Source organism: Morus notabilis, unplaced genomic scaffold, assembly GCF_000414095.1.
Source record: "Morus notabilis unplaced genomic scaffold, ASM41409v2 Scaffold135, whole genome shotgun sequence".
Classification (NCBI taxonomy): Eukaryota; Viridiplantae; Streptophyta; class Magnoliopsida; order Rosales; family Moraceae; genus Morus; species Morus notabilis.
The window spans coordinates 1-66755 of NW_010367319.1; the positions used below are offsets into that span (position 1 = coordinate 1).

The following is a 66755-nucleotide window of genomic DNA, read 5'->3' on the forward strand; positions in this document are numbered from 1 at the left end:
GGAAGAGCGCTGAAAAAAGAAACTAAAACCATAAGGATATCAATGTACGTACTGTTAAATTAATGTTGATAGACAATTACTATTTATGTGAAATGTTATTCTTTAATTATATATATCATTAACTACTTAATTATTACGTCCCTTATATTATTATTTCTTAATCCAAAATACAATATTGTAATATAAGAAAAGAAAAAGAAATTTGATTACGATATATGACATCGATTGAAAACAAATTAAAACCCATTTTGTTATCTGGTAATTGTTACATACAAATTAAGGCAGCATTCAAACATTATGTTTTTTCATGAAACTTTTATAGCCATTTTTCTTGCCCCACGATTATCATCTTTTGGACATATACATATAGGGTCAACATAAAAGCAAAATCAGTAATACATACATATATATATATATATATATATATATATATATATATATGTTCTTGGCTTTCATGGGGGCCCAAACGTAGACCTGCTTTTACTCATCATCAGTAGATGTGCTGTTCCCTTTGCTGACAACCCAATACTGCTTCACAGCAACCAATATCTTCTCAGGAACCAGAGGGCCATCCTCATGATCCAACAATTTGATGTCCCATCTCATCCCGGCGGAGATTTTCTTAACCTTGTTCAGGACATCAACTTCATCCCGTAAAAGGACCGACCCTTCCGGTCGCAAGATCCGATCCATCTCGAGAAGGATGTCTTCCAGCTCACACCTGTGAATTTATCAACATATTGTCTTAACTACCATTGAGTGAAGCACAAACTACAACATGCAATTCATTATTTGGTAACAAGACAGACTAAAACAGTTGGTCTTTTTCGGGGGATATGAAACACTTGTAGCATGTTGGAAACCAATGAATCATTTCTGCAAAAATAACACCATCCAGAGATCCCAGAAAAATGAAAAATTTTACAAGACCATGAATACTAAAATCTTTGAAATGTCAAAGTACTCTATTTTCTTAGAAGAATAATTGAATGTGGCGAAAACCAAATATGATTGATGGTACTGAGAAAAAGGAGATGAGTCTTACTTGTCCTGGTATAAGCTGAATACACCATTACCATGAATAAGATCATATGTTCTCGGGTAAGTAGAGAAGCCTTCGCACCTGAAAGATGACGGGAACAAGTACATCTTTAGATTCCTAATCAGAGAGCCTTGTTATTTTAAGCAGTAAATTCTTTATGTTTGTAACAATGCTTGTGGTAAGTAGCTTGAAAAATCATTCAGCAATTTTAAGTTAAAATTATAATTATAACTCTCTTGGCAGTAAAGTTGAGAAAAACATGAAAACTGTCCTGAATAATCCAAGCCCCTTTGCAGGCTTTTCTTTTTTTGAGTGAGGAGAGGGGGATGTAGTGTTTGCCCAATTCAAATAGTAATGAGAAGGCAAAGATTATTAAAGACATACCAATCATGATATATGCCGATTAGACCTCTTTCGTAAATAACACCCAAAGAGTTATCCGCAATTGTAGGCACAACGTTCATCACCCAAGATTTTCTTGATTCAAGTGCTGCCGCAAATCCTCCAAGGCCGGCGTTCATATCCATCACATTCCGGTATCTTGAGGTGCCAATCAACTTATTAATTCTCTTGTAAGCATCTACGTGCTTTCTCCAAATCGTGTTATCCTCTTGGTAGGATTCAAGTGTAACCCCAGAAACAAGTCCCTTTGCTATCTTAGGAGGAACTGCGTAAAGTCTAGCTGGGAACTTCTTCAATTCCCCTCCTGCAACTTCATTCGCAGCGGTTACCTCTGGCAGAGGAGTTACGCATGCCTCCATTTCCTTGTACCTAACAGAACCCAAATAAAAATAAGAAAGAGTGGAAAGAAAAAGAAACGTATCTTCTATGCGGCTAGAGGTCATATCTGGTTTTCCAGAACAAATTAAATATCACCGTAATCTATGCAATTGAAAGTTCAAAGTCCTGTCTCTTTGCATTATCATGTTGCCACTCATAAAGGGTTGTCCTCAATTTAGGCTGACTTACTTCTGAAAGAATTTAAAATTCCTGAAGCTTAGAAGTAGAAATGGACTAATCCAATCTTATCTTTGAACATGAACAAACATGTGTTCGGACGTAGATTACACACCAAAGATATGCCAAGTAAACGTTTGAGATCTCTAATGTCTATTCCCTAACAATGAATTATGGTTTTGGAAGTACAATGGAAAATCATGGTGCAAAGAAACTTACCAAACGTCATCAGCGTCAGTTGTTTTACACATATCAGAGGACTTTCTTCGGCAGGATTTAGCATTTACATTTTTCCTAAAGATAGCAATATCTCCCTTCTCATACTTTTTCTCCCAACAAAGAAATTCAGCAATTTCTTCGATCTTCTTCTGCTCTGCCTGAACATCCTCCTTAGTCCTCTTCCATGTTTTGTAATAGGTCTTCCAATTGATTGGAGGCCCAGACAAGATCCAGTATCCACCAGGTCTAAGTACTCGATCAACTTCCATGAGATACATACCACCTGAATTCAAAAAATTGATATCAATAAAACGAGAAAATTCCACTCAGTGCAGGGACTTGATTTCGATATAGCATAAGTGCTAACGTCGTATGTCAAATCTAATTAAGGAGAATGTCGAAGTTGTAGTCAGGAAAAAAAGGAAGAAAAAAATAACACTAAGGCAACGGAGTTAACAATTGAACTTTCATCACAAGTTCTTCAATAGAAGTCATCAACAAGGGAAGGATTTAGGGTGATATAACAACTGAAGGGTCACTTAGACACAGGGATATATTCACATTTTCATGAGGTAAACACTGTAACAATCTTCGCTATTCATCCAATCCATGAGTTAGTTAAGCAGACCTTTTAGTTTTTCAATAATTAAAAGAGCTTGTATATATGAGCGCACATAAATTTCCTTCATACTTTTTGGCTCTTTATTTTTTACATAAATGAATAAATTTTGCTCCTAAGAAGACTTTCTGACAATTCATACAAGGTTATGATTTGGTGGGAACGAGTAAAACTTCATATATTATTGCATCTATAAAACATTAATGACTAGACAATCTTTCAGAGACTAAAGAAATCAAAACACGATTTCTCAAACTTAGATATTAAAGTTATATTAAACCAATAACTTACTGTTTGCAGTCCATGGAATTAGACATCGGGAGCACTGAGCCATATCAAAGGCTCTTGATGGGAATGGAAGACGAATTGATCCAAGAACACCAATAATGGCAGGTACACCTCGCTCCAAAGCAAACTGTACCTGTGCTTCATGATTGTCCCGTGGTGCAAAAGACATGGCCAAAATATTTCTCTTTGCCAAGTATGCACCCCAGCTCGCAACCTATGTGATGTTCGGTATCATTAATCCAACAAACAACGAGCAGATTAGGGAACAGACCTATTTGGTCAATCAGGGAACAGAACTATTTGGTCACAGTTACAATTTTCATTTAAAAAATGGGTTCAAGCACCATCAAACAATGCATGTCATGTATTTGTTCATAGTAACACAAGATTAATTATCTTGCAAATGCTTAATTATTTATTTAGAAAAATATATAAATAGATTATGCAAACTGTAAAAGCCGCGCGTTGTATATACATAATAGAGATATGTGCATGATTGAGGACAATTAAAGGATAACAAAGATGAATGTTAAATAGTTAACATACCCCACAACCAGTATCCAATGCTGTTCTGATAGATCCATCTGCAAATGGAATAACCGATGCAAGTTCATCGATATACGCGTCTGCACCATGGGGGAACATTGTTCCTCCACCTGGAAACTTAAACACGTTTCCCTTGAACTCCACCCAATTCTGGTTGGCTTTTTCGACCGTCAGACTCTTAAACGGAACATTGGCATAGTAGACATAGTCCCGACTTTTAGGCCACTGGAACGGAATTGTATACCCTTCAGGTGCAGGAATAAGGCAATGCAGTTTTTCTTCTTGTGGGGGACAATGCCTCTCCCTGTATATCATATTCTCCCTTGGGAATTTCATTGCTTGGTCTTGTTCTTGGCAAGGAGTATAATCGGTGAACTTCACATCACATGGCTTGAAAAATTTTGTTTTCGGTTCAGAAGGTGCAATAATCCCAACATCATTGTGATGACTCTCAAAGTCCAAATCATTAACGATATTGCAATCGGTCTGCTTAGTTATTTCCAACGCTATGCTATCTCCTTTCCCAAACCCGCTCTTTTGCCACGCTCCGAGAAGGTAAAATAAGCAGCACAAACCAAGAACGACAAAAATAGACAACGGGCTTCGCTTGCTTCCGGGTGAAGCATGCTTAGAACCCATGATCCTGTTTTATGATTCTCTCAAACCTATAGAGGAGAAGTACAGTGAAAAACCAGTTGCCTTGCAATTGATGATCAATGGTTACTCAATGTACTTACTATACAAAAAATTCCATTAGCTACGTAAAAAATAAAGGGAAAAAATGAGATATTGACTTATTAAAAGGAAACTGAACTTCTATGCATATGGATCCACAGAAGCAAAAAAAAAAAAAAAAAAGGAAAAAAAACTTTCAAATTTAAATTTATGAGCCACTATTCCTATGAGATTGGCAAATTACGGAAAAAATTTGTGATTTTTATGTTTCACAAAAGAGGGAAAGGGATTAGAATTTAAAAACACACCCATTGTGACACATAAACCGAATTTACTACTTTTTTTTTTTTTCATTTTCTAGAGCCTACAGAATCTATAATTCTTTCAACTAGTAGGCATAAAAATTCTTCTCTTTCTGAACCTCCACATAAGTTAATACTGGAATTTTTTAATTAATAAACATGGGCAATAATAACTAAGAAAACAGCCAAAAAAAAAAACCTCACATGAAAAATTGAAGTATTATCCACACAAACTCACTCCCAGTATTAAGAAAAAATGTCGTAAATCAATTCATAGTGCATTTATAGTTTAGTTTTTTTAAAAAAAAAAAATAACAACAACAGATTTAGCATAAAAATCATACAAAATTCTTATCTTAGCACCGACAATGACGACGCTGAAATTTCAGTGCTTTAATACATAACACACACACACACACACACACACACACACACACATATATATCAATTCAAATCAGCTAAAAAGAAAAGAGTAAATGTGGGATCTTGAGTCCAAAACAGTTAAACTTCATTTCAGAAACGGAAAATCCAAGCTAACAAAGTGACCAAAATATCAAGACTGATCTAACATATTTAAGCCAGATCAAAGTAAGATAAAAAGAACCCAGATTGAAAACTAAGAAAAATTCCAGTTTCGTCTTTGTTACTCACAAAGATCCACACAAACAAAAGCTAGTTCATCCCCATATTGATCTCACAAAGAACAAACATTATACAAAAAACACAAAACGAAACAAACAGGAATGAACGTATAGAAAGAAATAAAGCTAACCTGAAAAACAGGAACAGAGAGAGATGTTTAGTGAAATGGGTAGTTGATATTTGAAGCTCTCTTTCGATCTCTTCAGTCCTCGAGATCCCCACTCACGCTAAGCCAGCTAGTGAGTGCTACTGAGAAAGCGAGTGAATGAAGAATAGAGAGAGAGAGAGAGAGAGAATATGGTTTGAGAAATTTTAAATAAATAAAAAACAAAAAAGAAGAAAATTTAGAGGAGTATGTTTGAGATTTGCAGTAGATCGTAGTGGCAGAGATATGATTGCTTTTAGTTATCGGTAAAAAAAAAAAAAAAAAAAAAAAAAAAAAAAAAGAGTTAAAAGCAGACCTTGGTTGGTCTTTGGAATAATTGTATAATATAATGTAAATGGGATTTTTTCTCTCTCTTTTTTTTTGGGTAAATATATAATGGAAATGGAATTTGCTCACGTTGAATTATCCGCCGACACCCCAGGTCGTGCCTGTAGAATATTTACGCTAATATAATTCTCAAATATAAAAAAATAAAAAACTTAAGTCTGAGGCATTTTATGATTTTTTTTAAGGATTGAATAACGTTTGCTAAAAAAAACAAAAAATTATCAGAATATTATATATATCACTTTACTTAAAAATAAATAATTATCATTTAATTAATAAAAAAAATAACTATAATAATATTTAATTATTTAAAATGATATAAATAATATGTCTAACACAAAATCATAACAAATTATGTGCTTTTGTCATAATCTTTTTATGATATTATTGGTATATAGAGAGGGGCTTTTGTTATAATTTTTCTATGCTTCTCGTGAAGTTTCTCACTTTTAATTATCATATCAGAATAATGATCTCCAAGAGGACCACAACAATACTTATATATATATATATATATATAAAACTGGGATTTTTCTTAGTTTTCAATCCGAATCTTTCTCATATATATGAGACATATTTTGGTGAAGATATGTGAGTTCTTTATTATGAGAAAGATCAAATTAATTGTAAGTAGGGATGACATTTTTATCAAAGATAGAAGCGGGTACGTGGGGTAAAAATTAACCTTCGATTTAGGGACGGAACGGGGTGAGATAACTACTTTGTGCCCACCCGGCCCGATTAAACATACTCTTACATATGTTTGATTTCAGATTTAGTTATAAGACTTTGGTTTATTATTGTTAGAGTTTAGAATTAGAATTAAGATTCCAATTTATTTTTATGAGATGTTAGTTATTATATTGTTGAATTTCCTAATTAATTTAAAAGAAATTCTCTAAGTTTTTATAATGTTTCAAGCATTTCTAAAATTAGTTATGGGATAAATACGTAGAGTATGAATATAATTATCTTAGTGAAGATTCCACAACACTAAGGGTATCAGGAATAAAATCTGAGTATAGTATGGAGATCGAGGAAGGATACCTGCCCCATCCCGTCCTATTATCATCCTAAATTGTATGAAAAAACATAACTAACTACCCCTATTAATGAGAATAAAGTCAAAAAACATCTCAAGGGTTGCTCAATTTTCATGAAATATCTCGAAAATAATTAAATTTTCATTTTGTTCGTAAAATTAGTCCTCGTGTGAGAAAAGAAAGAAATAATATTTTTCCTTTTTCCTTATCTTCTTTCCTCCCGATCTGTATCTAAAATTAGAGTGAATTTGGAAAGAATTACCTTTCTAACAATAGCAATAGGACTTAGCAAAGAAATTATAAATTGCAATGCCTCATCATTCATTACATTTCCTTTTCAGAAAATGAAATTCATGGGCCAAGCTTAATGTAAAGCAAAGTCATAAATCATATTTGGTGGAACAAAGCCATCAACTTTTATATGGCAAACAAAAATGAAAACCGGAAAGTGAAAAATGGACGTTGTATGTAAAGCAAAACACAGCCTTAGTAAAGAGTACTCTTTCCTCTCTTCTTCCTCTTCTCTTCTCTTTTGCGTCATTTGTTTGGAAAAAAGTCCACTTTGGGAAGAAGAAAATGAAAGTAAAGATTTTTTCCACTATGAGTTAGGATAATATGAAATGCATCTAAAAAAGTGAAAAAAAAAGAGCACAATTTAACAGCAAAATCCACAACTTCTCCTAGCTATTTCCATGTGGTATAATTTATTCTTCATAATTTTGTAACATGAATATCTCCTATAAACATTTCACATTAGAAGTCTTACCTTGCAAGTCGTCATAAACACACACACACACACAAGTATGCAAATACATAACATATAAAAATTTACACAATTCGCTCTTATATTCTCACATAATATATATATATATATATATATATATATATATATATTTCTGAAAACTATACTCACACCTCTCACATTTGAACTTTCTGTTTTGAATATTAATCTATTGAACTATTGACCAAGATTGAAATTGGAACGATTAAAATCCCCAAAGTACCCTTCTAAACCCTGTCTCTAAATATGATTAAAGAGTTTTTTTGACGTTTCTAATTCTAGACACATATATTGGCGTGCACCCATGCGTTCAAGCTTAAAGAAACAATAATATTGATGTCAATATTGAGAAAATTCAAAATTATTTTAAAAAATGCAAAAAAATGTGCTATTAAAAGTTATTAACTTGAGAAATTAATTTGTCGTGTAAATTTGTATTCTACAGAAACAATATGCATAGTAAAGCCATTTATCAATGTGAAACTCTGAATTGCAAATTAAATAACGGCCATACACACTTGTTCCTATTGGCCTAGAGAACCCGTATATCCAATTAAAATTAAAAAAAAAAAAAAAAAAAATCTCAGCAATGCGCCACACAGGCCTAACCATTGTGCTTCTTTCAGTGAATGTGTAACTAATGTGACCAAGACATGGCACCCTATTCCCCTATGCATCTTAAATCCAACTTACTAATAGTTTGATTTGATTTAGAAAAATTTGAAAGAAAAAAAAAAGAAAAAAAAGAAAAGAGTTTGATTAGGCATTGATAAAAACTCAAAAACCACCATAAAAGCATAATAGAGCGTTGACGATTGAGTTATGTGACATTCCACTGTCTCAATCCATTGCCGACACTAAGCTGCAACTTTAACAACCCATTAAGGGTTCAAGTTCAACATTAATCTAGAGCATTTTTTTTTTTTGGTGATCCAAGAGTTTATTCCTCGCTTTTCCCTAAAGTGAAATGTTTATTTCTAGCTTGATATTGTTATTTTTTTAGGTGCATTTAGACGGAGAAGGTTATTTTACTCTACCAATAAGAATTGTGTTTTATTTGTTGATTAGTTTTTTAACGGTCTGATCTGAAATAAAAAAAGTTGTGAGGTAAAAACAGTCTTGTATCAGACATTATAAATTTTTAATGTAGACATTTACAAACCTGATCGTTAAAAAACTAATTCACTGATTAAAAAAACGATTTCTATTGATGGAGCAAAACTATATGTCATACCATAATGGTTCCTTTTTGTTCGGTAATACATTCTGTCTTAGAGTAAAATACTTATCTTCAATATTTAGTGACCCCAAAAGGTAATAGTCCTTGATGTAAATTTCAGCAAACAAAGTAGTAGTACTTCCATTGTTAGTTTTAACATCCTTGTTGCAATTGAAAGGATTATATAGGATCTAATATAGCTACATGTTTTGTTTTGTTTATATATATATATATATATATATATGTTGATAAAGAATCATATAGGTAATTGTGTAGGTAAGCAAGACAGAATAGCAAGTCAGGGCAATTAGACAAGAACCCTTGTTTAATAATGCCAACACAAGGGGAGATCTAATAAACGGAGCAACTCTTATTGCCAAATGGAAAAACTATTTGACGGATGATTTTTCATTAACGACAGACTTCCAAATACGTCAACGTTTCATTAATTTCCGTCATTCTTCCACGGGCAAAGCTCTTTCCTGCTCTTTGCCACGGTGGATTCCATCCCACTTCATGGGACCCACTTATACAAGTTTATGAAGCTTACGTCAGGACCTGTTTAATTCGTTGAATCGAGTTTTTAATTCGAATTGAGATGTGACTTTTTGTAAGAACTTTTTACTATAACAAAAAAGTTAAATATGACTGTTTCTAAGAGTTTTTTACTGTAACAAAACTCGAATTCTAAATTTGAATCGGCGAAATGAACGGGACCTTAGAATGCTACTCCGTTCGGTTCATAGGCTTATCCTTTTGAGTTGACAATTTGTTACCTAAACTTTTAAATTTTATATATTAACCTCTAAATAAATTAAACGCTGTAGAACGCCACCAAATAGATGACAACCGTTAAGAACTTAGATGAAAAGTATATAAAGAGTGACAAAGAAAGTAAAAAAAAGAATAATGCTAACATTTCTCGTACCTGTAACGAAAACTTGTCTGATAAAAAAGAGTGATAAAATGTAAACATTATTATTATTATTATTATTTTTGTTTCCTTCACCTTTTCTGCTCCTTGATGAAAAAATGAATACATTATATAGTGAGGGAAACATAAACGAAATAAACTGCAAAATAAACGTGAAGATATAAACCAAATATCTTATTCCCAAGTAACTACAGGCCCACACAACGATCCTGCCAAGTGCCAATATAGTCAAAAATATATCTATACCAAGGAATTGTAGGAACCAGAAAAGCATATAATACGAATCAAACATGAGAGACAAAGAAAGCAGGCATCAGAAGCTGTGCATTGCATAAAGACATGTCCCCACATTAATAAAGCAGCCCCTTAGTCTCTGCATAAACATGCGGATCCAATCAATACTGATTTAACCCATCAACACAATCAAACAGACTGGAAAAAGGAGGTGGGTTCTTCTGGTAGGGTGCAAAAAAAAAAGAAGAAGAAGAGCATCATCTAAGCAACATGCAGTTTTGAACTGTTATATTCGATCACATTTATGCATGTTTTTGTTTATTCTAGCACGATTCTAATATGACTTGATGTTTTGAAATTCGTATTCTCAATAGAAGTATCCAGGAAAGAATGAACCTAGGTACTACTAACCTGAGGGGGGGGGGAAAAAAAAACATTTGATGATTCGAGGAAACTTGTCAAAAAAGAAAAGGACAACAAAGTTGGCAATTACCAGTCTTTAATGTGGGGTGGTGCTGATCGGAACTTAAGGCAATGCTCGCCGGGGATTTCAGCTTGCTTTCCTCACCCTTTTGCCTCATCCTTGTAGAGCTCAAAGATCCTTCAACTGCATAGAACATTAATAAGCATATACATTAAAACTATAAGAGAGATATACTTCAGAAACAACCACTCTTCTAAGAAAAGTGTACAACTCATAATGCATAAAGCATAAAGAAATGGGCATCAAGATCCTGCAAAATCAGTTAACGTTGACGTTATAAGAAAAGTGTAATTTAAATATTGGAAGTTAGATAATAAAGTGAATAACAATATTGTTTAACAACAAGTCCCTTCTTTTACAAACTTTTCCAGATGTGGTTAGCATCTTTTATACACTAAAGTCATAAAATGATGAAACTCAGGTAGTAATAAACCAGAACATGGAATAGAAGAAAAGAAAAACACATTAGTATTACCTACCTTGCCATTCCCACACCACTTTAGATTCACCCTTAACGAGCTTCGGATAACGTTCTACACGAGAATCTCCCTGCACCAACTCCTCAACCTGCGTATATAATGGAAGTCACTACAGAAACTTATCTATCAGAATAGATTCCTATGGAATTGGCAAAGTATAAGAAGACTTTGATTCATGCATGTCCAATACAATGGGATAAAAGAAAGCAGTTAGTAAGAAAAGAACAACTCCTTGTCTCTGAGCAATTTATGATGACATTCAATATGCTCAGTATATTATTTTTTCCCCATGCTTAGTTCGGTTCAGTTCTTTTTAAGAAGTTGAAGTCCTATATGTATGCTCTCCATGATCTCCAATCATGTATAGACAAAGGAGGGCAGGAAACAACAAAGATCAACAACAAGCCACCAACATACCGAATTGGAGCAGTGACTTGACTCAAGCAAGTAAGCAAGAAGAGAACAGAGAAGGGTCAAAATTGTTGCATTACCATAGAACAATCAAGCATTAGTCGTACACCACAGCGATGATAAAGGAAGCTGCTCGAGAAACTTCTAAGTTAAAAAGGATTTTGAATTAAAAAAATTGGTTAAAGTTCACAAAAGATTCCAATTCCATGAGAAAGGTCAATATTTCAAAATGAGCATACTGAAACACATCCGCACATCAACTTTGTTTGTCCCACGTAGCAAAATTTTTTTTTTTTTTTAAGAAGAAATAAAACCACGGGGATTCTGATAAACCTCCGGTGCGTTTTACTTACGTACGGAGGAGGATTCGAAAGAGAAATGGGGCTGGAGCAGAGGTTGACAGTGGGGATGCGAGTTAGCGAGGAAAGGCCTTTGGTGAAGATGAGCTGGATTGTCCAGAGGCTGAGCTGGCAAGTTTGGGGGGAGGCTGAGAAGGGGGATGGCTTATAGTCAGTCGGTTAGGCTGGTTTGTTAGAGAAAGTTAGTTACTAGACATAGAAATAGTATAAATAAGCTTAGCTAAGGCAGATTAGATTCATTCATTACATTCTCTCAAAAACGTCTTAGACAATTTGATTAGGGAGTGCAATGGGTCTCTCGAAAACCCCCATACCTGTCTCTGTTTTCCATTTCTGTAATTCTGTAGATTTTCGCCAATAATTCGACGTGCAAGCCTGAGATTGAGCTTGTTGTGTGCAATCTTCTGTGTTGTTTGGCTCTAGCGGAACTAAATTGTCTTTCGAACTTATCAATTGGTATCAGAGCACTTTCCCGGGATGACAAGGAGATCGGACGATCGGGATAAGGAGCGAACGGAGGTAAGTAGGGAGGAATTGTTGAAGGAGGTAGAATCGATGCGTGAAGATCTTGGAAAAATTCCTCGATTGGAGCAAGGGCTCGAGTTGTTGCTGACAAGAATGGATGAGCTGTTGAAATAGCGAGGGGCGGCGGATCGGGCGTCGCCGGAGGCGGAAGATGGAATTCCGGCAGAACAGTCGGTGCCGACGGCGGATATGGGGGGGATGACCGGCTGATTGGCGCGAAGAGTACGTACGGAATTTCGTACTCGGAGGGTAGAGATACCGGTTTTCGATGGAGAGAATCTGGATGGCTGGATTTTTAGGGGAGAGCGGTATTTCTCCATGAATAGGCTGTCGGAGCTGGAGAAATTAGACGTGGCGGTAGTGAGTCTAGAGGGGGAAGCCCTGGCCTAGTTCCAACGGGAAGATCGGAGGCGGGCGATCCGGGACTGGACGGAGATGAAACGCCTTGTGTTGGGGCGTTTCCGTTTGACACAGGAAGGAACTCTCTGTAAAAAATTTTTGTCGCTGCGCCAGGAGACTACGGTCAAGGAGTATTGCCGGCAATTTGAGATGCTGGCTGCGCCATTAACGGAGATTCCAGAGCAAGTGCGTTTGTGAACGGATTGAAACCAGAGGTGAGAGCAGAAATACGTATGTTGAAACCCAACGGATTGGGCCGAATAATGGAGTTCCCCCAACGGGTTGAGGAGCGTAACCAATTGGTACGCGGGCCCAAGGCCCAAACGTCTTCAGGGAACTCTTGGAATAGGAGTAGTACAATTTTTCCTGGGCCTGCGCTGAGGAGTGGACCATCGTTGGGTGGAGGGTCAAGAACAACAAACTCTTCTGGGGTCACAGAGCGAATGTCGGTGCCAGCCGAGAAGACCAAGGATTCCCCCAGTGGGGTGGCGCCGTACAGGCAACTCACCGATGCAGAGATACAAAAGAAGAGAGAGAAGGGTCTGTGCTATCATTGTGATGGGAAGTACTTTTTTGGACACCGTTGCCCCAACCGGGAGTTGCAGGTGCTCATTGTTCGCGAAGAAGAGGAGGGGGCAGAGAGGCACAAGAAGATGGATCTGAGCCTGGGACGGAGGAGGAGGTGGTGGAACTATCCCTCAACTCGGTGGTCGGATTCACATCACCAAAGACCATGAAACTCAAAGGTAGGTTACGAGGAAACGAAGTAATAGTTTTGATAGATAGTGGTGCCACACATAACTTCATCTCTGCTGAATTAGTGAGAAAATGGAGATGACTGTGGACCGAACTGGGGACTATGGGGTGATAATGGGAACTGGGTTGTCCAGTGGTTGGAAACCCTTGGGGATATGACAGTAAACTGGAAAAATCTGACTATGAAGTTCACGGTGGGAAACCGCCAAGTGACTCTGAAAGGAGACCCTGGACTAAACAGAACGTCGGTGTTCTTGAAAGCCTTGCAGAGGGCGTTTAGCCATGAAGGGCAGGGGATGTGGCTTGAGTGGAACAACATGGAGTTGGGCGCCTTAGAGGGTCAGTGGGAGACACCTGAAGTGTTGGAAGAGGTGCTACGTCGTAGGGCATCAGTGTTTGAAATGCCTGCACATTTACCTCCGGAGCGAGCAAAAGATCATGCGATAGTACTTAAGGCAGGGACCTCTCCGATTAATGTTCAGCCATATCGGTACCCGCAGGTGCAAAAAGAAGAGATTGAGAAGTTGGTCGGAGAGATGTTTGGCTGCTGGAATTATTCTGCCTAGTGTGAGTCCGAATTCCAATCCCGTGCTGTGGGTTAAAAAAAAAGACGGGAGTTGGCGATTTTGTGTGGACTACCGAGCTTTAAATAAAGAAACGGTGCCAGACCGTTTTCCTATTCCGATCATTGATGAACTTCTTGACGAGCTTCACGGGGCGGCAATTTTTTCCAAAATTGACCTTAAGTCGGGATACCATCAGATTAGAGTCAGGTAGGAGGATGTGCCCAAAACTGCTTTTCACACACATGACGGCCATTACGAGTTTTTGGTGATGCCGTTTGGGCTCACCAATGCTCCCACAACCTTCCAGTCACTTATGAATGAAGTGCTGCGAGCATTCCTCCGTAAGTTCGTCCTAGTTTTTTTCGATGACATTCTTGTCTATAGTCGGACGTTGGAGGAACATGTACATCACTTGGATCAAGTGTTGGCAATTTTACAGCAGCACACACTTTTTGCTAATGCAAAGAAGTGTAGTTTTGGCCAGCAGTCCCTAGAATATTTAGGACACATTGTCTCGAGTAAAGGAGTGTCAGCCGACCAAACCAAGATTGAAGCAATGTTGAAGTGGCCAATCCTGGCTACGTTGCGTGATTTGAGGGTTTTTTTTGGGGTTGACGGGGTATTACAGGAAGTTCGTGGCTGGATATAGCCACATCGCAGGGCCCTTAACAAATTTACTCCGGAATGATGGTTTTCAGTGGACTGGGGAAGCCGAACAGGCTTTCTCTTGTTTAAAAAGGGCTATGTCTTCAGTCTCGGTTTTAGCTCTTCCGGACTTTACAAAACCTTTTGTGCTTGAAACGGATGCTTCCGGGTTTGGCGTTGGAGCGGTATTAATGCAGGACCAACGGCCCATTGCATATTTTAGCCAAGCCTTGTCGTCGTGGGCTCAAGGGAAGTCGGTGTATGAGAGGGAATTAATGGCCATTGTGTTGGCAGTGCAAAAGTGGCGACCGTATTTGCTGGGCTGCCATTTTGTGATTCGCACTAACCAGCAAAGTCTGAAATATTTGTTGGAACAACGTCTTGTGAGTGTGGAGCACTAGAAATGGCTTACTAAATTGTTGGGGTATGATTTCAAAATTCAATACAACCCCGGGCTAGAGAATCGTGCCGCGGATGCTCTCTCTCATGTTGTTCATTCACCAGAATTGAGTACTTTGCTGGTTTCCTCTATTGTAGACACGCAAGCTCTGCAGCAACACGTATTGCAGGATGAGCAGCTAGGAAGCATTGTCACGGCCTTACAATCCCAGTCAGAGGCTTATCCTGGTTATTCTCTGGTGCAGGGGCGGCTAATGTTTGGGGGACGAATGGTAGTGCCTAGGGACTCGCCTCACATTCCTAAGTTGCTGCACGCGTATCATGATGGTGTTGTGGGAGGTCATTCAGGGGTCCTTAAGACATACCGCCGCTTGGCAGCGGATTGGTTTTGATGGGGGATGAAAAAGGATATAACCTCATATGTGGCTGCGTGTGATGTTTGCCAGCATTGCAAGGCTTCTACATTAGCTCCTAGTGGCTTGTTACAGCCACTGCCTATTCCGGAATGAGTGTGGGAGGATATTTCAATGGATTTCATTGAGGGGTTGCCCCGTTTGGAAGGTTTTGACACGATCCTAGTCGTGGTGGACATGCTTAGTAAATATGGGCATTTCATTGCTATGAAGCATCCTTTCTCGGCTGAAGTGGTGGCCAGGGTTTTCATTCGGGAGGTGGTCCGCCTCCATGGGGTCCTGTGAACCATCGTATTTGACCGTGACCGTATATTTCTCATCCACTTTTAGACGAAGCTTCACGAGCAGATGGGCACTACTCTTGCACGCAGTACCGCTTACCATCCACAGACGGATGGACAAACGGAGGTGGTGAACCGGTGTGTCGAGACTTATTTGCGTTGTTTTACATCGGACAAACCGAGAAAATGGCACCGATGGTTAGCTTGGTCCGAATATTGGTATAACACCTCTTTCCATACCTCGGCGCGCACTACTCCTTTTCAGGTGGTCTATGGCCGTGCTCCACCTCCACTGCTGCGTTATGGACTTGGGGCATCTGTAGTAGACTCAGTGGATCAGCAGCTACAGGACCGGGACGCCATGCTGGATTTACTGAAATCTCATTTGCTCCGCGCTCAGCAGCGTATGAAGGCGGTGGCTGATGGTAAACGCCGGGATGTGCAGTTTGGGGTGGGAGATTTAGTTTACCTCAGGCTGTGTCCTTATCGTCAGGTGTCCTTGGCAGGTCGTCAAAATGAGAAATTAAGCCCACATTTCTATGGTCCCTATGCTATCACTGCCCGGGTTGGCCCTGTGGCGTATCGTCTTGCCTTGCCAGAGGAGGTTGCCATTCATCCGGTCTTTCAAGTTTCCCAACTACGCCGTGCTCTGGGCCATGAACAGGCTGTGTCTTCGATACCCCTCTAGTTGTCGAGTGATTTGGAGTTGCGCGTTGTACCAGAGGCCTTACTGGGTGTGCGCCAATGTGTGACTGGGGGCCATTCTGAGTCTGAAGTGTTGATCCGCTGGGAGCAGCTTCCGGAGCATGAGGCGACTTAGGAGTCCTACGAGGCTATCGACTGCCAGTTTCCTCATTTCCACCTTGAGGACAAGGTGCATCTTTGGGGCGGGAGTAATGATAAACCTCCGGTGTGTTTTACTTACGTACAGAGGAGGATTCGAAAGAGAAATGGGGCTGGAGCAGAGGTTGACAGTGGGGATACGAGTCAACGAGGAAAGGCCTTTGGCGAAGATGAGGTGGATTGTCCAGAGGCTGAGCTGGCAAGTTTGGGGGGAGGCTGAGAAGGGGGATGGCTTATAGTCAGTCGGTTAGGCTGGTTTGTTAGAGAGAGTTAGTTACTAGACATAGAAATAGTATAAATAAGCTTAGCTAAGGCAGATTAGATTCATTCATTACATTCTCTCAAAAACGTCTTAGACAATTTGATTAGGGAGTGCAAGGGGTCTCTCGAAAACCCCCATACTTGTCTCTGTTTTCCATTTCTGTAATTCTGTTGATTTTCGCCAGTAATTCGACGTGCAAGCCTGAGATTGAGCTTGTTGTGTGCAATCTTCTGTGTTGTTTGGCTCTAGCGGAACTAAATTGTCTTTTGAACTTATCAGATTCAAACCCTGATGGACACATGCACACAGTCATGCACCCAACCACTTGAACCAGTCTCATGTCCCAGAAAGCGTTTCTTTATTTTTTTTTTTTAATGGAACCCACAAAACACTTTTAGTTCCACTAAAATATTGCTTTCGTCACCGTGGATGTATCAAAAGGGTGATGCATATCGCAAGTGGAAGAAATAAACTGATCATTGAAGCTATAATATGATCAAATTACAGAGAGCATTGCATAATACCATCTTCCATAACGCAGGTTTCTTCCTCTCTTTAGGTGAAAGAAGATGATCCCGCAACCTAGAGGCAACAACCCAGGATTCAAGTTCTCCCTTTCTTCCCTTTGACGTCAAGGCGTTCTCTTCAAGTATTTCACAAACCTATAAAATTGTGAAAAGCCATCAAATGGGGAAAAAGCGGTGCATGTCTATTCAAATAAAAAATCTGGACATATCTAACCTAAATATGGATAGAACTAAGGTATATTTCATTTGTAGATGGTGGATGAAGTTTTTTGTGGCATCAAATATCACACTCAATGTGAAAATGCACTTAGAATGACATCTAAATTGTGCGGTACACAAAGTACCTACTTTTCTTAGAATTCATGCGTTACTAGGCTCTATTTCGGAATTCAGTCAAACTAAGGCTAGTACTCTGAGGAAGAACAACAAGCTCCGTTCCTCATGGAAGTTTAAGAGGAAACGGATTAGTCAACACTAAGGAGCGCATAGCAAAAACTAGAATCCAGTGAACTAACAAACTGATATAGTTCAGCTTCCATTTGCCTAGTCTTATTTAACTGTTCTTGGATAGGCCCTTGAACTCACGGTCACATTCATTAACCATTAGAGATCTATCATTAATAGATGTTCTATCCGAGATGCACTACTAAATACACAACAGGAGAAGTGAGATCAGTTTGTATATCAGAGAATGGACATATGGAGGATGCTGGCCTCCAAAAGAACATAACATAGAGGAAGTAACCAAATGAGTAGTTAATGTGCAAGTGGCTTTTATACCTGTTGATAAAGCTCATCAACTCTTTTTAACAGATATAACCTCTGCCGGACCTTCATGACAAGAAATAAGAATCCCGCAATCTGCATATGTTAATACTGTTAGCAAGTGTCAACGCATTAAACATAAACACATAAAGGCGCTTCCAAATGCAGTACCAGCACACAAACTGGCAAGATCACTAGCACATTGTTGGAGATCCATTGATGCACGCGACAGGAAAATGGTTTGTAGCTTTCTACAAGAACATCAGGACACTTGAACTCTCTGACCCTGTACACATATTAAAAAACTGATGAATGAGTGATAGATACCAATCAATATCCCAATTCCCAACAAAGAACACGCTGCCTTTTGCAAATCCCAGGCTCAAAAATCGAATAGCATACCCTTGAGAATTTGTCCTAGTCTCTAATACTTTACCAATGGTTTCCATTCCTTTATGCTTTGTGTAGTTATTTACGGCATTGTACGAGCCAACATATTCTGTCAACTTGTCCCCATCTAAGACACTCCACATATCATTCTCCGGAACCTTAAGCATTTATTCAGATTTGAACATGTCAGCAAAGACAACTCGAGCATTCTTGCATTCAGAATCAGAACATAAACATCCATACAGCGAGTTTCAAAGGTGACAAACCCAAATCATCCCAGTCCCACCACACAAATATTGAGCATAAGATTCGCAAAGTCGAAGCTGTACCCACTGCGACTGCAATCACATTAGACAGAAGTTTGCATTAGCAAAACTGCAAAATAAAAAGAAAGATTCAGAGGTAAAGAAAGGTTGTTTTGAATTCGAGAATATTAATCGACCAGAAGGAATAAGGGTTTTGAAACTCACAAGTTTCTTAGCTGTTTGGTTAATATCCCCATCTTCAACACATAAATTTCCGTGCTTCCTATATCCTCGAACACACTCCAACTTGCCTTGATAACATTGCCCATTATTTGGGCAAGGTTCACAATTATCTGTGATAATGTAACATCAGTACAAGAAAAGCATGTAATGCTTCAACCCATTGCTCAAGAAGGGGAAAAATAAATTGAACGCCAAAACATAAGTTTCTAATCAAGCTATGGTTATTCAATCGAGCAATGATACATATCATGAATGCATATGTGCCAAAGTTCAATGGAATCTGTAAAACTGAAATTACTGTTTTGTCCCACATTTTTCTACCCCTAAATTTTAGTTTCATAGTCTTATATTTATCATTTTCCTATTTAATAATCAGCACGCCTATTTGTGACATGAAAAATATTGAATATTTCACTGCTGTTTATGATGTTCAAACTTCAAACATATGCATTTTGCCCACAGGTAATCTATGTCCAAAAGCTGACTATCTTCTCAACTTGGCTTCATTACTACAAAGTAAAAATCACTTTCAAACAAAAATTTCTATCAAACAACCAATAACTATGTGGATATGACACCCCCATTTCTATGACCTTTATATATATTTTTTCTTCAGTTGGAGGGACAATCCCTCCAACGTAACATATAGAATTATACAACGTAACATGGTACTTATTCAACGTAGTACTGATATTAAAAAAGTAAGATATCAAGATATTTAATTATCTCTGACTATTCTTACACCTTTCTATCATCTTTATTATGTTAAACAACCAAATTAAAGTATAATAATAGCACGAGATATTTAAAATTCTTGGTGTTATGTCTTTCTAGTGTTCATGTTACCTTAAATAATTGCCATGTTATCTTAAAAAATATATGTATTAAGTTAAATAACTACAATATTAGGTTTCTAATTACATATGTTACGGGACGGATAAACCGTAGACAAAGTCTTATATATAAGTAATGCTAGAGATATTAATTCAAATCTAATTTTGTAATGAGTTGTCATTTTTAAATCAGTAGATACAATCTAATATTATTAATTGACGTGTTCATATTTTAAAAACGTATTAATGTAAAAATGACAATTTATATGTTACTACATGTTAGTATATAAAAATTTGAGATTTGAGTTAATGTTCTGAAATTATTTTATATATATATAACAACGAGCCTAAAAGCTAAAACCCACATCACAAATAGTAAACAAAATAACATTTTGAAAGAACAGAACAAGTTAAGCAAGAACCATAAATAATCTGAACCCAAAATCACGAGAGGGGAGAAAATTTGAATTTTTTGCAACTTTCCCGGGTTTTCCGAGAAAGAGAGAAAAGACCCACCAGAGAGAAAATCCGAGGCGTCAGAGGCGCTATCGCAGAAGGGCTTTGGGTGACGAGCGGAGAAGAAGAAGCTGCAGCTTAAGAAGACGGAGACGGCGATCGCCACGGCGGTGACGAGCCTGAAGATGTCGTCTTTGGAGGGAAACAAATCATCGGGTGGTTCCCAGAGAGAGACTGATTTGAGCGAAGAATTTGAAGAGCCCGAAGACTTGGGTTTTGGGCGCTTCTTTGAAATGGAAGTCATTGATCACGCTCACACTCTACCCAAATTAACCGGAATTTCTCTACAAACCGGCCGCTCACAAGAGAGGGAAAAAGGGAAAGGAAATATATTACAGCCACACCCCTCAATTTTATTATATTAATATTACAGCCAATAAATAAGGGTAGTTTTGGTGTTTTGCACCAATACATCTTGAATTCGTAAGTTTGATATTCAATTTGTTGTCGTTCCATTAAAAAAAAAAATATTGAATCTGTTGTCGTTTGTAAGTTTGATTTAGTTTTGGTATGAACCTGAATTTAACCATTCTCAAAATGGAGACGGAAAAAAATAGCATTTTTAGAACATAAAGTCTTAAACAAATTAATAAATAGTATAATTTTAATAAATATTATTTATTACATTATGAGAATAGCAAAAATACCCCTACTTTTGACTTTATAGATTCATTTTCTCTCTCCTTTCCGTCATCTACGCTCTATATCTCTCTTCTTTCGTTTAATTCGTGAATTGTTATTAATTATATTAAAATGTGATTTTATGTAAAAAATTTTAATTATAATAAAAAAATTAAATATAATTATTTTTAAAAATTTTTAATTATAATAAAATTAAAATTAAAAATAAGATTAAAAATTTAAATTAGTGAATTAAAAATTAGAATTAAAAGCTGGAATTATCTATTTCCTCGCTTCCTATCTAGTCGTCGGCCTCTCTCGCCATCGATTTCTCTCTTCCCATCAAAAGTCCCAAGAAACTATCGTCGATGCAACCAAGATTGAGGATTGTTGTCGCATAGGAGATTGTGCCAGAGATTGATAAGAAAAAAAATACTTTACTCGGCGTTGAAGATGAGCGATCTGCCTCCATCTAGTGTAGTATTCCAATATTTTTGCTTATGAGCTAGCTAATCGATAATATATGTACATATAATTGTTTGCAATTCATAGAGCCAAGATTTACAGATAGAGGGAGAGGAAAGAGAAAGGAGAGGTTGATAGAGAGTTTCTGGGTTTTGCTCTGTGTGTCTGATGTTGGTAAATGCTCAATTTAATAATAAACAGATTCTGTTTAATTTGGTAAATCAATGGCCCGTTTAGTTCGTTGATTTGAGTTTTTAATTCGAGTTGAGATGTGATTTTATGTGAGAGCTTTTTACTGTAGCAAAAAAATTAGATATGATTGTTTGTGAGAACTTTTTACTATAAAAAAATTTAAATTCTAAACTCAAATCAGCGAAATGAACGAGGCGCAAGTGTTTACGCAATAAATGAACCAACAGTAAATTCCTTTATGATAAATATATTATTTATCAAAATACGGCAATTAAAGTTTGTGGTAAATAAAGCATGTACCACATAAAATAAGGGTAAAATTAAAACATCATATACTACAATTTTAAAATATGTTACTTGTTATACTAAAATTTTAAAATATGTTACTTATTTTCCCTGTTAGTAAATATGTTATTTACTGCAAATAGTTTAAATAAATGACTTATATGTTACAATTCCCCTTCTTAAAAATAAGGTCCAATTAATAATGGCTTTATTATTAGACGATAATTAAAGTCTCGTCCATTTTACGGATTTGAGTTTAGAATTTGAGTTTTGTTACAGTAAAAAGCTCTTAGAAATAATCACATTTAAATTTTTTACTATAATAAAAAATTTTCATATAAAGTCACATCTCAATTCGAATCAGACCCTTAAAACTCAAATGTCAAAGTTGTGAAGCGTCATTCTTATTTTGTCTTTAAACTTCAAAAATTCCCACCGTAGTGTCCGGAATCTTGTGATTGATAGAGGGTTTCTAGAGTGTGGATCTTGGTCTTTTTATGCCTTTTGGATTATTTGGGTCACCGAAGATAGCTTCGTCATATATGGGTCTCCAAAGACAAGCATGCATATTTGGGGGAGGATGCGGATTTCTGGTTACCCAAGGTAAGAGGATGTGTCTTTCTTTCTCTATCAATCATTTATCTTGGCGGCGAGTCAAAAAGTAAAAATGATAATACATGATAAATTTATGAGGGCAGAGTTTTAAAATAGCGTTTTAAAAAACTAAGTGTGCGTTTAGAGTTCGTTCTAAAATAATTTTATTTTTTGTATGAAAATGAAAACGAAAACGTTTTCATTTTTATTTTGGAATCATTTCTGAAAATGCATTTGGTAGTTTTATTCTGAGATTATTTTCAGTTTAAAAAAACTGAAATTGTGTTTGGTGGTTTAATTTTTAAAAACATGTAATAATATTTAAAATAATAATATATTAAATAAATAATATTATTAAATATATGAAATAAATATATTAAATAAACATTATTTATTTTCAGAAAACAATCTCGTTTTCAGAAATGGGTAGTTTCTGAAAATGAAGAAATGGATTTCGGAGAAATAATTTTGGTGTGTTTCTTCGGCTGTGATCGTCATCGTCGTCCAGGGTTCCGACTCTGGTGAGGTGGAAGAAGGGGCGGCGGCGGAGTCGGATGAGGAGGGGGAAAATGAAAATGGGAAATCGGAGGAAAGGGGGGGTTGAGGGAGATCGGAGAAGAAGAGCAGGGGGGTGAAAAGTGGTCCAGGGTAAAGAAAATGAAAATGGAAAACTGAAAACGACTCAGAGTCATTTTCAGTTTTGCTCACTTTTTGGAAACAAATGAAAAACGTTTTCATTTTCTGTTTTTCAAGAAATGCATGCCAAACGCCTTCGCCAGAGCATTTTTATTTTTTTGTTCTTGGAAAACGTTTTTGAAAACGGAACCAAACAGGCACAAGTTTCAACAAAAATTATATAGTAATTATTTTACCGACATTCGCTTTTATAAAACAACATTGCATAGTAGTTATTTAATAATACTTAATTTTGTATTTTTCAAATATTCTAAATGTTTTCATATATTTCAAGATGATTAGTAAAAATTTGTTATATATCTAAATAGAAAGAGAAAATTATATGGTTGGTTGTGATTTTATTCAAGACTATTATAATATTATTTATATTGTTCTAAATAATTAAATGTTATGATAGTTATTTTTTTTATTAATTGAATAATAATTAGTTATTTTTGAGTAGAGAGTCGATATAAATATTATTTTTTTATGGGATTTCTGACATTCTCTCGGTCTAAAAAGTTCAAGGGGTTCGAGAAACCAACTTCAATTCATGGCCCATGTCAAAGCATACTCCTCAGATGGTCCTTGAACTTGACTTGGATCCACTGCAGAAACCCATTTACGCGGCGTAGCAAAACGATGGGTTTAGGCTTTGGGAGAGGTCGTCTTATACAAAAACGGTTCGTGGGGGAAGAATTTCACTTTTTTGAAGTGTAAGTGCCATTGAAAAAGTGTTAGCCTCGTTCATTTCGCCAATTCGAGTTTAGAATTTGAGTTTTGTTATAGTAAAAAACTCTCAGAAACAGTTACATCTAACTTTTTTGCTACAGTAAAAAGCTCTCACATAACGTCACATCTCAACTCGAATTAAAAACTCGAATAAGCGAACTAAACGGGCCTTAAATTTTATGTTATCATGAGACAAGTAATCTTAAGTGAGGAATCATAGAATTTCATTTTCTATGGGAATAGATTGCAAAAGAAGTCCTGATTATCGTGTTATCACAAGCTAAGTTATTTTTCAACAGGAAATTGGGGAATTCACTTTCTCAATTAAAGTAACATGGGAATGAATTATAAAGAAAATTATTCTATCGATTGTACTATCACAAGATAAGTTACCTTCGGTAGAGAATCGTAGGCTTTCACTTTATCCATTAAAGTAAGCGGAAATGGATCGCAAAAAAAGTTATCCTAATTGTCGTGTTATCGTAAGATAGTTATTTTATGAACTTAGATTGGCAAACTTATTAAAATGATATTCTTTTTTGGATTTTTCTAAAATAATTAAATAAATTGCATATTAAGTGCTTGGAAGAGAAATACTGTAGTATTGCTCCTTCGTGTGTGGCGTAAAAAAAATAAAAAAATAAAAATGATACCCACGTATTGAGTATTATTGTGGTATCGTTTGGTTTATAGGTTTTAACTTAAAAATTTAATCAAAACTTTAAATTTTTTAAAAGATAATACTGTAACTAGTGTTGAAATTTTAGACGGGCCGTCTACAACTGTCTGAAAAAACCAAACTTGTACCAGTTACCCTAGCCCGCCCGCCCGAGAAATTTAGGCTGCCCACCCGAGCCTAACCACCACCTTGAACGGGCTTCGGGCTGCCCGAATTTTTATATATATTTTATAATATATAATATCCAGAAGCGGTGTTTCTAAACCTATTATCATATTTACTATATAATATTATTTATTAATTGTATTTGTATATAAATAATTATTAAGATATTTATTGTAAAAATTATATAAGAACTATAATTAAGATTAAAATCACAAGTTTTTGGAAAAATTGTGAGAGAGATTTGAGAGATTGGGAGAGATTGAGAGAAATTGAGAGAGATTGAGAGAAATTGAAAGAGATTGAGAGAGTTTAGGTGAGGAAAATCTTTGGGGGATGGTGAGGTACTTATAGAGAAATTTTTGGGTTAAAAACTTATTTTTTCCCCCCAAATTCAGTTCCAACAGCTATTTTTTGTCATCGGCGGGTCGAGTTAGGGCTGAAATCGGGCAACGGTAAAAAAAAGAGCCGTTGGTGGTCGAGCTTTCAGACGGCAGTTCGGGTTGGGCGCCAACGGTCAAAAAAATTGACGTTGATCGGGCTTCAGGCAATTCGGGCCAGAGGGAAAAAAATAAAAAAAAATCAGCAGTCAACGGTCGGGGGCTTTCGTCGGCGGCGAGCTTTGGCGATTCTGACTTTTCTTGGGCAGCCCGAGCCCGAGCTCGAAAACTTGCTTGAACGAGGGGCCTTTATGGGCCTGCCCGCTGAGCCTAAATTTTGGGCAGGCCCGCTGACTCAAAGTTCCAGCACTGACTGTAACATAAAGATTTAAAATACCCATACTTAAATTACTATCCCTTTTCTCATGAGGCAGAACAAATAGAAAAGGTACATTAATTTATGGACGCTCTAATTAAGGAGATTAGCTAGATAAAAAACTCTAATTAAGAAAAAATGGTAGAAAACTTAATAAGAACTATACTTTCCTTCTTTTTAAAAGAAGAAAAAAATAACTATACTTCCCTCTAATTAGGAAACAAAAAAAAAAGGTAAAAAAAAATATGGGAACCATACTTTCCTTCTTTTCAATGAAAAAAAAGAGCTATACTTTCTTTGTAATGTAGTGGTGGAAATTCTAGCCTTTTCAACTAAGGTAATTGAAAAGAAACTGAGAATATCCTTAAAAAATAGTCAATAAAAAGAGATGAATAATACTGCAAAACAAATTTTCTTAGAATTACCAATCACGACTAGAATAAATTATAATTAAGAAACTAATAAGTAAGATAGAGAACAAATGGCAACTATATTTTTCTTCTTAAGTTTTTGAATGTTAAAAAAAAGAACTATACTTTTCTTAGTAAGTTTAAACATAAATTCACATTTTTGTGAGAGAAAATATTGTAACAAAAAAATTTAAATTCAAGCCCACACTTACTATTCCTTTGTGTGTGTGGAAGAACGAGTAGCAAAACATATATCAATTTGTTTGGACTATAATTAAATAGATTAACAAAAATAAAACAAAAATAAAAAAATTATAATTAAGAAACAAAACAAAAGTAGAAAATAGAATGAGAACTATAACTTTTCTTCTTTTCAAAGGAAAACAAATTGTACTTTTCTTGTTAAGTAGTAGTGGAAAATCCTAAACTTTTCAACTATGATATAATTGGAAGAAACTAAGAATATACTTAAGGAACAAAAAAGAAAAAGAGAGGAATAATATTGCAAAGTAAAATTATCCTATAATTACTAGTCACTACCATAATAAGTCATAATTAAGAAATCAAAGTAGAAGATATAGAACAAAGAAGATCTATACTTTTCTTCGTAATTTTAACCAATGTTTCAAATTTTTGTGAGAGAAATCCTATAACAAAGGATTTGAACTCAAACCCACACCTAGAATACTATTCCTTTACACGTGAGACATAATGAATAGCAAAACATATATCAATTTGTTACACACTAATTAAAAAGATTAGCAAAAAACTAAAAAACTCTAATTAAGAAATGAAAAAAAAGGTTAAAAAAAAAAGAATAAGAACTATACTTTCCTTCATTTCAAAGTGGCAAAAAAAAAAAAAAAACAAAAGAATTTTACATTCCAGGTTAAGTAGCAATGGGGAATCCTAGACTTCTAAATTAAGGTAATTTGGAAGAATCAATATTTCTTTATGAAATAGACAAGAAAAAGAGAGGAATAACATTACAAAGTAAATTATCATATAATTGCTAAACACCTATGCAATATAGTATAATTAACAAACAAAAGAAGGAAGGTAGAGAGCAAATGAGAACTATAATTTTCTTTTTAAGTTTTTGAAGGTAGAAAAAAAAATACTTAGGTAGAGCAAATAGCAAAACCTACCCAAATTGTGGATCAGCATGACATCATGCTATTCAAAAAGAAAAGCCAAATGGGACAAACCCAAGTTGAATTCCTGAGGATGCAAATATCCCAAGGAAAGTTTCAATCTGGCCCACACATAGCTCGAGAATTATTGATGTTTCCAGATAAACACGTTTCAATAAAGCAAATTCAACAGTTCTTGAGAATTGTTAATTATTTCACAGACTTTATTCCACGTGTGACTGAACATACCAGCCAGCTGGTAAAAATGCTAACAAAGAATCCACCTTAGTGGGGACAAGAGCAGCTAGACGCTATCTTAGCTTTGAAAAAAGTGGTTCAGTCACCTCCACCTCTGAAGATTCCAAGCACAAGAAAAAGAGTCCCAAAGAACGACGCAAGTGACCATTATTGGAGGGTCATTCTCATTGAAGAGATTGATGGGAAGAAGTATTACTATGCACATGCTAGTGGCCATGTTCAAAGAATCATAAAAGCATTATCACACCATCTACAAGGAGATTCTTGCGGTAAAGTATGGAATTTAAAATTTTGATTTCCATCTTAGAGGTTATAATTTTGAGGTCTGCATGGATAATTTATCATTTCTAAAGGGCCTTGATTTTAAAAATAAAACCCTTCATGATTCGTAATTACTCAGACTTAAAGACTGGTTTGTAAGATATGACTTTTCTTTCAAACATATAAAAGACCATCATAACCTTATCTCTGACCTTCTAACTCGACCCAAACCAGTTCAAGTCATCCCCCCTTGTAAAACTTCTCCACTTATTCTCATGGCTACTAGCACACCGTTATGTGTCCCTGTAGATAGTAACCATCGTTTCCCTCCTGATGTAGGTAATTCACCCAGACCTGATCAGATCCAGTTCTATGCCAAAACCTATCTCTTTTATTAACTAACCAACATCTGTAACATAACTAAGAATCCCCAAGCTAAGCACCTATACAATACAGAACAACCATATCTAACCATCTACAACCTCTACCCTTTTAGCCTGATCACAGAAGATGACAATCGGTACTTATGGTGCCAAACAGTACTATACCAGATCGCTCTCAATTGTCCACTCATGCAGCTCTATACACAACTCAATGACTACAACAATGACGGATCACTTTTGTGGAAGCTCTTGGAAATGTTCTCTCCATTCATGTGGTGGAGAAATGAAATCTCAAGACTTCTTCAGAAATACAGAGTCTGGACCTTCTCTTCAGCAGAGGTCCCACAGGTGCACACCATCTTCGTCCTACATCGGCCATACCTGATCATCTCAGAAACTCAGACACTGCACACACAGAACATTGTGTATACATGGTACACCGACTTTGACTATCCCAGATCATTCGAAGGGATCAATGATCATCTCATCAAGTGTCTGTGTAGAGAAAATGGATACAAGCCAAAGCCTGCTCCACAAACATGTGTCTCCACACATCGAAGTCTATGGTCCACATAACATCTTCACTGTAAGCAACTATGGCTCATATGAAGACACATGAACCTCCACGTCACCACCTCCATCATTCCAAAACTCACAAGATCTAGAAGAGCATGACTCAGCACTATTCCAGGATTCATAGGACCCAGAATATGACTCATCACCCAACAAGCGACAAAGAGCTTGGTATTATCATCTATGTGGCTTAGTGGATTCTGACTCATCAGACTCGAACAACTTTAACTTATCTCATAATTAAAACAGTAGATAAGTCTGAATTTCCTTAAATAATAATCATGAAAAAGAGCGAAATAATATTGCAATTACTCTATATTTTCCAATTACAACTAGAATATAGTATAATTAAGAAACTAAAGAAGCAAGGTAAAGAACAAATGAGAACTATCCTTTTCTCCTTGAGTTAAAAAAAACGTAAATTTTTTTGAGAAAAAATCTTGTAATGAATAGGTTTGAACTCAGACCCACACCAAAATTATTATTCTTGTGTGAGGAAAAACAACTAATAAAATGTACATCAATTCGTTTAAACTCTACTTAAAGACATCAACAAGAAACAATATTGTAAAAGAAACAAAAAAAAAAAAAAAGAAAACAAAATGAGAACTACACTTTCATTCTTTTCAAAGGGGAAAAAAAGAATTATACAATCCTTATTAAGTAGCAATAGGAAAGACTAGACTTTTCAATTATGGTAAATGGGAAGAAAATGAGGATATCCGTAAGAAATAGACAAGAAAAAGAGAGTCATAATATTGGAAAACAAATTATCTTGTAATTGCCAATCACGACCAAAATATAATATAATTAAGAAACAAATGAAAAGAAGCTAGAGAACATATTGGAACTGTACTTTTCTTTTAAGTTTTTTAAGGTAGAAAAAAAAAGAACTTTACTTTTCTTTTTAAGTTTAAAATTTTCTGATTTTCTTCTTAACTTTAACCAAAACATTAATTTTATTTTCAGAGAAGATTTGAACTTTGGCCCACATATATTACTATTCGTTTGTACATGAGGTAGAATAAATAAATAAAAAACGTTCATCAATTTGTTTACACTATAATTAAAAAGATTAGCAAAAAAAAAAAAAAAACTATTTAAGAAATAAAAAAAGGTAGAAAAAGAATGAGGACTATAATTTTCTTCTTTTCAAAGAAAAAAAAGAAACCATAATAATATAGAGAAGAAAAGGAGAGAACTAATATTGCAAAGCAAATTATCCTATAATTTGTAATCATGACAAGAATAAGTTATACTTAAGAGACCAAAGAAGAAAGTTAGAGATCTTGGCCAATATAATTGTCTTCTTAAGTTTGAATAAAACTTTAAATTTTTGTGAGAGAAAATCTTCTCACAAAATGGTGTGAACTTAGACCCACACCTAGATTACTATTCTATTACGCATGAAGCAGAACAAATAGCAAAATGTACATCCACTTTTTTACACTCTAATTAAAGAGATTAGCAACAACAAAAAAATGACACAAACAAACAAAAAAGAAGAAAATAGAATGAGAGCTATACTTTCCTTACGAAATAGATAAGAAAAAGAGAGTGATGATATTGCAAAGTAAAAACTTATCCTATAATTGGCAATCATGACAAGAATAAGTTATAAAACCAAACAAGAAAGATATAGAATAAATGAGGATTGTACTTTATATGAGAGAAAACACTTTAACAAATATGTTTGAATTCAAATCCACATTTGGGGTGCTATTCCTTTGCATGTGAGGCCGAACAAATAGCAAAACGTACATAAATCTGTTAGAGATTAGCAAAGAAAAAAAAAACAAAAAAAAGACTAATTAAGGGAAAAAAAGATACAAAATTGAATGAAAACTATACTTTTCTTTTTTTCGAAGGAAAAAAAAGGAACTTTACTTATTCATTTCTATTTTCATTTTAATTTTTAACTGAGGTAGAGGAATTCAAATTTTATACCTCAGCAATAAATACAAGAGTATGAATTTAATATTAGACTGAACCTGTTGGCCAAATTTTCTTTATTATTAACGTTTGTGTGACAATTATTAATCTATCCACACACGGTGAAAACAAATATGAAATAATGACGGGATCATAGTGCATGATATATGCATGTAGAAATTAGAGCACTGCTGATCATCACATCCGTAAACATATCCCTCATCATTATTGAAGGGCTTCTCTCAATAATAGCAGCAACTGTTGTTGTTTAATGATATCTTTGCAAGCTTGAGAGGGTGGAGACGATGCAATGAGTGGTTCATGTATTCCAGCAACTCTGCACATTTTTCGTGGATGCGATATTGGCACGCAAAGCAGAAGTATCTGTTTTGATCCTTTTGGATTCAACGATTGCATATACCGCAGGAAAAAAGTATCTGGTTTACTCCCCCGGGAACGAACCACAAATTATGCTGCAGGTGACTGAAGTGTCGAATTTTCTTGCTCATTTCTCTCTCAAAATAAATAGAACAGAAATATAATAATGTCGCTCATATCTAGTACTTCTTACAGGGACTCTTATTTATACATATATGTGCTCAAAAAAGCCTCCGTCAATGCTACCACGAACAAGTTTCTCTGTAAGTTTCTCTACCAGGATCAAGGAATCTTCACTGTAAATGTTGTACATAATATATATATATGTGTGTGTGTGTGTGTGTGTGTGTGTAAAAATAGGAAATGTGATAAAACTTTTGCTATGTATATTGAGATGGAACTAAAACTAGGAAATGTGATAAACTAAAAGAAATGGCCGGGATTTTTTAAACTTTATTTTAAGTCAATAACCAGCGCAACCCGCACCCTTTGGGGTGGGAGAAAAAAAAATCTTACCCCGCATCAACCCAACCCACAACCCTACCCTTTGCGAGAAAAATTATCAAAAAAGAAAAGGAAAACAAAGTTGGCAATTACCAGTCTTTAATCTGGGGTGGTGCTGATCAGAACTTAAGGCAATGCTCGCCGGGGATTTCAGCTTGGTTTCCTCACCCTTTTGCCTCATCCTTGTAGAGCTCAAAGATCCTTCAACTGTATAGAACATTAATAAGCATATACATTAAAACTATAAGAGAGATATACTTCAGAGACAACCACTCTTCTATGAAAAGTGTACGACTCATAATGCATAAAGCATATAAAGAAATGGGTATCAAGATCCTGCAAAATCAGTTAACGTTGACGCTATAAGAAAAGTGTAATCCAAATATTGGAAGTTAGATAATAAAGTGAATGACAATAGTGTTTAACAACAAGTCCCTTCTTTTACAAACTTTTCCAGATGTGGTTAGCTTCTTTTATACACTAAAGTCATAAAATGATGAAACTCAGGTAGTAATAAACCAGAACATGGAATAGATGAAAGGAAAAACACATTAGTATTACCTACCTTGCCATTCCCACACCACTTTAGATTCACCCTTAACGAGCTTCGGATAACGTTCTACACGAGAATCTTCCTGCACCAACTCCTCAACCTGCGTATATAATGGAAGTCACTACAGAAACTTATCTATCAGAATAGATTGCTATGGAATTGGCAAAGTGTAAGAAGACTTTGAATCATACATGTCCAATACAATGGGATAAAAGAAAGCAGTTAGTAAGAAAAGAACAACAACTTGTCCCTGAGCAATTTATGATGACATTCAATATGCTCAGTATATTATTTTTTCCCCATGCTTAGTTCGTGTTATAATGTGACTATCTTGAAAATGGCTGTCAGTTTTTAATAGGTCAGTTTAATTGTTTGATAACCGACTTAAGTATTTTAACCACATAGTGGTTAAGCCTAACTCTGATTGGTTATATTAGAAAGTCCTATTTGTATATATATATATAGGTGTCCTTAGAAGAAAAAGGCCAGACGGAAGATTATCTACCACACACGTGTATTCTCTATGGTTTAGACAGAGTTCTTGGGTGAGAGAGAAAACGTGAGCTGTGAGGTTTTTTCTGGAAAAGCTTGGGAGATTCAAAGCTTGTATTTCAGAACCTGAGTGTTTGTAATCTTGTGAGGATCTGAGTGTGTAATTTCTTTCTTCTGTTCATAGTGGATTAAGCTAGGGGAAAACTCCTGCCTTGGATTAGGATCCGCAAGGATCTGAACCAAGTAAATCTCCGTGTGTTTTCATCTTGTTTACTTTCTGTTTTCTTCAATTCTTGTTGTTCGATTGGTCTTCAGAATTCACATCTGGTATCCGAGCCACGTTCGGCTATTTGAAGATCAGTTCCGCTATTTCTCTCTTCAAGAATCAACGAAGAATTCAAGAATTCGGAGATGGGCTCGTCAATAACGGAAATTGAAAGGTTTGATGGGCGTGGTGATTTCAATCTTTGGAGGAAAAAGATGCGAGCAATCATGGTTCAACACAAGTGCATCAAAGCCCTAGATGGATTCCCTGAAGGCACTAAAGAAGAAGATGAAAATGAGGTACACGAACTTGCCTATAGCCTGTTAATTCTGAATCTGTCTGATAATGTTCTTAGACAAATTGATGATGAGGACACTGCCTAAAAAATATGGCTGAAACTTGAATCTTTGTATATGAAAAAGACTCTCTCAAATAAAATTTATTTGAAAGAGCGACTTTTCGGTTTTAAGATGGATTCTAAAAAATCATTAGAGGACAATCTTGATGATTTTAATAGAATAACTGTGAATTTGTCAAATATTGGTGAGAAAATTGACAGTGAAAATCAAGCTATTATTCTACTGAATTCATTACCGGAGTCATACAAGGATCTCAAAACTGCAATCAAGTATGGAAGGGATAATCTGTCCCTTGAAGACGTTGTTGGAGCTCTAAGGTCTCGAGATTTGGAGTTGAAGACAGACAAGAAAGGAAGTTCCAGTGGAAAGGGATTACATGTTAGGGGAAGGCCAGAAAAGAGAGATAATTTCAAAAATAAAAATAAGTCCAGATCAAAATCAAAGAATAAGACCACTAAGACTTGTTGGTTTTGTCAAAAAGAAGAGCATATAAGGAGATTTTGCCCTGATAGGAAGAAATCTCAAGAAAACTCCTTTCAACCTAATTCCTCTAATACCAATTCGGTCAACCTATTTGAAAGTTATGAGGAGGATGCTGAAGTGTTGACAGTTACCCAAATAGATTCAAAGGATGAATGGATTCTCGACTCGGAGTGCACTTTCCATATGACCCCAAGAAGAGATTGGATGATGAACTTCAAGCCCATAAATGGAGGAGACGTATTCATGGGCAACAATAACTCCTGCAAGATCGCTGGAATTGGAATTGTATGTTTCAAGTTGTGGGATGGAACATGCAAGAAACTGGATAATGTAAGATACGTTCCTGATCTGAGAAGGAACTTGATATCACTAGGGATGCTGGACTCAAGTGGTTATTCATACAAGTCAGAAAACGGGAATCTCAAAGTGCTCAAGGGCTCTATGATTGTGCTAAAGGGCAATTTACGACATGGGCTCTACATTCTACAAGGAAAGGTTGTCACTGGTACTGCTGCAGTGGCAACAAACGGCTCAGATGAGACTCAGATTTGGCATCGGAGACTAGGTCACATTAGCATGAAGGGACTTGAAGAACTCAGCAAACTCAGGGTTATTGATTCAAAGAAGATCAGTTCCATGGGCCTATGCGAAACCTGCATCCTTGGAAAATCACATAGGTTGAAATTTTCTCCATCTACCCAGAGAGCAGAAGGCATTTTGAACTACATTCATTCTAACTTGTGGGGTTCACCTCAGGTACCTCTCTCCCTTTCAAATTCCCAATACTTTATTTCTTTCATTGATGACTACTCTAGGAAAGTCTAGGTATATTTCCTGAAAACAAAGAACCTAGCTTTTGAGAAGTTTGTAGAATGGAAGACTTTAGTAGAAAATCAAACTGGAAAAAGAATTAGAAAGCTGAGAACTGATAATGGTCTGGAGTTCATGAATGATATTTTCTCAGGATATTGCACTAAAATTGGTATAGATAGGCACATGACTTGTACGGATACACCTCAACAAAATGGCCTTGCTGAGAGAATGAATAGAACCCTGTTGAATAAAGTTAGATGCATGTTGCACGAATCAGGCCTAAATAAAAGATTTTGGGCAGAAGCCACCTCCACGGCATGTTATCTAGTAAATAGGTCTCCTTCATCTGCCATAAGATTTAAAACCCCACAACACCTATGGACAGGTAAAGCTCATAGGTTGTCACACTTAAAACCCTTTGGTTGCATTGCATATATGCACAAAAGTCAGGGAAAACTAAATCCTAGAGCTAAGGAGGCTGTATTCATAGGCTATCCTAGAGGTGTTAAAGGGTACAAACTGTGGCTGCTAGACGATAAAAAATGTGTTGTGAGTAAGGATGTGGTGTTTAACGAGACTGTTTTTTATAAGACTGACTAATTAATTCCTGAGTTCTCTGAGAAATCAGATGAGCATATTTTTTGTCTTCTATTTGAGGTGGAGACGATGTCAGGTGACAGGGCAAATGAAAACAACAATGATGGTGAAGAACATGGAGCAGGTGGAGCACAACCAGAAATGAACCTGCCAGAACAAGAGCAAAACCAGAATCATCACCATCATGACCATCATGATGCTACTCAAGAATCCGAGCCAAACACTATACTACCACCAGAACAAGTCACCTCCTCTGGTGAGGATCTCACAGTACATGCTATCACGGGATAGAACTCGTCGGCAGATTCATCCTCCTCAGAGATTTGTTCAAGCTGACATCATATCACATACCCTAAATGTTGGGGATACAATTGAGCTTAATGAGCCTGTAAGTTTTGAAGAAGCATGTGGCAGCAGAGACAAGGAACAATGGCTCAAAGCCATGAGAGAAGAGATAGAGTCTCTTCACAAGAATAAAACTTGGATTCTTGTTGACAAACCAAGAGACAAAAGGATCATAGGCTGCAGATGGATTTACAGGAGAAAGCCCGGAATCCCAGGTGTAGAACCTGCTAGATTCAAAGCTCATGTGGTGGCCAAGTGGTATTCTCAAGTTGAAGGTATTGACTATCATGAAGTCTTTTCTCCAGTGGTCAAACACCCATCCATTAGGTTGCTTCTCTCACTGGTTGAAATTCAAGATTTAGAGCTGCAACGACTAGACGTAAAAACTACCTTTTTGCATGGAAATTTGGAAAAGCAGATTTTTATGGAGCAACCTAAGGGGTTTATAAATAAGGGGACTGAGGATAAGGTTTGTTTACTTAAAAGGTCTCTATATGGATTGAAGCAATCCCCGACACAATGGTACATGAGATTTGATGATTTTATGCTTCAAAGGGGTTTCAAGAGATGCAGCTTTGATCATTGTGTGTACTTTAAGGATATCACTGCTCACATGTTCATCTACCTTTTAATTTATGTAGATGACATGTTAATAGCTTGCAACGATCAGAAACAAGTCTAGAAACTCAAAGACACTCTCAAATCCGAGTTTGAGATGAAGGATTTGGGAGATGCCAAGAGGATATTGGGGATGGACATCAACAGGGACAGGAAGAAAGGTGTTTTAACAATTTCACAATCCGGGTATGTAAAGAAGATTGTCAAGTTGTTTGGCATGACAGATGCAAAGATTACCTCAATTCCGGTTCCTGCTCATTTCAAGTTGAGTTCTGTTAAAGGTGAGCTCTCTCAAGAGGAAGCTAATTTTATGAAGAAGATTCCATATTCAAATGTTGTTGGGAGTATGATGTATGCAATGATTGGAACAAGACTAGACATTGCTTATGGAGTGAGCCTTGTTAGTAGGTTCATGAGCAATCCATCTAAAGACCATTGGAATGCAACGGTTGTTTAAATACTTAAAATGATCTTCAGATCTTGGCTTGGTATACACAAATAAGGATCAAGGTGGAGCAGCAATAAATGGCTACTGTGACTCAGACTATGCTGTTGACCTGGATAATAGGAGATCAGTTACAGGTTATATTTTCACACTTGGTGGAAATGTCATCAGCTGGAAGTCAAATCTGCAGCACATCGTGGCACTGTCAACTATGGAGGCTGAGTACGTGGCGTTAACAGAGGCAATCAAGGAAGCCTTGTGGCTGGAAGGTATCACCAAGGAATTAGGAATCAAGGAACATGCTGCATGTGTTCATTGTGACTCTCAGAGTGCAATTCATTTATCCAAGAATAATATGTTTCATGAAAGAAGGAAACATATTGACGTTAGATTGCATTTTGTTAGAGATATTATTTCACAAGGAAAGGTCAAAGTAGACAAGATATCTACTTTGACAAATCCTGCAGACATGTTAACTAAGGCAATTCCATTGAGCAAGTTCAAGCAAGCCTTGGACTTTCTCAACCTTCTGCCAACTTGATTCTCTTTGGTAATTAGGGGTCCTAGTTTTAATCCACTGTCAAATCAGAGTCAAGGTGGAGTTTGTTATAATGTGACTCTATCTTGAAAATGGCTGTTAGTTTTTAATAGGTCAGTTACAAATAGTTAAGACTGCAGCTTAATTGTTTGATAACCGACTTAAGTATTTTAACCACATAGTGGTTAAGCCTAACTCTGATTGGTTATATTAGAAAGTCCTATTTGTATATATATATAGGTGTCCTTAGAAGAAAAAGGCCAGACGGAAGATTATCTACCACACACGTGTATTCTCTCTGGTTTAGACAGAGTTCTTGGGTGAGAGAGAAAACATGAGCTGTGAGGTTTTTTTTTGGGAAAGCTTGGGAGATTCAAAGCTTGTATTTCAGAACCTGAGTGTTTGTAATCTTGTGAGGATCTGAGTGTGTAATTTCTTTCTTCTGTTTATAGTGGATTAAGCTAGGGGAAAACCCCTGCCATGGATTAGGATCTGCAAGGATCTGAACCAAGTAAATCTCCGTGTGTTTTCATCTTTGTTTACTTTCTGTTTTCTTCAATTCTTGTTGTTCGATTGGTCTTCAGAATTCACAGTTCGGTTGTCAGTTCTTTTTAAGAAGTTGAAGTCCTATTTGTATGCTCTCTATGATCTCCAATCATGTATAGGCAAAGGAGGGCGGGAAACAATAAAGATCAACAACAAGCCACCAACATACCGAATTGGAGCAATGACTTGACTCAAGCAAGTAAGCAAGAAGAGAACGAGAAGGGTCAAAATTGTTGCATTACCATAGAACAATCAAGCATTAGTCATACACCACAGCAGATGATAAACAACACGTCATCACTAAAAATAGCCCCGTACATAGGGAAATGTAGCGTCAATCTTATGCTATGTTGACTAATTTTTATTTTTAGCGACGACATATGGTCGTTATAAAGTTTCCAATTTTCACACAGACAAAAAAGCAGACTATTTAATTTTGACAAAAATTTCATTGTTTTTAGCGATGACAATTGTCGCTAAAGATAATTTCAGGCGGCAAATTAAACTTTTGGACTAAACTTTGCTTGGCTAAAAATTTTCTCTTGACACAATAAATCTTTAATGACGTGGCAAACCTTCAACTGCGACTTTGTGATTTGTAGCAATGATGTTTGTCATTACTAACACTATGTTTGGTATGATGGAAAAGTGAAAGGAAGGAAGTGAGTGGAAGGATTATTAGATGGAAAATAATAGAGTTAGTTGTTTGGTAAGAAGGAAAATAGGATGGAAAAAAATTATAGTGGGGCTCACCATTTTTTATCTCTCTAATATTATGAGGAAAGCTCAAATCCACCAATTGATGGTTAAATTTACTCTTATGTCCCTATTTTAAAATCTAAATTAATATTAAACAATTGATAAAATAGTCATTTAGGCTATTACATGTTTTATTTCCTCTCATTATACTAAACACTATAAAGAAAAATCAGCTTCATTCATTTCCTTTACATTTTCTTTCTTTTATGTGTTTTTTTTTTCTATTCTCTGTTCTTTCCCTCCTACTAAACAGAGTGTAAAGGTTTTGCGTATAAACCTAACGCCCAAATTAATGCTATTATGCCTGTTTATAAATCCTCACAAATTAGGATTGGAGTCTTAATCAAACACGACTTCTCCAATATTTTGATTTGCTTTAATTATCAAGTGAGTCAATAAAATATTTTGATTTGCTTTAATCTAGTGAGTCTTAAGACGCCTTCTCCAATATTTTGATTAAGACTCGAATCCTAATTCAAGAGGAATTATAAACACGTATAATAGCATTAATCTTAAATGATAGAATCCTAGTCTGATTCATATATAAACTTCATCGATCATCAACTTCTCAACAAAACTAGAAACCCTCCAAACCTTAATCCCCAAAAAAAAAAAAATTAAAAGCTTCTCAACAAAACTAGAAACCCTCCAAACCTTAATCCCAAAAAAAAAAAAAAAATTTAAAAGCTCTTCAACACATCATGTCTTCGTCTTCTTCTTCTTCTTCTTCTTCTTCTTCTTCTTCTGCTTTAACAACTCAAAGACTTCTAACTCTTAAGATATCAACCGGCGAGATCTTCACCATCGATGCCGCAGCAGCTGCAGCCAGGTTTTTGTCCTTCAAGAACATGGTTGAGGACTGCTCCACCGACACCGTCATCCCGGTGCCGAACGTGGACGGTGAAATCCTCGCCATGGTGCTCAAGTGGTGTGAGAAGCACAGCGAGGAGGGCGACAAGAAGGAGCTGAAGAAGTGGGATGCCGATTTCGTCAGGGACTTGGACCAGGCGGTTCTCTACAAACTCCTCATGGCGGCGGACTATCTCGGTGGGCTCGAGTTGATCGATCTCTTGACGCAGAAGGTGGCCGACATGATCAACGGCAAGAAGGCCGAGCAGATCCGCCGGACATTTAACATTCAGAATGATTTCACGCCCGAGGAAGAGGAAGCCATACGTAAAAAGAATGCATGGGCATTTTATTAGCTTTTGGTCTCGTAGTACTTTTTTTTTTTTTTTTGGGTCTCGTGGTACTTGTTTTTTGTTACAAGACACTCATGACAGGAAATTAGTAGAATTTAGATGCGTGATGTGATTTTATTATTCTTATAGCTTTTTTTGATGTAGAATTTTCTTTTATAGTTTAGCCTTTAATTTATTAATTATCTTTTCATTATATATATATTACTCCATTAATATATTAAATTAATCCTCTTTCTTTTTTTTTTCTCTGACCATTTATATGTACTCCTTGTTTAGGAGGTATTGGTTTTTATTACGATTTGGTGATAATCATTATTATCACGAATCGCTTATATATGTGGTCTTATTATCGACCTATATGAAAGCCCTGGAGATCATAGATAAACCAGCAACAACACAGTCAACACTATCATATCGTATAATTTTATGCAAAATTATAATAAGCAATTACTGTAGGAATTTTTTATACTATACAGAAGTAGCAAGTATTTTTAAAGCACTAATGATGTGAATTAGCTGTTATAGATATTTCATGATCAGCGAATGTTATTAAAGTTTATTAACTATAAAAATTATATATTTTTCAGTACTAAGTAAAATTTACAGATACGTACTTATCACACAAATTTATGGAAGACGTTAGCATGAGTTAGTACACTATCTTCCCGTTCACTTCACTAACTCCAATTTTATAATTTGAGTAAAAAAAGTGAACTTGAATTATTTTTAATTGGAGTTGTAATGTGAAATTTGAGTTGCATGTTTAGTAAGAGATTGATGTGACATTTATAACTTGAGTTTTGTGTTCACTTGCACAAATCTAAACTCACCACTTACATAATATTGCATTGGATTTATATTGATTTTCTGTATCTACATAAGCCATTAATAGTCTTGCAAGCCATAAGACTCAAATTAAGTACAGAATAAATTCATCAGCATTACACAACTTCACAATAAACATGAGCGAGCTGTACGGCAGAGGTGAGCAAAAAACAACATCAAACCTGGAGAGAAAATGAGTAGGACGCAATGAACAAATGATGGCAGTGTAATCATCCACGCCTATGTATAGCTAATATATATATATATATATAACAATCTGGGGGCCAATTATAAAGCCATTAAAACAAATACATAAAAACTTACCTTTCACCGCCGGTTGTTTTCATATGTAGCCCACATACTATCAGCAATTTCATCCCTCAATACATGCATTTGTCGTCTGTTAGAACGGTTTTACTGTTGTTGCGATCCTCGATCAGGGTTGTGATTCTGATTCACATCATGTTCCGTGTTAAGTGGATCAATTTCTGCTACCAGAACGGCGTCTCTCATGTATTGGGTAAGTAGATCATCGTTGTGGTTGTACATGTGTATGAAGTTATGTAAAATAGCACAAACAAATGGAATATCTATTTGTGTATGTATCGGGTAGTTATTAATGCACTTAAGAATACGAAACCTGGCTTTCCAGACGCCGAATGTGCGTTCGATACAGTTTCTGAGTGAAGAATGTAGTTAAATGACTCCCTCGGCGTTTGGGGCCGACCCCGCCTTGCCCGATACTCTTGAAGGTGGTAAGTGCTCCCCCGGTACGGTGCCAGGAAACAATCAGTGTTTGCGTACCCAGAGTCGACGAGGTAATATTTACCTGTTGTAACGGTTAAAAGATATAACTTGAATGTATTAGTTCCACATGGAAGCACAAACGTGTAGTTTTCAAAACTGAATGGAAGATCAAGCGTACACATACCTTCTGGTGGAGTAGGGAAATTTTTTTCCCTCGTTTCTGTTGCGGATGCAAGCACACGTGCGTCATGGGCAGAGCCCTCCCATCCAGCTAACATGTAGGTGAACCTCATGTCGAACGAACACACTCCTAATACATTCTGAGAGAAGAATCCCTTCTTATTTCTCCATGCCTTAGCATTTGCAGCGGGTGGAACAACCGGTACATGAGTACCATCAAGAGCGCCAATACAATTCTACGTAATAAGTAATTACCATAAGCAACAACGCATACCAACACATTTATCTTATAGAGTAATAAGTGAAGGGAAAGTACCTGAAACCATGGCATATACTTGTTTCCACGCGCGGCTACGACGGGATCGACAATGTTAAAGTTTGGCGGTGTAAGAAAGTCAAAACGGAGCTCATACAACGCCTTCAAAACAGCGTGAAAATACTTTGAAATGGTAGCATCAGAATGCTGCCATTGATCTTGTGACTCCCTGTTGTTTGAACTTTGACAAATAATGTATAGGAAAATAAAAAGTTGCTCGTGCACATTCATGTTCCTAGTCGGTCTTAAAAGCCCTTTAAGCTCAAGCAACGTACTAAGACGCTTGAAATAATCACTTCCCATGCTAATCTTCGACCTAAGAACGTCCTCATGTCCATCAAGTAGGTATTGAACACACGTTATACCTGTGAGGGCAGAGGTATGCCTTGGTTGAGGCAATGGTCTTTCCATGTATGTGTAGTAATACCACAAAACTACTGCTACTGCCGCAATCTCATAATCGTCATCTGAGTCGTCACTACCATCGTTTTGAGGAACGTGGTTTGAGGGACCTGCTTTCCACATTGCTACCTGCGAGACATGCATAATGAAAGAATAATAGAAGAATATATATGAAATGATCATCTCATCCGCAAGTAAATGTGACTACAAATGCCACATCAATAAATACTGTTGCTCGCAATACAACTCAATATCCATAGACAATACAACATCAGCATGGCCGTAGTAAACATAAATAAACATAAATAAACAACGTCTACTCAAATACTATGTTAAAATCTAAAAATGACAAATGATGTTCAATTGTACGAATACAGACAATGGTGAAAACAGTATTCGTTCAAACTCAAAGCTGGTCCGGGCTGCCGTCGCCACCATAGTGTCCCGGTTGTGGCGGAAAGTGAGGCATGTAGTATGGTGTTTGGGGATTATACGCAGCCGGTTGTTGGGGATTGTAGGTTTGGGGATTTGTAGGAAATGGTTGGGCTGGTTGTTGTCCCCGAAAGTTTGGGGGACGTGGCATATTGTTGGTAGGTTGTTGGCCAAAAAAGCCCGCCGGTTGCATATAGTTGGTGGGTTGTGACATGAGGTTGTGAAATGGTGGCGGCATAAACTGTGTCCCCGTAGAGGCATGGGGGTTTGAGAAAGGTCCATGTGCTTGAGTCCGTGACGTACTGATTGTTCTTGTCACAAAGAGGTTATGCTGACTACCACTCATTCCCACAAACAGCTTCTACATATGTGGGTACCAAGCAATGGCCTCCAAAAACATGATTGCGGTTTCATCGTCAAGCGCCATTTCCCTGACTATGCTCTGGCATTGGTCCTGCAGATCAACAATAGGCGCAGCCTGATTCGCACTAGAGCTTTTAGTGCGATTACTATGCTTGCTTTCTATAGAAGAGACAAGCCGGCCAATTAAATCCCTCGCTACAGGATCACATATTACCTTACGTGAGGACTTGCCTGGTTTCTTGCCGATCGCTTTGGAGGACGACGCAATGTTGAGACCTCTAGCTGCATTGTTCAAACCGGCCCGCATGGATACGATGAAACCATCTTCGCTGCCACCCTCATCAGATGTCGCCCCTTCTTCGTCGGAGACGTGTACTGGACCCTCCTCAATGTTTGTTAGATTATCCAATCCCTTCTCAAGTGCCCCTGTTGCCCTCGTACCAGCAAAGGCCTCATAGTATAACTCCCAGTTTTTAAGAGGCTAATTCTTTGCCGATTTTGCCCATTTCTTATTCTGCATATGAATAAGCAAAGGAAATGACCTTCACAAAATGTTGCAAGAATTGAATATCCATAGAACAATTGTTTAGACATTTTACCTTGGCAAAATCTTCCCAATATTCATCAGTGCAAGTCACAGCACCAGTAACAGGGTCCCAGCCAAGGCCTGTGTTGTTGCGTAATGTAAGCTCATGGTCAAACTTAGCCTTGAGACAAACTTTCATCTGCTGCACTTTCACAGGAGTGACTTGATCCTTAAAGAACTGTTGAAGTTGTTGCGTCCAATCCTCCCATGTTTTCGAATCAGGCTTCCGGCCATTGCCAGTACGATTGCATTCAGCGAGCCGCATAAGCAACTCCTCTTTCTGCTTTTTAGTCCAGTGTAGAGTGGCTTCATCGTCGGCTTTCCCTCTCGGCATCTAAAAAAGCAAAGAAAGCAGCGTAACAACGCACAAGAGGAACGTCTGTACGCGTGAGTCAGATATTTGTGTCAACCTAAAAATGAGACATTGTTATAAATGGCTCAACTCCTCTTTCGGAACATCACTGCCATTAACCATTCCTATTACCTGGTTTTTACACGTTACAAGTGAGGGAATGTTATAACTGGCTCAGAAATTTTATAGCTAATTAATCGCAATAACACTTGGAGCATCATCCTTATAAGCAGGAGCGACGTAGCTGCCATGCTTCAGAGGCCTTCAATACATTCCAATGAAGCGGTAACTAAAGTGTCACATTGCCTATAGGACGTCGCTACGACGAGTGTTCTAATTTTAGACTAATTTCATCATAGCCAACATTACCTGTTTGTAAAGTGGTCATGTACGATACGAGCAGAGGGGAGGCAATACACCAACAGGAGAGGCAATACATCCACAGTGGATGCTATAGGCTAAGGTAAAAACGGCAACAGCAGAACCATACCACAATAGGAGATGCCATAAGCTAAGGTAAAAACGGCAGCAGCAGAAACCATAACAACAATATGAGAGGCCATAGGCTAAGGTAAAAACGGCAACAACAGAACCATACCACAATATGAGAGGCCACAAGGTAAGGTAAAAACAGCAACAGCAGAGCTAATACCACAACAGGAGAGGCCATAAGGTAAGGTTAAAACGGCAACAACGGAAACCATAACAACAATAGGAGAGGCCATAGGCTAAGGTAAAAACGGCAACAGCAGAACCATACAACAATAGGAGGGGCCATAAGCTAAGGTATATAGGGCAACAGGGGAGCCAATACAACAACAAGGGATGCAATAGGCTCAGGTAAAAATGACAACAAATTAGCCAATACAACAACAAGGGATGCAATAAGCTCAGGTAAAAAACGGCAATAGGACAGCAAGTACGACAACACTGGTAGGCAGCTAGGTAAGGTATAAACGACAACAGGCGACTACATACGGCAACATGGGATGCAATAGAAACACGTACAAACGACAACAGTGGATGCAAAAATGACAACAAATATAACAGCAGAGCCAGCATACGACAACAGCGGTATCAGTAGACATTGGCATGACAATACAAACGACAACCAGTACAACTCAGTACAAACATCACAATGCGAACGACAACCAATAGCCAAGCATCAAACCAGTCAGAACGAAGAAGAAGTACAGTGCAACCACGACAAATCCATAGAAAATAATGGTATATAGAGCTTAGGAGAAATGAAAGATCATACCCGGTTGGAACCAGTTGAGGACAAAGGCTTATCGTTTATCACAACCCCTAAACGCGATCGTGAGGCACTTCGTACGACGGATTGACACCGGAACCGCCGACGGTAACGTCGTAAAGGAAGATAACCAGTGGATGCGAGATGGGGCCGTTTGGCTCTACATCGACGCAATAAAACGGCCAACGGAGTTTGCCGGTTGCCTTGAGACGGATGAATGGTATCCGTGATGAAGATTCAAGGACAGGGGCAGGGAACACTTCTAGGGTTGGGCATGCAACAAGGAATCGAAGCAAAAATGGTGGAAATAGGGGAGAGGTTACCTTTTTTCGATGCGGATCGACACAAAAAGCAACCGATTCGAGCAACCGACCCCGCCTGGAGAGAATCATTTTTCACTCCAAAATCTGCAGGAAATCGCTTTGTTCAGAGTGAAATCAGAGGAGGAAGGCAGGAACGAGGGTCCAACGGGCAGAAAGCAGAGAGAAATCTGCACTGGGGAGGCAGGAACGAGGCAGCAACGGGAAGAAAGCAGAAGCATCTGCACTGTTCAAGCACATGGAAACACTGTAGATAGTAACTGCAGTAATGGGAAAATAACCGGTATGCCAAACTCTGAAATCAGAGTTATTACTCGAGTTTTGTTTAATGAACGCAAAACTCAGCCCAAAATTCAACTCGAATTGGGCTTATTCGAGTGGGATACATGAAGTGAACGGCCTTTATATTACAGTCACTTTTGCAAGTTGTGCGTGATGAATTTGTAACGTAACTAACTGATGAAAATTAGACACTTTGGGCCCGTTCGATCGGTTCGCTAATTCAAGTTTTTAATTTGAGTTAAGATGTGATGTTGTGTGAGAATTTTTTATTGTAGCAAAAAGTTAGATGTGACTGTTTCTGAGAGCTTTTTACTGTAGCAAAACTCGAATCAGCGAAAAGAACGGGGCATTTATTTATTCGGTTGTATTTTTGAGCTATAGTGATTTGAATGCAGATTTTGAATTGAATTTGAGTTATAACTTGAGTTGAAGTTGTAACTTGAATTTGTGTTTAGATGTGCACATTTGAATAATGGTATGAATTGAGAATCTATTTGAGTTTGTGTTTGGGTGGGTCAAATCTTGAATTTATATTTAGATAATATTTTAATAAAAACTCAGTGGTGATAGAAAATTTTAATAGGGTATATGGGTGGGGTTTTATTCGTCTTTTCGTTATGAGCGCATAGAAAAAAATCATCTCAATCAGAATTAAAACAAAAAGTTACGCCATTTTTAAGAATATAAAAAATATTGTTTATTAACTTGAGTTTGAGTTTATGAACTTGAGTTGAATGGGAAACTTGAACTCAGATTTTAGCCCCAACTCAAGTAAAACTCAAGTTCAAACTCAAATTTTACAAAAGAACATGACTTGAATAAAATTGTAACTTGAGTTCAATTTTTTTTTTAGTTTTAGTCCAAAAGAACAAGAGTTTTCGGGCTTATTCTTTTAGAGTTTAACTTGATCAGTATAATTCTTGAGTTGAATTTGAGTTATAACTTGAGTTGAACTTGTAACTTGAGTTTGTGTTTGGTTGTATACATTTGAGTTATGGTTTGAGATAAGAATCTTTTTGAGTTTGTGTTTGAGTGAGTCAAAATTTGAATTTGTATTTAGATAGTATTTTAATAAAAACTCAATGCTGATGAAAATTTTTTATATGGTATATGGGTCGGGTTTTATTCGTCTTTTCGTTGTCAACGCATAAAAAAAAATCATCTAAATCATAATTAAAACGAAAAAGTTATATCATTTTTAAGAATAGAAAAAATATTGTTCATTAATTTGAGTTCGAGTTTCTGAACTCGAGTTGGATGGGAAACTTAAACTCGAGTTTTAGTCCTAAACTCAAGTTTAAACTTAAAAGAACATGAACTCGAATAAAGTTGTAACTCGAGTTATATTTTTTTTAAGTTTTTCACTCAAAAGAACAAGCTTATAGTCTCTTAGATCCATGATCATTGCTAGTTAACTATACTTTGTTATTTAGAAGGATACATAGATACAGATATATATATATATATACACATATATTTTTATTATTATTAATCTTTTTAGAGAGAGTGCATAATAAGGATTTTCATTTATTAACCTGCCAAATTTGGATCATAAGGTCAGATAGGAATCTACCCGTGCTTGATATACGTATGAACATTATTGCTTTTTGGGTTTCGTTCTTTTTTTTTCCCAGCTAAAATTTGGGTTTTGATTGATAAGAGCAAAGGAATCTACACGTTCAGATAGTTTTAGTTTTATTTTTTTATTTATTTATTTTTTGCTACCTTCATCTAAGTTTGAATGTTGGGCTTAGACCCAAAGGCCGAAACTAGTTTTGAAACCCAGGCGCCATTGTGGTCTCTCTTTGGGCTGTGGCATCTAAAGGCGAAAATGAATATGACAAGAAAGCTTGAAAAAAAAAAAAAGAAAAAAAAGAATATCATAGCCATAGACTACAAATTACTGACAAACAACACCAATGATTCTAGATGACATAGACGAAACAAGGTCATTTTCCGTTTTCAAAACAACTCTAAAACGTGAAACAAAATCAAATTCTCAATAAAAGAAGTAAATAATAATGTACGTGTCTATATATCCCTAGTTTTAGTTATCTATTTATTTTTATTTATTTTTTTGCATATGTTGCTGTGTTCAGCACTAGAAAGGACAAATCATAAACTGCATCTATTGCAAGGACATAGACGAATAGGTATAAAATCAATCTCTCAATAATATGCATGTTCAGTTTCAACAAAACTATCCAATTTGTACATAATCAATATTCTGATAATACGATCTGCATATATATAATATGAAAAAGACGTATATATGAAGTTGCATATATGCGCTGCTTTATGTTTCTTCTTGGAGGCTGGATCAGAAGATGTCCAATACAGACACAATGACGGCAGTACTATTCATACTGCCAAAGTGATCCTTGGGCTTGCAGGATTTCAGTTTAAGCCAGTTCTTATTCTGATAGCATTTGACTATCTTCTTGCATATCACCCTCTCTGGCCAAACTCTTGTTACATTTGGCAGTGGAATTAAACACTTTTCCATTTTTGTGATCCTGCAAGGTTGCATTTTTTTGAGTTTTTCACTCAAAAGAACAAGCCCTTCATCTTAAAATATTGACCTGTTAAATAAGGTGGTACAATCATGTCCTTATAAGTTGTGTGTATTGTTGTATTTAAATGATATGGAACTCGAATTTATTTTTTACACGAACAAATAAATAAAAGAGTTAAATGTCCTATGTAGTTTGGATTATAGAAGCGAAGGTCCAAAAATCAAACATTTTTGTTTTTGTTTGGAGAGAATTACATGTTTTACCCCATAATCACCAAACGTCCTAATTTTACCTTTTAAAAAAAAAAAACTCTATCTCTTTTATTTATATGAGATATTTTCATCACAATTTGAAAAGATTAAAATACTCATAGATTATAGATCATAACCTGATAAATCATATTATGACTGACCCCGGTGACCGGAAGTCGGCAGCTGGTGTAATCTGTCAGGTTTTAGATTATAACCTGTTAGGTTATGACAGGAGACCCGCCGGTGGCCGGTGTAAGCTGTCAGGTTATAGCCGGAGACCCGCCGATAGCCGGTGTAATCTGTCAGGTTATGGATTATAATCTGTCAGGTTATTGTAAAAAATCAGAAATGATTATTTTTATAAAGAACCTCCCGATAATCACCTCCTAAATCATAGACTGTTTTTAAAAGCGACCCTGATTGCTCAAAATTTTTCAAACATACCCAATTTATAAAAAATAACTCATAATGCCCTTTATGTTCACATGCGTTCATAATCCTAACAGATTTATTAATGCAGCATGCCATTAAAGGTTAACTAATGATATTAAATTTTCATCGATCTAAAATTTCAATTACAAAAAAAAAAAAGAAAAGAAGGGCTATATACCCAATCCTTAATTAAGAGTTTAAAATTAAATATTAAATAGTGAAATGACATAAACACTCCAATTAATTTCAACCCAATCTCAACCCTAATTGGTTTAGGTAAGACTTAAAAGAAAGAAAGCATAGGAAGAGTAGCCCTCATCCTCCATTAGCACTGCCCTTATTCTCCACCCAAACCTTCTCGCCACCGTTTTTGTGAGTGTTCCACCACCTGAGACCACTCGAGACCACCGGACCTTTTTGCCTCTTCCTAAGAGCCTTATTGCAAATCTTGATGCAAGGAGGAGGGTGGCGCTTGGCCTTGCAAACTAACAATTGTGTAGGGATGAAAGGGAGGGGGGAATCACGTCATTCGGTTCCTAATAAGGAAGTTCGGTTAGACGGTGGATCAATGCTTGCAAAGCCGAATGTATTAGGGAACACAACACACTAATAAAAAGTTAATTTTATAAGCCTTACACATGGGGTCTATTTTTTTTTTATTAATTATGATGCACATAGCCGAAAGTGCTCCTAAATTTTTTCTATTAAAAACAACAATCTCGTTTAATTGTTCTCTGTATATTGCTTTTTTCGTTTTCTATATATAAAAAATTACTCTAGAACACCATAAATACTGAACATCACAATTAATAACAAAAATGTACCCAATTTATGGGGTGTCCTATATTGGTGAATTGCTTTTTTTTTGGGGTTGCTATTGGTAAATTGAAACTCTGTTTAATTTATTAATTTAAATTTTTAATTTAGATTAAGATGTAATTTTATATAAAATTTTTTTATTATAATAAAAAAAATTAAATATAATTATTTTTAAAAAAAATTTACTGTAATAAAATTTAAATCAGAATCTAGTTTTTATTAGTGGGCAATGGGCATTTTTGACACTAGCATTTAGCGCCTTTATTTTATTATTTACATTTTTGTTTAATTCCATCCGTGCTGTATCTGCAACGCAATTGGAGTGTCGTCTGGCACATTCCACGGCCATGTCTTAGAGCTTCAAAGATCCCGAATTTTCCCATTCACCAAACAAACAGTTCTTAGAGCCTCAAAAAGTGCTGGGCTCTTCTTCACTCCTTCGGTTCTGGTACAGATTCTTCCTAAATCATTGCTCAAATTTTCAATTTTCCTCTTTTTACGTTGTTTGTGCTGTGCAATTACTGCAGTTCATTTTATCAAAAATTATTCGCACACTTTTATCTGATTTTTGAATCTAGCTGGGCTTTTGGAAGATTTTGCCTTGTGGGTATCTCATGAAAATTACATATGATGATCTTAAAGGCGTCGCAGAGTGAATTTTGCATCAGGGTTTGGGCAATATTTCTTTTTTGGTATATCTACATAATATATATATATATATATATATATTATATAATATATGTATGTAAGTTATGGGTTAATTTATCTTTTCTGATCATGTTCCAACATAAACATTTTTATGTCTGTCATAGCCATACATGGCGTTGTATTCTCCCTTTTACCAACATTTTTTGTTGTTTGAAAGGTTTGCCAATATTTTCCAGTCTCCAGAATGTTTAATTATCAATTTATTCTATTTCCTGAATGTTTAATTATCAATTTATTTCTATTTCCTGAATGTTTAATTATCAATTTATTCTATTTTTTCCTTTTTTTGTAATTAATTTTAGTGGAATTGGAAAGATCTGATTTTGCCCGTGCTTTTTAGTGATTTTGAGTCACTCTCCGCTTTCCAATTGTTTGCACTGATAGTTAAGCCAAAATAACAGCCATATCACATCTGTTTAAGATTGATTGACAGCACATTGTTACTGATTTATGGGATGTCATTGCTCGTCACCCGGCTTCTATTTATCTTGATGAGATCCAAGCAGGTTCAAGCTCTTTAAGGGCATATCTACCTAAGCAAATACGATTATCTTGATAAGATATTTCTGTCATTGTACCTCTATGGTGTTTACAGAATTGGCTTTGTTTGGGGTTATGCTTGATGGTTAGTTATTACTTCCATCTCTACTACAGAACTGCAGATGAGATTTTCTTCTCATCCAGTTTCTCTAATCTTCCCTTTCGAAGTTCTATTCCTGTGGGGGTTTTCATTCTTGTAAGAGAAACATCATTTCAAGGCTTAGGAATAGCGTCCGTAATTTAGGTATGGAGAAGTGGGGCGGGCTGATAAAACTGAACATGTATCGGGATCGGTCAGTGACTAAGGGTTGGGCAGTGTTGGTTGTGATCAACTCCAATCTCCATCAGGAAACCGACTACTGTTGAGAAACCTATATACAGGACGATTAAAGGACGCTTTCTGTTTCATATCGAGTCCTCAAAGGTGCTGTAAAGCTGTGTTATTGGACAATCTTTGATCATTTGGCCAAAGTATGCCTATCATATGTGCCATGTATAGACTGGTTATATGAAAGTTATCATGGCACGGCATGGCTTGAATTGTGTTTCTGCTTTTCGATTAGCCATGTTTTTTTCCAATCATTTGTGATATGAATGCTTGATTTGATTTTTCTGGTTCCTGAAGTGTCTGCATCACACACACTTGTTCTAATCACACAACTTGTTTCAGGTTTCCCCACTTTATGAAGTGAGGCAATCCCTGATGGCAGACTTACCGCACTATGTCGTGGCCTGTTTGCATACTGGGAAACTTGCTGCTTTGGCAATTTTAGTCTCTGGGGGGATCGTTTTGCAAATTTTGGTTGGTAGTACTGTTTCTTTGATCAGTAGTACAGTTGATTATTTTCACCACAAGGTTAGTTACAAGGTCGTTTGATTCTCACGTACCATGTTTATTGGCAGGCATGTGCTTTGTACAATAATTGGTGGCCAATGTTGACTGGTAAGTAACTAACCCAATAACCTTATGTAAAATGTTTGGTTCATGAAAATTTGATCAAGCGCAGAAGCTTGTATTCTGATTTTTACATTTCTGATATATCCTTTGGTGACTGATTGACTTTGAAATTTGACAAATATGCAATGCCTGTTGAGTAATCGAGGTTTCAAATTCGCGACCATATTGTTTAAGTATGTTTCAGAGGGTTTCAACTTCCACGTGCTATATGCTTTACCTCCAAATGGTTAATGTGAGGCTCCTTCCAAATATATAAAACTAGAGAACTTTTTTCTGAGAAACGTGCTGTTTGGTAGACCGCGGAACAAAATATTCAAATTTTGAGCGATTAACAAAATTTATGGTCGTTGCTTAACAATTTTTTTTTTTCTTGTTTTAAGAAAATTATTCTTGAACTTGTGGCTAGCATGTGAGGGTTGGTGGTTGTATGTAATTATCAAGAGGTTTAGGAACGTTAAGAAAACACATGAAGTCAGAGCAATATTTTCTAAGGGAAGCATGATGTGAAACGCTGCCCTTTATCGGAAGTAAGTCGGAAAAAAGCACCAAGAGAATGTTGAAGGATTTTTACATTCGTCCTTTTTCTTGTCAATGGCATCAAATTAGTATGTGATTATGAGATGCTTCTTTCTGATGAATCATGTTATCCGTTTCTTTTCTCCATTTTGCAGTTATAATGTATGTGCTTCTGCCGATGCCGTTACTATTCTTTGCGGGGTCTGATGGCTCTGCTCTATTTTCTGAATCTGATAATAGGTTGGCCTTCCTTCTTTGAAAACTATTCTATTTAGGATAGATCAAAACATCTTTCAACTAACTCTAGGTCGAAAAATCGTCCAACTAACTCACTTCCTAACGTATTATGATCAGCTGGGTGAACGCGACTAAGTTCTTGACCGGTGCTTCAGCTGTTGGGAGTATTGCCATACCAGCTATCTTAAAGCATGCTGGCGTGATCGGTTGGGGCGCTCTCGCAATGGAGCTCTCATCATTTTTCGTATTTGTACTTGCCATAATGTGTTTCATTGGCATGACTGATGAAGATAATTATTACAGTGTGATCTGATATGGTGTGACCCTTCATTGGGCTGCTTCATTTGTGTAAAATGGTGTTGGATTATTACAGTGTGATCTGATATGGTGTGACCCTTCATTGGGCTGCTTCATTTGTGTAAAATGGTGTTGGTTCTGCACGTGTGGCTCTTTCGATTCTTTGTTTCTGTGAGTGTTATCTCCAATACGTGATTGTTATTAAGATTGTGAAATCACCCTTTTTCTTTATTTGTTGGTTAAATATTTTTCTTACTGCTTTTGATATATAGGTGATAAAGAACTGGATTAGGATATTAGGAATTTGAATTCAATAGCTATCAATTATGAACAACATTTTTATCCATTGCGTCCCCTGGGACTTGAACCCAGAACTCAATACATTAAAAGCAACTCATGCACCCACTAAACACAAATCCACCTAGCCTTATCCATTCAGATATGTTTTATTTCTATTTAATTTTGAATTTAGTTTCTTGTTTGTCTCTTAGGATTATTTATTATTACTTAGTAATCTTTTTGCTAAAACAAGAAGGGGCTACGTACTAGATTAACCCTTTTTTTCTTTTTCCTTTTTTCCCTTCCAAAGCCCTATTAGCTAAGTCGTCGTTAAAATCAAGCCAAATATAACCAAACATAAATCAAGAAATGTACTCTCACACTAGCATTTCAATCTTTATTCATTTTTGACAAAACACTTCATTAAGCAAGAGATCAAAACAACTTAGCCGAAAACCAAACGAAAAATAACTTGTTCACCCTCCAGGATTATTCAAGCTTGTATAATACACACACACACACACAGTGGGAAAATACAAACTCAACGATACTTGATTTTTTTTTTTTTTTTTTTTTTTTAAAAAAAAGCAAGAAACTTGAAATTTTAGAACTGCTTAGGGATTTCTTTTATACCATACTAAAGAATTCTTACAACAAACTTAAGGGAAATGTTTTGTCGTTTTATTTCATGTTTATAAATCAAACCTTATGATCTATGTGCTTTAGTCATTTTCACAAATAACCAAAAAGATGAAACTTTAAAATGTAAAACTTACAGACTATCTCACTTAGGTTTAAGAATTTCAAATTTTATCTCCACACTTCAAATCTTGCGGGCTCCTTGTAAAATTATCGATGTCGTAGAAATACATAACATTAGTATTGAGATTCTTTTTTATATCACAACTAAATAATGGGCACCTATTAGATCGCTATTTTACGCCAAGTCTTCTAATATCATTGAAAAGGAAAGCAAATTACAAGATCCAAAGAGAAAAACCCTTCAAAAAAAAAAAAAGCCAAGACACACTAAAAAGCCGGTAAATTACATTTCTATCCCCCCACCAAAAAAAAAAAAAACTGAGGAAAGTTGGAAGTGCTTTTCTAAATAATTTCATTACTATATGATTCACTCACTTTAGAAGCCATTCCACATCTTAGTAATTATCCTATACCACCAATGGGGTGGTAAAAATGTTTTTTTTTTTTTTTTTTTTTTTTTTTTTTTCTTTTTTTTTTAATTTTTTTGACAGTTCTAATAAAGATGACTTTGTCTGGTCAATAATTTATTTAAATGTTTCGACCTACGATGATTTGCGTGAAATTTTAAATTTGGTTCATACGTCAAGTAGAATTCAATTAGATTTAGACCCTTCTCCTTCCGTGCTTTAAGAGTTTTTCTTTTAGACGATGGAGATGAAAGAGGGATAACACCAATGATCTTTTTTAGTTCATCAAATAAAAATTATGCTTCATGCATAAAACTTGTATACAGGCTTAGCTATGTTTAAGGTGTCAACTTCATATATTTTTTCTTCCTAACTTTGCAATTTAAAAGAGCAGAAACATGTAAATTTGATGATTTTTTTTTTTTTTTTTTGGGTGAATGATGATTATACTGATTTACTATACAATGTGAGAGCGGGAAACCTAGAATTTCTGTGAAAGAAAGAGCTACATTAATTTATATACTCTTCTGTTCTGCAATGTCTTGTAGTAATTTTTTTAAATAATATATACTTAATTAAAAAAATCAGCAAATTTTCGTGAAACTTTACTGTAGAACCTATCCTTTTTAACTACCATTAAATAAGAATGGTTATATTAAGTTTTTAATGGTATGATTTGTAATTGGAGTAATTATGTGTCAAATGGACATTTATATAACTGTTACAAATCTAGGTAGCTACACAAACGAAGCAAAATTATTAAATTATCCTCCTTTTCTTGGTAGATTTTCAGAAAAGGAGAATTTGTTAAGACTAGTTCCAAGTATAAACCTGACATAATTTAGTCTAAATTAGTTGAATTTCACGTGCTTTTGTATGTAGAAAGTAATTTGTGTGTTAAATTGTATTTCACTAATTGTTATGTTATTATTAAAAACATAAAAAATATGAATATAAAATCTCAATGAGGAACCAAAATAAAAAAAAAATAAGTTTTAGGGAAAAAATAAAAAAAATTGTCAAAATAGACAAAAATGAAGAAATAACTAAATTTTAGAGTAAAAGGAACCAAAACAAAAAAATTATAAAATTTTAGGAAAATAAAAAAAAGAGAGTAAAAAAGGTCAAAATGGAGAAATAAATAAGTTTTAAGGCAAAATGAGCCAAAATGGAAAAAAAAAAAAAAAATAAAGTTTCAGGTAAAAAATAAAAAAAGAGGTCAAAAAAGGACTAAAATGAAAAAATAAATAAGTTTTAGGGCAAAAGGAACAAAGAAAGGGAAAAATTTCAGGACAAAAAGTAAAAATAAAAATAAAATAGGACTAAAATGAAAAAATAAATAAGTTTTAGGGTAAAAAAAAGTTGTATGGTAAGAAGCAAAGAAATATTGTCAATAAAAAACTAAAAGGGAAAAATGAATAAATCTTAAGGCAAAAGGAACTAAAAATGAAAATGAAAATAAAATTTTAGGACAAAAAGAAACGAAAATAAAAAGTTAAAAGGACTGAAATAAAAAAATACAAATAAGTTTTAGGATGAAAAGTAAAATCAACCTAAAAAAAGACTTAAAAAAAAGTGAGAAAGTTGTACACTTTCAACCAAAACTACATCGTTTTGGTTAAAATTGCACTATTCAAAGTACACTTTCTCACTTCAATTAACACTAAATGAGTAATAAATAAAAAAGAAGAGGTTTAAAAAGGAAAGAAAAAGGTTAACAAAGCTTTTCCGAGAAGTTTTCTAAGGCATTTTATATATAACAGGAAAATGACCAAAACGTCCAAACAAAAAACAAATGATGGAATAAGAATCTTAGGGCAAAACAGTAAAAGCAAAAGTGATGGGACACAGACAGAATTTTTCAAAAGTTGAGGGACAAAAAAAAACCGGAAGCTAAGGGCAAAACGGTAAAAGTAAAAGTGGGAGGACACAGAGATAATTTTTTGAAAGTTGAGGGACAAAAAAGACTAGAATCTTAGGGCAAAACAGTAAAAGCAAAAGTGATGGGACACAGACAGAATTTTTCAAAAGTTGAGGGACAAAAAAAAAACCGGAAGCTAAGGGCAAAACGGTAAAAGTAAAAGCGAAAGGACACATACGGAATTTTTGAAAAACTGAGGGACAAAAAGGAGCTCACACTGTTTTTTGAACAATAAAAGCACGACCTCCTATAGTATATAGTAGAATATTAATAAAAACATTTTTACTCAAAAAAAAAAAGTAAAAACATTTGGATAAAAAAGTAATTGCACAATAATAATTTTGAGGCACTTCTAATTCTAATTAAGAGAAGGTTGCTCTAAAAAACAAATACTAAATAAGAGATGGTAAATTCATTTTTTTTTTCCCTATCATATCAAACAACAAAAGGAAAATCAAAATATTTTCTATCCTTTTATTTTTCTATTCATTATAGTTTTTCTTTTTTTTTTCCTCATATCCTTTCCTTACTAAACACAGTGTTTTAAGACTAGAAGAGTACTTGTACATTAAATCCTTTAATAATAACTAAAGCTTATGTGACTTGTGTCCATTCCGTCAAAAACCCTAACAAAAAGAGGGTTTTTTTTTTTTTTTTTTTTAAATTTTAAGGAACATATGTTACATCTTGAACAATGAGAATCAAAAGTTCTGTTCAATTCATGTAATCGAATTGTGTGGTTCTAAACCTTTGGATTTAGACTTATATATAAGTTTTTTGTGAGTCAAACAAGCACTGATAATATAAGGTCTAAATAAAAAATAAAGATTAAAGTAGTGTTTGGTTACATTACTAGAACTATGAATTTAAAAAAAAAAGTGAGTAAAAATGAGTTTAATTAATAGTATTTTAGATTAGAACCCAGAAAACTTCAGGGAAAAGGTAAGTTCCATTGAACCTTCAATTTTGAGTTGAAATGAACACAAAATCTAAATTCAAATTCAAAATTTATGTAATTAAACAAGGGCCTAAATTATTATTTTTAGTTTAAATCTATCACATCCCTCTAACTAAACAGGCTAAAAGTATTATACGAATCATAAATTAGAATGATTTTCATAAGAAAATTTTTCTGGTATTCTATTTTTTGGAAACAACAGTATTCTATGTTTATTAGTCGTCAATTTGTAATATTTTTTTTATTTAATTTAACTTTTAATTAAATTTAATATAAAATTAATAACTGATAAATAAAAAATATTAGTATTTAAAAAAAAATGCCTGAGAAATTTTTTTTTATAATTAATCTCAAAAGACCGGATTATAGTTATAAAAGTTTCGTTCACTTCGTAAATTTAAATTTTTAATTTAAGTTGAGATGTGATATTTTTTTAAAATTTTTTACTGTAATAAAAAAATTATATATGATATTTTTTTAAAATTTTTTATTATAAAAATTTAAAATTTAAAATTTAAATGGGTAAAATGGATTCAAATCGATAAAACAGATGATGAGGCGAAAGAGTATCATTGTCAATTTGACTTGTGTAGAGTAGGCAGCAAATTCCTTCTGGTTCTACTCCAAAAACCTTCTCTCTCCAAAATAATCGAAGGAGAGAGAGGCACAAAAACCGCCACAAATGGCAGAAGACGTCGAACCAGCCGAGCAGCTCAAACTCCAACTCTCCTCCATGGATTTGAACTCCGACCATTTTCCAATTCCCCAAAACTTGTCCGCTATCAGGTACTTTGTCTCTGTTCTACTTCCAATTCCTCTTCGCTTTCTGCAACCAACCCAAGAATAACATTTTCCAATTTTCAAACGACGACAGGGAAGAGAGGGACGTTTTCTACGACGACGACGGTTTGGTTCTCGATAACGTCGGATTCGATAACGTTGTTGTCGTTGATAACCTTCCTTTGGTGGTCCGAGAAGAGGTGGTTCGGACACTCGAGAGCGATGTTCGGGAGATTTTCGGCGCGGTTGGTGTGATTAAGAAGGATGGTTTCTCAATGCCTGTCAATCCTCAAACCCTAGAAACCTTGGGACATTGCTATATTGAATTTACTACTCGTCAGGTAAACACGTAATAATTGTCTGCAAGTAATTTGGTACGCTTATGCAAAATTTTCTCTGGATTTTGGTAACCCCAATTACCCAATTCTGAGAAGGTTTTTTTTTTTTTTTTTTTGTTTTTTTTTTTGTTGTTGTTGTTGTTGTTGTTGTTGTTGTTGTTGTTGTTGTTGTTGTCGAGACAGTCTGTTTTAGAATGTTGATCACTGTGCAGTGCTATTTTTATTTCAATCTCTTATGGGAATCATACGGTGGAGCAAACAAGCTATTTTGTTTTATTGGTAGGGATAATATCTTTTTACCGTGAATTAATTTTTTAACTGTTAGATTTATGATCCGTCTTAAAATTTTATAGTGCGCCATATAGATTTGCTTCTGCTATTTGTTTAACCGTTGAAAAAAAAAATTTAATAGTTAAAATACAGGCTTTACCGGTGGAGTAAAAATAACTTGTTCCACCGTAAAGATTCATTTTTTATTGGTATTTGACGATTTCATCCATGAAATTTTGGCGAATTGGCAGAGTTTTTCCCCTGATTTAATAATGTTAGTAAATTACTTTTTGCGTTTAATGAAGTGTTATAGAGTGTTGTTAAAATTTGGACAGAAACGTCTTCGTTTAAAGGATAGAAATTGTAATTTTGGATGACATCGGAACACGTGTGAACGATGGCCATTTTCTTCTAAAATTTAACAGCAGTTATTGATTTGGAGCACTCAGCAACATTTTATTAAATTCAAATGGAATTTGCTAAAAAAGTATAAAGAAAACTTGTAAATTTGCGAAAAGTTTAAGGTTAGAAAAAGCACTGAAACCCAGTTGTTAGCGTACAACCATAATGGGACAATGCATGCATATGAGAAGATTAAACCATTTTGGTCAATGCAATATTGTACGTCTATCTTGTCCTGTAAAAGGACTTCATTTTCATTGTGATGCACAAAACGCAACGGTTTAATAGCGCATTGCTATAGAGGGTCGATAGTGTTGAGTATCACACACTAGTAGAAGGTGAGTCCCGTAGTGTCAGGCTCACAAATAGATCCACCTTCTATGATTTGTGGCGCTTAACACTGGTGGTCTCTTGCTTAATTGTTATTCTTGGAAGCTCCCAGCTTTTTTCTTTCTAATACGTTTAATTGTTATTCTAGGAAGCTGAGCTCGCCACAGAAAACATGGATGGATACAAGTACGGAAAGTCTATACTTTCTGTAGCCTTATACGATGACCTTCACAGATTTGTGGGTATTTCACCAGAGCTTGAGTCGTACATTGCCGAGGTAATGATAGATCTATAAATGTGATTTCTAAAACGTTCTACAAATGAAGTACTTTAATTCCTGAAAGAGTTGCTAATTGTTTTATTCTCTTAATTTCAGTTAGTTGCCTTGCTTGCCTGAATATTGCCTCAAAACTTTATGTAATGATCTTTCTTGATATGCTTAATAGCTGAATCTCATTCCCTTTGTTTTGAGTACAGAAAAGAGAAGATGACGGAACAGAGAATACTCAAAGTGAAGATGAAGAGGAAGATGAAGATGAGATCGAGGGATACGATACTAGTTCAATATCAGAGGAAGAGATGGAAAGCTGAGGCAAGTAGGGAATTGCATTCCGTAGCAGGAATAAAGCATGTTGATAGAGTCGCATTATCCCGAGCAAAAATACTTTGAAATTCAGGCTAGTACTTGGTGTTGTGAACTTCGGATTTTGGATTTTGTATATGTCCACCGAAACTCCATGCAACTGTTTTGGAAGGAAAATAGCCAGCATATACTTCAGTTCAGGTTGAGAAAAACATGTGAAATGTAAAGGAGAATTTGAAAATTTAGCTATGATACTTTTGTCATGGGAAAACATGCGGCCTCGAGTACGAAAGGATTGCTGGGATTAGTGATGATGCTTGCATAAATGACAGCAGAAATGCACAACACCATGCCATTTAACGTGATAGGCCGCAACCTAAATTGGTTTTTGTAAATAAAAGTTCTTGGATTTTGAAATTAATCATATCCGACTATTATGGAGAGTGTGAACTTCCTGATGACTGTGGTTAGATGTGACAGGTATCACGACTTGATTTAAGTTTTGTTATATACAAGGGCTAAAAGAAAACAGAAAATCAAGAAACAATCGCTAAGGACCAAATCATACATCATTCTTTTTCCCTTTTTCTTTTTTGGCTGGAAATTCAGTCAATTCAAATGTTAGTGGAAGTCATTTGCACAACTCAAGTCGTGACTTGAGTTCTGTACATGATAGAAAAAACACTATAATAAAAAAATTAAATTTAAATTTTTTTGAAAAAAAATAATGTAGTAATATAATTTAAGTCATGAAATGAGACTTAAATTGTGAAACTTGTTGACAGAATGACAGTAAAGGGGTGGAGAATAACTAGACTTGAAGTTTTGGCTTTAATGGAGTAATTGAAACTGCCCCCTTTGGAACTCAAGGGCCAAGGCAGATGATTGTCTCTCAAATGCCCATTGGTAGTGTTAGTGTAGCAACTCTTTCTGGTGAGAGTACAACAATTAAGTAGCCAAAACAACTTTAAATTCTAACAATTGCATCATTGGATTCAATTGATTCCAAGGGATCAAGTTTCATTTGATCCTCTGATTCTCTTCTTCTACTTCTCCATAATTTTCCTTGTCGACAAGAATCGGAACAATGCACGAACTGTCTAAACCTCCGTAAAGTCATTCTACCAAACCCAAACATTTAGCAAACAAAGAGCACGAGTAAATATAGGCTACTGTTTCCTACCCTTGTCAATTCTTTCAAATTTGATCACAAATTCACAATTACATAGCATGTTTCTAAATGTTAAATTTTATCAAAATCGCATCAAAACAATGTGTTTATATATGTGTGTGTATTATATACACACACAAGACTGATAAAACCTAATATACATCTTATCCTAACAGAAAAATCTCAATTTGTTGAACCCAAAAACTCTACAATAATACTCGACCTTTACAAACCATGGAATCCAACCCCCAAAACAAACCTTTTCATTTGTACCCCAAACCTCCAATAAACCTCTATTTAGTCCTTATTAGCTTCAAAACCGCCCTTCCACACAACGCTTCATCATAACTTCACAAATCACAAAGTGGATTAGGGAAAAAGATAATAACAAAATAATAAGAGGATTAGGGAAAAACAGACTTCTGAGCCATTTATCCAATCAATTCACAAGAGAAAAGCTCGTGAACAGAATGCACAATCTGGGTTTCTTCTAATATGCTATATTAATTCCTAATTATCTAATATTAATCCCTTATTTCATATTTTCATCAGCTCCACGGCTACTGAACTACTAAAGCAAGAACAAACTAGAAAAATTAATTGCAAAAGAAACTCAATTCGCATAACAAGAAAATCGATTATCAAACAAAAATTACATCTTTTTTCCGTTCGGGCCTCAAATTCCAACAAAACCATAACGCAAACTTCAAATGACATCCTTTTCATGTCAAAAGGCGACGCGGAACTGCGGCGCGTCGGAGGAACTCGCAGGAAGGATCTCCCAGCGGCAGGGCTCGAGGTCGTCGGAGACGGGGCAGTATCCGGCGAGCGTGACTTTGTCGGCGGAGGCGGCGACGGACCCGAACTCGAAGACGGTGATGTTTGGCGGCGGACGAGGGACCTCGACGGCGCCGTTCATGCCCGGAACCTCGGAGGGCTTAGGGTTTGGAGAGGATTTGGAGTTCTCCGATTGTTGGGACTGCTTCTTGTTGTTGTCGCTGCCTTTCCACCAAGATAGAACGCCCATGGTTGGTGCTGGTAGTATTGCAGTGCTGACGACTCAAAAGGGAGTGACTTGTGAGGAAATGTCTTGGACTTTGATTTATTAGTCGAAGCTCTTTTTTTTTTTTTTTTTTTTTTTAAATCTCGTTAGGGAAAATTAGGCTGTTCATTTCGCTGATTCGAGTTTGTAATTCGAGTTGAGATGTGATTTTATGTGAGAACTTTTTACTGTAGCAAAAAAGTTAGATGTGATTGTTTGTGAGAGCTTTTTACTGTAGCAAAACTCGAATTTTAAACTCGAATTGGTGAAGTGAACGGAGCCGGATAACCAATTTTTGACTTTTTTTTTTTTTTTTGAAAAACCAATTTTCACCAGATTAATGGCTGAAGACTGCATTTTTAGCATGTTAGGAACTCATTTTAAAATAATTTTATTTTTTATATGAAAATAAAAATAAAAATATTTTTAATTTTAGATAAAAATTATTTTTTAAAAATATATTTAGTAGTTTTAAGAAATTATTTTTAATATAAAAAAACTCATTAATATTTCTATCTCTTTCTCTCTGCTCGAAAGAGGAGAAAACGAAAATAAAAAATAAAAAACGACTAAAAGTCGTTTTTTATTTCTCTCTCATTTTACACTAAATTAAAAAATCATTTTCATTTCCGTTTTTTTATTTTTATTACGTCAAACACTATTTTAAAAACGTTTTCATTTTTTATTTCTCAAAAAATGTGAAAAATAAAAACGGGATCAATTCCAAATACGGCCTTTATTTTTGTATAATTTGCATCATTAGTCCTTAAATTTTTTTAGTAAGTAACATTTTAGTCCTTCTTCTTTTAATTTTGACAAAACGATCCCCCTAAACTCTTAAAACGTTGACAATTAGGCCCTTTCTGTCCACATTTGTTAAGTTTTGGGTTTGTTTTTATAAATACGGGGAGTGCTTTTACATAATAAGAGGACGAAAGTGATATTTTGATAAAATATATAGAGTGTTTTGAGTATTATCGCTTCTATTTTAGATAAATGTCTAAACTTTTTATTTTATAGGTAAATGATTATTTCTTAAAACAATGGCCAGTCATTTATAAAGCAGGGATAACTTCGTAAAATATTGAGTGAAATTAGTTAATTAACAATTGATATTGTTTAATCAATGATAAATTACCAAATCAATAAGTGACATCACTAAGTTAATTAAACTAATTTAACATGATTTTATCATTGATGAAAGACCACTAACATAAGTTTACAAAACTCTAGTCATTCACTGAAAGTTAGTTAAAAAAGGGTCATTTTTCCACATATCCTTTTTTTCTTTTGTTTTTTACTTTATCTAAAGAATTTGGTGTTTAAAAATGACTTATTGGTAGGCAGTGTATTAAAATAATATTATGTTTATAAAAGAATCAATTTAAAATTTTATACCAACTTTGTTCTAGTAATAAAGTAAGTGAGGGCCCGTTTGAAAAGTAACTCAAACTATAATTTTTAATTCTGATGTTTGAAATTTAAATTTTTTATGAAAGAAAAATACTATAACATAATTAATAATTAGAATTTGAGTATATAAAACAAACAGCCTCTGAAAGTGTCAAAAATGTTAACAAATAACGCTTTAAATATGAATCTAAAAGGCGCCTCTCATACTTTATTAGCTTATAAACTCATGTAGAGAGAACATAATTTTTTTTTGTTTTTAAAAATTTATTAAGTCATGATTTATTGATTTGTTTAAAATACCAGTTGTATGTGAGTATATCACACAATTATTTTCATTGATTTTTAATGATTTTGTTTTTGACTGAAGGACCAAACATGAAACAAAAAACATATTGTAAAATGTAATTTGTAACCTTTTGAAGTTACGAGCCAAAAGTGAAAATCAATTATATTTTTAAAATAAGAATAACAACACGTTAACTTTATACAGAACACTGTAGCAGAATCAAAATTATGAGTTTAAATGCACGAAAAATACATACTCTAATTTTATAAATGTCCTCTGAACTATGTATCCTAGTCAATATGTGCCCTCAAAATTTAAATTCAAAACACCATTTGAATCAATGTAATTTCTTAAATGTCTTTAAATTATTGATTTTTTTTTTGTCAGTTTGTCCCCAATATATTTTAAAACTTGTTGGACAAAATAAAAATTAATAGTTTGAGAGGCAAAAGTTGACTTAAGATTGATTTTGATGGATTTTGATGTAATTATTCTATTATTATTATTGACAGATGTGAATGGAGAGAATGCTTTGAATGAAATTATATAATTTATGAGTGAAGTAAATCATTTTACAAAGTTTGTGAGTACGTTGAATTAGGATAAATAGTATAAGGCCATTTATAAAATGAGAATTTCTCTTGTGTTTCTTATTTTTTAGGAACACCAATGTTCTCAGTTTATCAACCGTCAGATTTGTATTACTTTTTCAATTTGATTTGATTTTTAACTAGATTTAATACATATCCGACGATTGATAAGTAAAAAACACCGGTATTCTTAAAAAACTAAGAACCAGAAAAAGTTCCTTATAAAATTAATTTAAGAAAGAAAACAATAACTTTTTCAGATCTTTGCAATAGAACATGTGGTAAAAAGATCTCACACTGTTCTTTGAATAGTAAATGCCCGTTCTTCTTAGGCCCACGCGGGCCGTGGGCCGGCCCGGCCCGGCCCACGAATTATGTGGGCTGGGCCGGGCTGGCGCATATATGAATTACCTCGGCCTAGCCCAGCCCACAGGCCAACTTTACGTGGGCTAGGCTGGGTTGTGCCATGGGCCTTGAATGGGCTGGCCCATATTGGCCCATCATGGGTTTAGATGAGCCAGCCCATCTAAGCATGGCAATTTTCATTTTTTTTATTTTTTTTATTTTTGAATTTTTAAACAAGTTAACAAATATAAAAGTTTGAATAGTCAATGGGAATATGAAAAGATATATTTTATTTACGATTGCCTCATTAAAAACCTTTCCAAGGAAAACCCAGTGGAACAAAACCTTAGTAAGGAAAAAAGAGTGCGATCAGGATAATTATACATAAGATGTTTAAATTACTAAAACAAAGAAAAAAACATTATAAAATAGATATTGTTCGTTATTACAATGTATTACTCCCAGTGGGAGTATCAGAAATGTCTAAATTTTCAAAGTCATCAACCCAATCATCTTGAACTTGTTGGCTTCTTCTACGAGCGTCCTCCTAATCTTTGATGCACATTATTGCCTTCAGAATATCGTCACTCAAGTGTTCACGACGTTCATCAAGTACTCTATCATTGCAACTAAATGTTGGGAATGGTGTCCTAGAAGCATAAGATGTAATAGGATATTTATTATTTATTTAATAAAAGAGTTTATTCATCATTTTATGTGTATATATTTGTGAATATTTTATGAATATCAATGAAAATTCCGTGATTATTTATATAACCTTAAACATTGTATATAAGTGTTATATATAAGAGGATAATGTTTAAGGATAATAATAAAAAAGCAATGTTCATAATGAATTTAATTAAAGTTCAGAATCTTTAATTAAAACATTATTAGGCCCACGCGGATAATGTTTAAGGATAATAATCAGTAAATGCCCGTTCTTCGTAGGCCCACGCGGGCCGTGGGCCGGCCCACAAATTATGTGGGCCGGGCCGGGCTGACGCATATATGAATTACCTCGGCCCAGCCCAGCCCACAGGCCAACTTTACATGGGCTAGGCTGGGCTGTGCCATGGGCCTTGAATGGGCTGGCCCATATTGGGAAATCATGGGTTTAGATGGGCTGGCCCATTCAAGACCCATATTGGCCCATCATGGGTTTAGATGGGCCAGCCCATCTAAGCATGGCAATTTTCATTTTTTTTATTATTTTTATTATTTTTATTATTTTTATATTTGAATTTTTAAATAAGTTAACAAATATAAAAGTTTGAATAGTCAATGGGAATATGAAAAGATATATTTTATTTACGATTGCCTCATTAAAAATCTTTCCAAGGAAAACCCAGTGGAACAAAACCTTAGTAAGGAAAAAAGAGTGCAATCAGGATAATTATACATAAGATGTTTAAATTACTAAAACAAAGAAAAAAAAACATTATAAAATAGATATTGTTCGTTATTACAATGTATTACTCCCAGTGGGAGTATCAGAAATGTCTAAATTTTCAAAGTCATCAACCCAATCATCTTGAACTTGTTGGCTTCTTCTACGAGCGTCCTCCTAATCTTTGATGCACATTATTGCCTTCAGAATATCATCACTCAAGTGTTCACACCATTCATCAAGTACTCTATCATTGCAACTAAATGTTGAGAATGGTGTCCTAGAAGCATAAGATGTAATAGGATATTTATTATTTATTTAATAAAATAGTTTATTCATCATTTTATGTGTATATATTTGTGAATATTTTATGAATATCAATGAAAATTCCGTGATTATTTATATAACCTTAAACATTGTATATAAGTGTTATATACAAGAGGATAATGTTTAAGGATAATAATAAAAAAGCAATGTTCATAATGAATTTAATTAAAGTTCAGAATCTTTAATTAAAACATGTCATTCCCATTTAGATTGGAACGGTGTTATCTGCACTGTTAATATGGTGAGATATTGAATGAGTGTATTTCGCATAATGAGATTATGTGGAACAAGGACACAGACAAAATATGAATTTCTAATAATGTCCGTTAAGTATAGAAATTCTAATTGAGTGTACCGATGGTCATATATAGAATGATCTTAATCCTGAGTTCTTAACAGACTCCTATTTATGAATTTGTGTCTTTTGATTTACTTGGTACGGATTCTGAGATCCTGAATCCTATTCCTTGTATTTTGGAGACAT

General features: G+C 35.4%; 7 protein-coding genes across 7 annotated transcripts; 3 read left to right on the forward strand and 4 right to left on the reverse strand.

Annotated features, from left to right (window-relative positions):
• Nucleotides 1-447: 447 nt before the first annotated feature.
• LOC21406094 (probable methyltransferase PMT14) lies at nt 448-5678 on the reverse strand. Its single transcript, XM_010112193.2, has 7 exons — nt 5421-5678; nt 3672-4336; nt 3129-3339; nt 2219-2501; nt 1427-1813; nt 1046-1123; nt 448-721 (listed from the first exon to the last, which is right to left on the reverse strand). The coding sequence occupies exons 2-7, from the start codon at nt 4308-4310 to the stop codon at nt 481-483; spliced, it is 1839 nt and encodes a 612-aa protein (XP_010110495.1). The 5' UTR covers nt 4311-4336; nt 5421-5678; the 3' UTR covers nt 448-480.
• Nucleotides 5679-9807: 4129 nt separating this feature from the next.
• Nucleotides 9808-20667, reverse strand: LOC21406095. Its single transcript, XM_024174906.1, has 10 exons — nt 20336-20667; nt 18969-19096; nt 18765-18836; nt 18511-18656; nt 18280-18394; nt 18124-18204; nt 17341-17478; nt 10958-11045; nt 10488-10601; nt 9808-10133 (listed from the first exon to the last, which is right to left on the reverse strand). Exons 1-10 carry the CDS (start codon nt 20577-20579, stop codon nt 10111-10113), a joined length of 1149 nt encoding a protein of 382 aa, XP_024030674.1. The 5' UTR covers nt 20580-20667; the 3' UTR covers nt 9808-10110.
• An 18175-nt stretch (nt 20668-38842) lies between these two features.
• Nucleotides 38843-39346, forward strand: LOC21406096 (SKP1-like protein 14). Its single transcript, XM_010112195.1, has one exon. The coding sequence runs from the start codon at nt 38843-38845 to the stop codon at nt 39344-39346; it is 504 nt and encodes a 167-aa protein (XP_010110497.1).
• Nucleotides 39347-40582: 1236 nt separating this feature from the next.
• Nucleotides 40583-41936, reverse strand: LOC112094304. Its single transcript, XM_024174871.1, has 4 exons — nt 41412-41936; nt 41100-41331; nt 40809-40997; nt 40583-40758 (listed from the first exon to the last, which is right to left on the reverse strand). The coding sequence occupies exons 1-4, from the start codon at nt 41934-41936 to the stop codon at nt 40583-40585; spliced, it is 1122 nt and encodes a 373-aa protein (XP_024030639.1).
• A 7747-nt stretch (nt 41937-49683) lies between these two features.
• Nucleotides 49684-52908, forward strand: LOC21406097 (vacuolar protein sorting-associated protein 55 homolog). The gene is made up of 5 exons (XM_024174902.1): nt 49684-49869; nt 51340-51471; nt 51573-51612; nt 52299-52383; nt 52498-52908. The coding sequence occupies exons 2-5, from the start codon at nt 51373-51375 to the stop codon at nt 52691-52693; spliced, it is 420 nt and encodes a 139-aa protein (XP_024030670.1). The 5' UTR covers nt 49684-49869; nt 51340-51372; the 3' UTR covers nt 52694-52908.
• A 4659-nt stretch (nt 52909-57567) lies between these two features.
• Nucleotides 57568-60114, forward strand: LOC21406098 (eukaryotic translation initiation factor 3 subunit B). Its single transcript, XM_010112197.2, has 4 exons — nt 57568-57790; nt 57879-58125; nt 59273-59401; nt 59602-60114. The coding sequence occupies exons 1-4, from the start codon at nt 57687-57689 to the stop codon at nt 59713-59715; spliced, it is 594 nt and encodes a 197-aa protein (XP_010110499.1). The 5' UTR covers nt 57568-57686; the 3' UTR covers nt 59716-60114.
• Nucleotides 60115-61136: 1022 nt separating this feature from the next.
• Nucleotides 61137-61940, reverse strand: LOC21406099. The gene has a single exon (XM_010112198.2). The coding sequence runs from the start codon at nt 61903-61905 to the stop codon at nt 61606-61608; it is 300 nt and encodes a 99-aa protein (XP_010110500.1). The 5' UTR covers nt 61906-61940; the 3' UTR covers nt 61137-61605.
• Nucleotides 61941-66755: the final 4815 nt, after the last annotated feature.

What these genes read in the sequence shown, in the direction of transcription:
- LOC21406094 (XM_010112193.2), bottom strand. Translation starts at nt 4,310, where the DNA reads ATGGGTTCTAAGCATGCTTCACCCGGAAGCAAGCGAAGCCCGTTGTCT. An exon ending in CATTGGATACTGGTTGTGGG is followed by an intron (nt 3,340 to 3,671) that starts GTATGTTAACTA and finishes AACATCACATAG; the next exon opens with GTTGCGAGCTGGGGTGCATA. An exon ending in ATCGGCATATATCATGATTG is followed by an intron (nt 1,124 to 1,426) that starts GTATGTCTTTAA and finishes GTCATCTTTCAG; the next exon opens with GTGCGAAGGCTTCTCTACTT.
- LOC21406095 (XM_024174906.1), bottom strand. Translation starts at nt 20,579, where the DNA reads ATGACTTCCATTTCAAAGAAGCGCCCAAAACCCAAGTCTTCGGGCTCT. An exon ending in TCTTGCCAGTTTGTGTGCTG is followed by an intron (nt 18,205 to 18,279) that starts GTACTGCATTTG and finishes TAACATATGCAG; the next exon opens with ATTGCGGGATTCTTATTTCT. An exon ending in AGTGGTGTGGGAATGGCAAG is followed by an intron (nt 10,602 to 10,957) that starts GTAGGTAATACT and finishes TGTTCTATGCAG; the next exon opens with TTGAAGGATCTTTGAGCTCT.
- LOC21406096 (XM_010112195.1), top strand. Translation starts at nt 38,843, where the DNA reads ATGTCTTCGTCTTCTTCTTCTTCTTCTTCTTCTTCTTCTTCTTCTGCT.
- LOC112094304 (XM_024174871.1), bottom strand. Translation starts at nt 41,936, where the DNA reads ATGTGGAAAGCAGGTCCCTCAAACCACGTTCCTCAAAACGATGGTAGT. An exon ending in AGTATATGCCATGGTTTCAG is followed by an intron (nt 41,332 to 41,411) that starts GTACTTTCCCTT and finishes CTTATTACGTAG; the next exon opens with AATTGTATTGGCGCTCTTGA. An exon ending in TTCGGCGTCTGGAAAGCCAG is followed by an intron (nt 40,759 to 40,808) that starts GTTTCGTATTCT and finishes ATACACAAATAG; the next exon opens with ATATTCCATTTGTTTGTGCT.
- LOC21406097 (XM_024174902.1), top strand. Translation starts at nt 51,373, where the DNA reads ATGGCAGACTTACCGCACTATGTCGTGGCCTGTTTGCATACTGGGAAA. An exon ending in GGATCGTTTTGCAAATTTTG is followed by an intron (nt 51,472 to 51,572) that starts GTTGGTAGTACT and finishes GTTTATTGGCAG; the next exon opens with GCATGTGCTTTGTACAATAA. An exon ending in TTGGTGGCCAATGTTGACTG is followed by an intron (nt 51,613 to 52,298) that starts GTAAGTAACTAA and finishes TCCATTTTGCAG; the next exon opens with TTATAATGTATGTGCTTCTG.
- LOC21406098 (XM_010112197.2), top strand. Translation starts at nt 57,687, where the DNA reads ATGGCAGAAGACGTCGAACCAGCCGAGCAGCTCAAACTCCAACTCTCC. An exon ending in CAAAACTTGTCCGCTATCAG is followed by an intron (nt 57,791 to 57,878) that starts GTACTTTGTCTC and finishes AAACGACGACAG; the next exon opens with GGAAGAGAGGGACGTTTTCT. An exon ending in TTGAATTTACTACTCGTCAG is followed by an intron (nt 58,126 to 59,272) that starts GTAAACACGTAA and finishes TTGTTATTCTAG; the next exon opens with GAAGCTGAGCTCGCCACAGA.
- LOC21406099 (XM_010112198.2), bottom strand. Translation starts at nt 61,905, where the DNA reads ATGGGCGTTCTATCTTGGTGGAAAGGCAGCGACAACAACAAGAAGCAG.